The sequence below is a fragment of the Henckelia pumila genome, chromosome 4 (genome assembly GCF_033568475.1).
Source record: "Henckelia pumila isolate YLH828 chromosome 4, ASM3356847v2, whole genome shotgun sequence".
NCBI classification, from domain to species: domain Eukaryota; kingdom Viridiplantae; phylum Streptophyta; class Magnoliopsida; order Lamiales; family Gesneriaceae; genus Henckelia; species Henckelia pumila.
In genome coordinates this window covers 198,382,797-198,454,885 of record NC_133123.1, presented here as the reverse complement: position 1 = coordinate 198,454,885, position 72,089 = coordinate 198,382,797, and the positions used below count along the sequence as shown (strand labels likewise).

Here is a 72,089-nt window from a genome sequence, read left to right as displayed (position 1 = left end):
ATCTGAGGAAATTCGAGCGGGAGTGTCACTTCGTGCCCACGATTGCTAAAATGGAGAGAGGCTGCAGCATTTTACTGGACTTGAGGTCCGATATCAAGCATATTTTTCCATGGAAGACGTGACGAAGCACAAGGTAGCGGTTAGTCAAGCGTGCCAGTTCGAGAAGGGAGGAAGGAGATGCAGGCTGACTCTCAGAAGCAGAGACAGTTCCAGCAGTCATCTAGAGGACATTCCTTGCAGCAGCCAGCATAGAAGTCTTATTTTGGGACGTCTAAGGGATTAGATTCTCCTAGACTGCATCAGCAGCAGCAGAGGCCGCAGGGCCATCAGCATTAGGGGACAGTTGCTCCTAACACTGGAGGGGTACCTTTCTACAGACAACGTCAGAGGCCTCATTCTGGAAAGTGTTTGGTTGGCTCAATCAGGTGATACCATTGCGAGGATCCAGAACGATTTTGAGGAACTATCACAGGGCTCTTGTTTGTGGTGCATGCTAAAGATCCAAATCATGATACTTCTCTTATCACGGATAGTCCTAATTTGCGTTCTTAAATTCAGTTATTGAGATTCTTAGTTAAGATTTGCATTGGAAATTGCTTGACTATTGTACTTGTGTTTTAGAAATGGATGTGTATGATGAGAATTGGGAATTTGTTAAATTAGCATGCTCAGGATTGAACTTAGGATTCTAATTGGTTGCTCTAGAGGAACGGCCTATATCTATTAGGAAATATTTTGCATACAGGGAAGATTTGCCTTAGAGGTATTGTTATGTTTGTGTTGCTAGATTATGGAGCTACGCATTCTTTTACCTCTCAGTAGTTTTTGAGGATTTTAGTAATTGTTTGCTATATGTTAGATGCGAATTTTGGGTCGGAGAGAATGTTTTGAGAATTCTCTTAGAGATTTGATTGATTGCTATTCAGGAATTTAGATTTCATTTTTTCTCAGGAATCGTTGAGCCAAATGATTCGGGTGAAGGGTACTATTGAGAGATGAATTAGTTTGTTATAGATATAAAATTTGGGAATTTGGTGATAGTTCTAACTAAGTAATTAAGCATTGATTGACGTTTAGTTGATGTTGTGAGGGATTGGGAAGGTACTTTTGAGATAGAGAAAAATCAGTTACGCGAGCCATTTTACCGATTCTTTCTGAAAATATTGGAATCCTTCTTGTAGTTCATGCATTCCTTGATTCGCATGACATTGTTCATTGAAGATTCAGTCAATTTGGCTTCGAATTATATTTCGGTTATGAATTTCGGAAATTCATATTTCTTGAAAACTTGAATTCTAAATCTGGACATGGATATTGATTTGGGTGAGTATTGTTATTCTATTCCATTGGAATCTCGGTTTTATTTTGTTGACATCGGATTACACCTTGGGATTTTATTTCTTTTTCGTTGAGTGCGTGCGGATTTCCTCGTGTGTAAGCCATGTTGACAACCTTGATTTTGATTTGTATTGATGATGGGCATGATGTCATACCTATTGATAGGTGATCACCTGATTTGATATTGATTGATTGGCTCGTATCCATTGTTCATGGAGCCTTGAATTGATTCGATCACCCCTTGTATTAGACTACAAACGAGGTGTTTCCTTTTTGCAGATTTGTTTTCCAGATTATTGTATTTTGATATTGTTCTGAACCATGTCTCTTCGATTTCAATTTTATTATGACCCATCAAGTTATTTATTGAGCTGAGTTATACTGAACGTCATCTTGACATTGTTTTGGCTCGTAACTGATAGTGATTGTTAGCACCATTAGAATTTAGTGCTTGGCGGGCACCAGATAGAATCGTGGGACAGTTGATATCGATGTTTTGTTGAGATCCTATTTTAATTAAATTTCAGGGCTCTTAGGAGTCGAGACTACCGTTAGTGGAGTTCACCTATAGCATCAGTTGTCAGGCGTCTATATGTATGGCTCCATACGAGACTTTTTCGAAACAAGGTGTAGATCTTCCGTGCATTGGAACGTTGTTGGCGAGAGGATTCTCTTAGGTTCCGAGTTAGTTCAGCAGACTACGGACATCGTGGTTCGAATTTGGGACAAGATGAGGGCCACACAGATTCGTCAGAAGAGTTATGCTGACCGACGAATATGAGACCTCGAGTTTGCTGTTGGAGACCATATGTTTGTGAGGATTGCGCCCATGAAGGGCATGATGCGTTATGGATATGAGCCTCTGCAGTTGGCGTCAGACTTGTCGTCCGAGGAACGACTAGAGCAGATCTTAGCACGGGAGGAGCAGATACTTAGAACGCGAGTTCTTCCCATGGTCAAAGTCCGATGGTAGAATCAATCAGAGGAGGAGGCTCTCGGGTAGGCCGAGGTCGTTATGCGGACGTATTGTCCAGAGCTTATCGGTACTTGCTCCAATTTCGAGGACGAAATTTCATTTAAGCGGGGAAGAGTTGTAACGCCCCAAAAAATTATTACCGATTTAATTGGCCATTAAAATAATTATTGAGTTGGAAAAAAATAATTATTATTGCCAAATGAGTTATAGAGTGTATATACAAAATACACGTGTCAATTAGTCAATGAAGTTTGACTATTTCTGGATATCTGGTAATATTGGCATTTTTTAGATAATTATTGAGATATCAGAATTAAAATAATTATTTATGCCAGATAATTTAATTTGGAGAAAATAATCAGTTTGGGTGACTGGTCAAAGCCTTAGATTGACTCAATTTATTTATTGAGAATTAACTGGTCTAGTTGTCAGGTCAAAATTCGCTATTTCGGATAATTGTAAAAATGTGTTAAATTACATATTGGATCAGACCGGGTCATTTTAGGACCAATTTTATAATATTAAGTGGTACACTCTCTCTCACGCACTAAACACTAGAACACACACTAAACCCTAACCCCCCATTTCACGTCCCGCCATCGCCGACCGCCAGCCGCCGCCCATGGCCGTCGATTGACCCTCCCATCTTGTAGCTCTCATCAAGGCGGTCACAACCATACCAAGAATCGTGATTTTTGGTGTCCGATTTGCCGAGCACGAAGTCGAGAAAGGGGCGACACTATTCATCATCTTCTTCGCATGTAATTGTCGGATTTTAGCTCGTTTTTGTTAGTGTTTGAGTTGCTAAATGGTAGTAGGATGTGTGAAGATCATTTACCAAGCTTTTTTCAGCATTTTTCGTGAGAAAATCGGACGGATCTAAGCTCGGAAGCTCGCCGCCGCCGCCACTATTTTTTGCCGATTTCGGCCGCCACGGTGGTCCATTTCAGCCGTGGCCTAGTGCATTAGAATCATCTCGTCGAGCTCTACAACCGTGCCAAATTTTTTAATTTTTGGAGCTGTTCTGCGATTTTCCGCCGACCGCCGCCGCGCCACCGTCTTCTCTGGCTAGCCACCGACCTCCGATGTGTTATCCATTTTTGACCAGTTCGACTTGATAGATCCGAATATCCAAGTTTCGAGTCATGATTCGAAATCGTTAAGCAGTGAGAGCGCAATTAATTTCGGAAATTTTTGGTCAAAGTTTGACCAGAGTTGACCAGGGTTGACTTTTGACCATTGTGTGATTTTTCGCATATCAGAAGCTATTTAAGGATATTTAGGGGCAGAAATCAATAGTTTAGGGGTTCGAGCCTCTAGAATTGGAAGTTGTGAGATTCTTGAGTCCCGATACGCAACCGCAACTGTATAAGTTTTCGTGCGTTTTAAACGCAAAGGAATGTTATATCCTTCCTTGCTCACACCGTTTAGATCAGTATATTCAATGTTTTTTTATGATTAAATTGTGTTGTTGCATTTGTATGTGGATATGATAGCTCAAATTTTAACTCATGCATTATTCACGTTTTTATATATTGTGGATTATTTTTCTGCCATGCCTAGGTCTTAGTTGTTGTTCAATGGTTGATGGTTGGATTTGGTCACTTTGGGTGTTGGTTTAAGATGTCTTGAACTAGTGTCGGCTGGGTGAACAGTTGCATGGTTGTAAGGGTGGTCTATCTAGCGGGCAGCTCAAGCAGGGCTCGGGCTAGTGGGTCGTCCGGGTCGGGTAAAGTGTATTTGGGTCATATGTTATGGTTTGGTTCCAAATTATTTTATTTTGGGCCGGGTAATTTATTTAGGAGTCCAAGTGTTTGGTTTATTCATTGGGCCAAGCTTGTTATTGGGCCTAAGATGTTTATTGTACTTAATTTATTTATTGGGTCTAAGATGTTTATTGGGCTTAATCTGTTTATTGGGCTTGAGTTGTTTATTTGAGCTAAAATGTTATTTGGGCTTGAATGAATTGATTTAATTATTGAGTTAAGCTTATTGGACTTAAGATAGTTATTGGGAGCTTAATTTATTAATTGGGCTAAATTCGTTAATGAGCCTAAGTTGTTTAATTAATTGGGTTGAGCTAAATTCTATGTCGGTCTAAGTACTATTGTGCCAATCTAAGTCTGATTGGGTAATTTTAAGTGTGATTGAGCTAGTCTAAGTATTTTTGGTCCAGTATAAATGTTAATGAACAAGTCTAAGTTTATGGGTTTTAGTTAAGGGGCATCAACTCGCACTAGCTAGTGGCAAAAAAAATAGTCCGTAAATATATATTTAATTGATGTATATGTATATTCTCATATAAGTATGATTTTTATTATGAAAAATGAATTAAATATATATCTACGGGCAAAATTTCAAGAAAATGATATTTCTAAGTTCATGATTCATGCATGTATTTTATGATGAGATAACGAGCATGTAAAGAAAATATTTTTGGGAAGTTGAAGTGATTTGTGACAAACATGGGATTAGAGGTCGGGATACCGGGCCCGATGACCTTTTCACTTACGATTATGAGCCTATGGATCCCCAAAGGTTGGGTGAAGTGGCATAGGGCGTTAGGGGTACACCCCACAGGCCGCCACCACGTACGATGGATTTAGATTGATCAATCAAATTAGGTTACACTTCACTGATATGACCCACAAAAAATGATTTTTATGTGTATGACATGCCAATGCTTATGTTACGTATTATGTTATGATTTAGATTACGACGCAGTTTATGCATACGATTTTACGATCATGCATGCATTAGAATCCTCAGGTTATTTTTATATACGTTATGTGCTTACATGTGGTTTTATTTAGTAGTACTCGTTATTAAAGGTAGAGCATGCTGGGCCTTTAGGCTCACTAGATCTAAATGGTGTGCAGGTGAGTTTTATGTTATTTAGGAGATTGTGGTCCCGACTGGTGGTGATGACCTCTATGCATCGGTGGCGAGCTAGCACACCCGTGACCTTCGCCAGCTCATGTTTCAGTTGATTTAGTTTATGATGAGACATTTTATGTATTGAGCTATTTTCTGCACATGTTTACTATTTTTCATTAGTTTGCATACTTTTGAGATTATAGTCGTTTGCATGGATTTTAACCCGTTCGAGTTTTAAAACTTTTAAGATGCAATCGATTTTTATTATGCATTAAATTTTATGAAAATCTATTTTTAAGTATAGATGCATATATGCAATATTAAAAAAATTCCTTCGAGTTTTGGTTCGTTTCAATTTGGTATCAGAGCAAGGTCCTTGGAGGGTTGGCTAGCCTGCCACATGGAGCTCAGAAGTCGCACTACCACTCTGCGAGTTTTAAATGCTTTTAATTATGTTTACGAATGGGACCCATGAGTTAGTTCTCACTGAAATTCATGTTATAAGGCTTTTAAATTAAAATACATAACTAGGCACTACGGTTGCGTAAGGGATTATTGGGAATTGCAGTATGTCTCCGAGTCGCGTAGTTTATGATGCGGGTAATCAAGATCCACCTTCGCCTCTACCTTCACCTGCAGCTCTACCACTCGCAGCTTTTGAGAGGGCCAGCATGGGCATGCTAGCTAGTATCACGAGTTTACTTAAGCATCAGGCTGGACAGCTTAGGAGGGCGCACGAGGAGGACATCACTGAAAGGTTCTGCAAGCAAGGATCGAAGGATTTTGCGTGGACCCGTGATCCACTTGTGGCTGAGGAGTAGATTCTAGCGTTGTTGACGATCTTTGCCTTCGTGGGGACCCAGGATGCTAATTGGGTTAGATGCGCAATCTACATGTTAAAGTATGATGCAACTCTCTGGTGGGAAGGCGCATTGACTGGTCTTGATCTGCCCAGGATGGTTTGGAGGGATTTCAAGACGGCTTTATTTGAAAAGTACTTCACAGAGGATGTGCGAGGCCATCTGATTCGTGACTTCATTGTTGGAGAACGCGGCGATCAGATCAATCAGAATTGATACCCGGTGCAGCGGAAGATTAAAAATTTTATATGGAACGATTCCATAATGGGTATCAAAACTTTACGATTAAATTGTGTGTGTAAAAATTAAATAAAAATTATAAATTTTTACCTCCAATCTCGAATCGAGATTATGGACACCAACAGATTGCTCTGCTCTTGTTGTATATCCCTGGAACTGATGGACGAACTGTTCTTCAATCAGGTCCACGAACGGATAATTAATCCCTCTGATAGATTGCACTAGAAAATCTATCAGAAGTTTCTACGAAGAGAATTAACGAATTTGATCCGTTAAACCAGACTGTAATTCAAAATTCACAGACTGGATTTTACCGAGCAGAGGGAAGGGGGGCGGCCACTGTCAGAGAAAAATACTAGGTTTTTCGAAAATTTGTGACCTGTTGTGTGTAATTTCTGTACTGCAATAACTTATTTATAATGTAGGCCGCTAACAGCTTAGGGCCCATTAGTCATAAGTTCAAGCTCGACAAGCAAAACCCGCATGTTCAGAAATTAATATAAAATTCATCATGACTCCGATTGATAAACCGATTTCACCAATGTGCACAGAAACCATTTCTGCACCTTTTAAAGTCAAGATAAATTTTTCTGAATCCGTTTAGTGATTTCCAAAAATGCCCATCCCTATGTCATTTTAGGAAATCTTACTCATCTACTCTTAAATAAGAAGTCCAACTTCTTTGTTCATTAAATTTAACTCTTTAAATTTAACTATCTCAACGGGGATTAAAAATCCATTACTCTGTGTGACCCTCAATGGTTCAGGGATACAGCTAGCCGTGGGCTCACAACTCCTTGTGACTCGGAACAACAATTTCCGACTTGCCCATCAAATCATGGTAAGAGCGCCTAGCAACATCGCCCCATGATTCCCTAGGTATCACTGATAGTGTCTGCAAGAACCAATAGATTTTGGTTAGCGTACAGTACGGTCCCTTCATCCATATATCCCGATCGAATCAACAACCATTGGTAAATCGAGAGTCGTTCGAGATTCGATAACTATGCAATACATCTTGAAGATCAAATAGTGACATCGCATATACTACTAAGAAACCATTTCTTAAAACACATCATGTACTCTGGCCAGAGATTCGTCACACTAATATCTCCTCAGATCGCATAGGATATCCACACTCGCAAGTATGTGGTGAATCCTTGACAACAAAGCATCGACTCCTATATGTGTTGTAACTGTACCCAATCCCGACACCTGATGACCCCAATAGAGTTGGTAAATGAGTCAAAGCACAGTACTAGCATATAGAGTCTCAATGATGTTTCAAGTAGTAAGGACTAATGGTGTACAACCAAAACCGCGGACTTTATCCACTCGATAAGTGATAACCACTAGGAAAGTCCGGATAGGGTAGTTCGATCATTCATCGTATGAATATCCATTTGCATGCTTCGAACATCTCTATGTTCCTTACCAATGAAACGTGGTACTCTGCATCGCAAATGCTAGTCTCAAACTCGAGCGATCCTTATCCTTATTATCGGACGGCTCAATCGACTAGGAACAGTTTAGAATATACAGTGACTATAAGATGTGTTTCATGATAGACATCCCCATGTTCTACCACATCTTACATACACTATAGTATATTCAAGGTCTTTATCAAAACAACAATAGTATATCACAATATAACAATATGAAGAAAGATAAAGTCATTGCCATTAATAAAAGTGTAAATTATATTAAACAAAAGATTTTTTATACAAAGAGTCATCAAAGCCCTTAGCCACAAGTTGGCTCACCGGGCACCCACTCTTTCAATCTCCCACTTGCCCTAAAGCCAACTAGTCATACTACGTAGACCCATTGCTTCGCGATGTTTGTCAAATAATGGTCCTGGCAAGGGCTTAGTAAGTGGATCAGCGATATTGTCTGCAGAGGCCACTCTTTCGACAGTGATGTCTCCTCTTTCCACAATCTCCCGGATGATGTGGTATTTCCTCAGTACGTGTTTGGATCTTTGATGAGACCTTGGTTCCTTTGCCTGAGCAACGGCACCCGTGTTGTCACAGTACACCGGGACTGGACCAACAACTTCAGGAATAACGCCCAACTCTTGGACGAAATTCCTCATCCAAACGGCCTCTTTAGCAGCAGCTGATGCTGCAATGTATTCTGCCTCAGTGGTGGAATCCGCTGTGGTGTCCTGCTTGGAACTCTTCCAAGAGACAGCACCGCCATTGAGCATGAACACAAATCCAGAGGTTGACTTCGAGTCATCCACGTCACTTTGGAAGCTAGAGTCGGTATAGCCTTCCAATTTTAGTTCTCTTCCTCCATATACCATGAACATATTCTTAGTCCTTCGTAAGTACTTAAGAATGTCCTTCACGGCTTTCCAATGCATTTGACCGGGATTAGCTTGATATCTGCTCATGACACTCAGAGCAAATGCTACATCCGGTCTGGTAGATATCATCTCATACATGATACTACCTATGGCTGACGCATATGGTACATGTGTCATTTTCTCTATCTCTTCATCCGTCTTGGGACACATAGACTTGGATAGAGAAACTCCATGACACATGGGTAGATGTCCTCTCTTGGACCCATCCATTGAAAACCGTTTCAATATGGTGTCGATGTAGGTTGATTGAGTGAGTTCTATCATTCTCTTAGATCTATCTCTATAGATCTGTATCCCAAGAATATAGGATGCCTCACCCAAATCCTTCATCGAGAATCTACCTGATAACCATATCTTTGTTGACTGCAACATCCCTACATCATTCCCAATGAGTAGGATGTCATCAACATAAAGTACTAAGAATGTCACAGCATCCTTAACTACTTTCTTGTACACGCATGGTTCCTCCGGGTTCTTGATGAAACCAAAATCCTTTATTGTTTCATCAAATTTTTGGTTCCAACTTCTTGATGCTTGTTTTAGACCATAAATTGATCTCTGAAGCTTGCATACCTTATGCTCGCTTCCCATGGATGTGTACCCCTCAGGCTGCTTCATATAGATTTCTTCCTTAATGTCTCCATTAAGAAAAGCAGTCTTCACATCCATTTGCCATATCTCATAGTCATACCAAGCAGCTATGACAATAAGGATTCTTATGGACTTGAACATTGCAACTGGTGAATCAACTCCTTGTCTTTGAGTATAACCTTTCGCCACCAATCGCACCTTGTAGGTCAATACCTTACCATCAGGCCCAAGCTTTCTCTTGTAGATCCATTTACACCCTATTGGAACAATTCCATCGGGAGGATCTACTAAAGACCAAACTTGGTTTGTATGCATCGAATCTATTTCCGACTGCATAGCTTCAAGCCATAAATTTGAATCCGCATCAGAAATTGCTTCCTTGAAGTTTCTTGGATCACATCCAACATCGGGTTCATCTTGATCCCCTTCAAGAAGAAGACCATATCGAATAGGAGGTCTAGAAGTCCTCTCGGATCTTCTAGGTATAGGCGTGTCTATCAATGGTTCCTGAGGTGTAGGATCGTTATTTTGTATCTCGGGTTCTTCTCTAATTTCTTCGAGTTCCATCATCTCGCCTTTCTTATCCAATAAGAACTCCTTCTCCAAGAAGGTGGCATTCCTTGAAACAAACACCTTTGTTTCAGCAGGATAATAGAAATAATATCCGATTGAATTCTTTGGATACCCTACAAAATAACATAAGGTGGATCGACTATCCAACTTATCTCCCACTGTCTGCTTCACGTAAGCAGGACATCCCCAAATCCTTAAGTACGAATACTTAGGAGCTTTGCCATTCCATAACTCGTATGGTGTTTTGTCCACTGCTTTAGTGTGGACGTTGTTCAACAACAATACCGCCGTTTCAAGCGCATAGCCCCAAAACGAAGGTGGAAGCTCAGTGAAGCTCATCATGGATCGAACCATGTCCAACAAAGTTCGATTACGACGCTCCGATACACCATTCAGCTGTGGTGTCATAGTAGGAGTCCACTGAGAGAGAATCCCATTCTCTTTTAGATAGTCCAAAAACTCGGTACTTAAGTATTCTCCACCTCGATCCGATCGAAGTGCTTTAATACTTTTACCTAGCTTGTTTTCTACTTCAGCCTTGAATTCTTTGAACTTTTCAAATGCTTCAGACTTATATTTCATTAAATATAAATACCCATACCTAGAATAATCATCAGTAAAGGTAATGAAGTAGGTGTGGCCATATTGAGTACCAACTCTAAATGGACCACAAACATCTGTATGGATCAAATCCAACAGATTTTGACTACGCTCAGGTTTCCCCTTAAAAGGAGATTTAGTCATTTTTCCTTTTAGGCAGGATTCACAAGTAGGTAGAGAGTTAATATCAGACATATCAAACATGCCCTCTCCCACTAGCTTGTTCATCCTCCTTGAGGAAATATGACCTAGCCTAGCGTGCCAAAGGTTTGCCGGGTTTTGGCTATCGATTTTCCTTTTGTTTGTTGTTGCCGGTTTATCAACATAATTTATTGGAACGTCTTTTAGTTTTAAGTTATATAGATCATTTTCAAGTTGTTCATTTCCAATCAAACATTCATTCTTGTAAATATTGCAAATCCCATTCACAAAATTGCAAGAATAACCATCTCTATCAAGCATAGAAACAGAAATAATGTTTTTAATCAAATCCGGAACAAATAAAACATCTCTCAAAAGTAACTTAAAACCGTTCTGCAAAATTAAATAAATATCTCCCACAGCTTTATCTTCAACTCTGGAACCATTTCCGAGCCTCAGCTGGGTCTCACCCATTCTAAGCCTGCGACTTCTTGTCATCACCTGCAAATCATTGCAAATGTGAGATCCACATCCGGTATCCAATACCCAAGAAATAGTATTAAGTGAAACATTTATTTCAATATAGAACATACCCTTCGCAGTTCGCAACTGCTCTAGATATTCCTTGCAGTTACGCTTCCAATGACCGGGCTTCTTGCAGTAATGGCAAACATCCTTGGACTTTTCCATGTTTGAAGCCTTTGTCTTGTACTTCTTCTCGGGTTCGATTTTCTTGGGTGGGGCAGAACGTTTCTTATCCTTTGTACTTGGCCCCTTCTTAGCAGAAGAAGAGGAGCCCACCAAGAAAGCCGGTTTATCCTTCTTTAAAGTGGATTCATATGTCACAAGCATATTGACCATCTCTTCAAGGGAGGCCTCTATCTTGTTCATATTGAAATTCACCACAAATCCATCAAACGAAGAAGGAAGAGATAGAAGTAGTAAGTCCACGTTGAGTTCATGCTCCAACACCAAATCAAGGGTTACCAACTTCTGTATGAGCCAAATCACTCGTACCCCATGATCACGGACCGAAGTCTCTTCACGCATGCGACACGTCATTAGCTCCTTTACAGTAGCGAACCTTTTAGCCCTCGATTGAGCCCCAAAAAGTTCCTTGAGTTGTACGTGAATGTCAGCAGCATTCACGGTGTCCTCAAATCGCCTCTGGAGTTCATCAGACATCGAGGCTTGCATATAGCATTTGGCCTTGATATCATGGTCCCACCATGTATCAAGTTTGGCTAACTCTTCCGGACTTATGTCAGCTGGTGCTTCCTTCGGAGGAGATTTTTCTAACACGTAGAGCATCTTCTCCGAAGTCAAGACAATCTTCAACTTACGGAACCATTCCGTATAGTTTGCGCCAGTCAATTTATTTTGTTCGAGGATCGAGAAAAGTGGATTACGCGAATTCATCTTTATGAAATACTGAAAAGAAACAGACAAATATCAGTGATTGTTTAAGTAATTTACTAAGACATAAAATAGGCGAAATTTATTTTATGAATCTCACTCCCACTATTTTAACGATTTCACTACCCTCTAGTGAAAACGGGAAACTGTTTTCCTTAGTGAGAACATGGAGTCCAATTGACAAACTATGGTCCCGAATAATATCAGCCAACCATAATTTTCAAAAGGTAGAGCCCAATTGCTTCCAAAGCAACCTCCACGTTTTTACCTCATGTCCAATAAGGGCCCAATAATATGACGCCGTTTATTGTGACATGTCAAGATGACCCATCAATATTAAGTTGTGATGGACGGTCGCCATGTGGATCCCCCAATAATATGAGCCGATCCCATGGGAGTTCCACCCAACTTACAACATGTGTCGATCCAATGTACAGCTTTCCGACGAATGGGCCCCCCCAATAATATGAGCCGGACCGTATCCGCGGGTAGCATCTCATACATTGATCGTTGATGGAAGGTAGGAACATTTAAACAAATTTAAATTTCCTTTATTTATCTTGATATCAATTTTAAATCATATTTAAAATGAGGGATTTTAATTTTGAAAATTTGTCTCATCATTTTTAAAATTTTGTATGCTTGCCGGATTCACACAATTTTGTCTAAAACATGCATACAACAATAATATCATATATTATATAGGATGATCGATTCCATTTCTAATCGACCCGTGGTTGCCAATCATGAGTCTTAGTCCAATCCTAGGTTATATGCAGTATGAAATGCAATCCTATTACATTGTGCTTCCAATTTACATTTCTTCTGTCTTTATTGTCTGCTGGGTCCACCTCCGTCTTCAAATCTTCATCTCCCACTAAATCTAATGTATTTACAATAAATAACAATGACAAGTAGGGGATACATTTTAAGGGGTGGGAACGGGCCATAAACCAAGCCCACTTTTATTACATATGACAATTCATATTGGGCCATAAACCAGGCTCATTAATGTAAGAGTGGGTGCCCAGTGAGCCAACTTGTGGCTATGGGCTTTGATGACTCTTTGTATAAACAATCTTTTGTTTAATATTATTTACACTTTTATTAATGGCAATGACTTTATCTTTCTTCATATTGTTATATTGTGATATACTATTGTTGTTTTGATAAAGACCTTGAATATACTATAGTGTATGTAAGATGTGGTAGAACATGGGGATGTCTATCATGAAATACATCTTATAGTCACTGTATATTCTAAACTGTTCCTAGTCGATTGAGCCGTCCGAGAATAAGGATAAGGATCGCTCGAGTTTGAGACTAGCATTTGCGATGCGGAGTACCACGTTTCATTGGTAGGGAACATGGAGATGTTCGAAGCATGCAAATGGATATTCATAGGATGAATGGAGATTCATAGGATGAATAATCGAACTACCCTATCCGGACTTTCCAAGTGGTTATCACTTATCGAGTGGATAAAGTCCGCGATTTTGGTTGTACACCATTAGTCCTTACGACTTGAAACATCATGGAGACTCTATATGCTAGTACTGTGCTTTGACTCGTTTACCGACTCTATGGGGGTCATCAGGTGTCGGGATTGGGTACAGTTACAAAACATATAGGAGTCGATGCATTGTTGTCAAGGATTCACCACATACTTGCGAGTATGGATATCCTATGCGATCTGATGAGATATTAGTGTGACGAATCTCTGGCCAGAGTACTTGATGTGATTTAAGAAATGGTTTCTTAGTAGCACATGCGATGTCACTAATTTGATCTTCAAGATGTATTGCATAGTTATCGAATCTTGAGCGACTCTCGATATACCAATGGTTGTTGATTCGATCGGGATATATGGATGAAGGGACCGTACTGTACGCTAACCAAAATCTACTGGTTCTTGTAGGCACTATCAGTGATACCTAGGGAATCATGGGGCGATGTTGCTAGGCGCTTTACCATGATTCGTTGGGCAAGTCGGAAATCGTTGTTCCGAGTCACAAGGAGTTGTGAGCCCACGGCTAGCTGTATCTCTGAACCATTGAGGGTCACACAGTGTAATGGAGTTTTAATCCCCGTTGAGATAGTTAAATTTAAAGAGTTAAATTTAATGAATAAAGAAGTTGGACTTCTTAAATAAGAGTAAGGGAGTAGGATTTCCTAAAATGACATAGGGATGGACATTTTTGGAAACCACTGAATTCGGATTCAGGAAAATTTATCTTGACTATAAAATGTGCAGAAATGGTTTCTGTGCACATTGGTAAAATCGGTTTATCAATCGGAGTCACGATGAATTTTATATTAATTTCTGAACGTGTGGGCTTTGCTTGTCGGGCCTCAACTTATGACTAATGGGCCCTAAGCTGTTAGTGGCCTGCATTATAAATAAGTTATTGTAGTACAGAAATTAGACACAACAGCTCATTATTTTGAGAGACAAAATCGAAAACCCTACCCTCTCAAACATAATCGGCCGCCCCTCCCCTACTCTGTCTGAGATTTTCCGGTCTGTGATTTTTGAATTGCAGTCTGGAATAAGCGAATCAAATTCGTTATTCTCTTCGCAGAAAACTTCTGATAGATTTTCTAGTGCAATCTATCAGAGGGATTAAACCTCTATTCGTGGACCTGATTGAAGGAGTTCATCGGTTCCTGGGAGAGACAACAAGAGCAGAGAAATCTGTTGGTGTCCAATAATCTCGCTTCGAGATTGAAGGTAAAATTTAATTAATTGTTATTTAAATTTTACACACTTATAATTTAATCGTTGAATGGTTGATACCAACACCATGGAATTGTTCCATGATAAAATTTTAAACTTCCGCTGCACCGGGTATCAATCGTGATTGATCTGAGAGCCGCGTTTTCCAACAGTGGTATCAAAGCCAGGTTGCTCAGATCAAACGATTAAATTAATCGATTGTACAAAAAATTTTTGAGTCTCGGTTTTTGAAACAAAATAAATATTTTTAAATAAAAAAAAAAATTTTTTTTCGGGGCAAAACCCGGGCAGCGATTGGATCGCTGCCCGGTGGGGCAGCAATCGTTGCTGCCCCGGGCGGCGCACGGCGCCGCCCAAAGGGGGCGCACGGCGCCGCCCAGCGGCGGCGCCAGGCGCCGCCAGGGCAGCGACCGTTGCTGCCCTAAAGGGGCAGCCGGGCTGCCCCGGCCCGCGCCCACGGGTGCGGGCCGGCCCGGGAGTGTCCCGGGCGGCCCGCGGGAAAAATTAAATTTTTTATTATTTATTTAAAATTAATTTTAATATGTTAAAATTTTATTTTTGGTCCGGTCAAAAATTGTTTTTGATTGGTTCACGAGATTTCGGATCGAATTGTTCGAGTCCGTAAACTTTAAAATTGATTTTTGGATAAATTTGAATTTTTGGAAAATTTTAATATTTTATCCTTAAATTGAATTTTGAAATCAATTATTTTTGGTACAATTGATGATAAGATTTGATCTTATGAATATATTAAGTAAAATATGATTTTATCTATAAAATTGGATTTTGTAGATAAAATATGATTTTATTTGATATAGAGATAAAATATGATTTTATATGTAAAATGAGATTTTATATATAAAATATGATTTTATCCTGTTTAAATTTGAAATGCCACTGCATGTTATCCAATAAATTAATTTTGAATTAAATGTTATTGGATAAGGATGATCGATTGCCATGACCAATTTTGTAGGTGTATGTTAGGAATTTACATTTGTTTTATTGTTGTTGGTTTTATTAATGGGCCTGGTTTATGGCCCAGTATGAATGTCATATGTAATAAAAGTGGGCTTGGTTTATGGCCCGTTCCCACCCCCTAAAAATGTATCCCCTACTTGTCATTGTTATTTATTGTAAATACATTAGATTTAGTGGGAGATCAAGATTTGAAGATGGTGGGCCCAGCAGACAATAAAGACTGAAGAAATGTAAATTGGAAGCATATGTAATAGGATTGCATTGCATACTGCATATTACCTAGGATTGGACTAAGACTCGTGATTGGCAACCACGGGTCAATTTAGAAATGGAATCGATCATCCTATATAATATATGATATTATGATTGTATGCATGTTTAGACATAATTGCGTGAATCCGGCAAGCATGCAATAAAATGATTATGATGAGACAAATTTTTATAATTAAAAATCCCTCATTTTAAATATGATTATTTAAAATTGATATCAAGATAAATAAAGGAAATTTAAATTTGTTTAAATGTTCCTACCTTCCATCAACGGTCAATGTATGTGATGCTACCCGCGGATACGGTCCGGCTCATATTATTGGGGGGGCCCGTCCGTCGGAAAGCTGTACATTGGATCGACAAATGTTGTAAGTTGGGTGGAACTCCCATGGGATCGGCTCATATTATTGGGGGATCCACATGGCGACCGTCCATCACAACTTAATATTGATGGCTCATCTTGACATGTCACTTTAAACGGCGTCATATTATTGGGCCCTTATTGGACATGAGGTAAATACATGGGGGTTGCTTTGGAAGCAATTGGGCTCTACCTTTTGAGAATTATGGTTGGCTGATATTATTCGGGACCATAAGTTTGTCAATTGGACTCCATGTTCTCACTAAGGAAAAAGTTTCCCGTTTTCACTAGAAGGTGGGTGAAATCGTTAAAATAGTGGGAGTGAGATTCATAAAATTAAATTCGCCTATTTTATGTCTTAGTAAATTACTTAAACAATCATTGATATATGTCTGTTTTTCTTTTCAGTATTTCATACAATGAATTCGCGAAATCCATTATTCTCGATCCTCGAACAAAACAAGTTGACTGGCGCCAACTATACGGAATGGTTCCGGAAGTTGAAGATTGTCTTGACTTCGGAGAAAATGCTCTACGTGTTAGAGAAAGCACCTCCGAAGGAAGCACCAGCTGATATAAGTCCGGAGGAATTGGCCAAACTTGATGCATGGTGTGACCATGACATCAAGACCAAATGCTATATGCAAGCCTCGATGTCTGATGAACTCCAGAGGCGATTTGAGGACACCGTGAATGCTGCTGACATTCACGCTCAACTCAAGGAACTTTTTGGGGCTCAATCGAGGGCTGAAAGGTTCTCTACTGTTAAGGAGCTAATGACGTGTCGCATGCGTGAAGGGACTTCGGTCCGTGATCATGGGGTACGAGTGATTTGGCTCATACAAAAGTTAGTGACCCTTGATTTGGTATTGGAGCATGAACTCAACGTGGATTTACTGCTTCTGTCTCTTCCTTCTTCGTTTGATGGATTTGTGATAAATTTTAATATGAACAAGATAGAGGCCACCCTTGAAGAGATGGTCAATATGCTTGTGACATATGAATCCACACTTAAGAAGGATAAGCCAGCTTTCTTGGTGGGCTCCTCATCTTCTGCTAAGAAGGGGCCAAGTATGAAGGGCAAGAAACGTTCTGCCCCACCCAAGAAAGTCGAGCCCGAGAAGAAGCACAAGACAAAGGCTTCAAACAATGCAAAATCCAAGGATGTTTGCCATTACTGCAAGAAGCCGGGTCATTGGAAGCGCAACTGCAAGGAATATCTAGAGCAGTTTGGAACTGCAAAGGGTATGTTCTATATTGAAATAAACATTTCACTTAATACTACTTCTTGGGTATTGGATACCGGATGTGGATCTCACATTTGCAATGATTTGCAGGTGATGACAAGAAGTCGCAGGCTTAGAATGGGTGAGACCCAGCTGAGGCTCGGGAATGGTTCCAGAGTTGAAGCTACGGCCATTGGAGATGTTTGTTTAACTTTGCAGAACGGTTTTAAGTTATTATTAAGAGATGTTTTATTTGTTCCAGATTTAATTAAAAACATTATTTCTATTTCTATGCTTGATAGAGATGGTTATTCTTGCAATTTTGTGAATGGGATTTGCAATATTTACAAGAATGAATGTTTGATTGGAAATGGACAACTTGAAAACGATCTATACAACTTAAAACTAAAAGACGTTCCAATAAATTATATTGATAAACCGGCGACAACAAACAAAAGGAAAATCGATAGTCAAAACCCAGCAAACCTTTGGCACGCTAGACTAGGTCATATTTCCTCAAGGAGGATGAACAAGCTAGTGGGAGAGGGCATGTTTGATATGTCTGATATTAACTCTCTACCTACTTGTGAATCCTGCCTAAAAGGAAAAATGACTAAATCTCCTTTTAAGGGGAAACCTGAGCGTAGTCAAAATCTGTTGGATTTGATCCATACAGATGTTTGTGGACCATTTAGAGTTGGGACTCAATATGGCCACACCTACTTCATTACCTTTACTGACGATTATTCAAGGTATGGGTATTTATATTTAATGAAATATAAGTCTGAAGCATTTGAAAAGTTCAAAGAATTCAAGGCTGAAGTAGAAAACAAGCTAGGTAAAAGTATTAAAGCACTTCGATCGGATCGAGGTGGAGAATACTTAAGTACCGAGTTTTTGGACTATCTAAAAGAGAATGGGATTCTCTCTCAGTGGACTCCTCCTATGACACCACAGCTTAATGGTGTATCGGAGCGTCGTAATCGAACTTTGTTGGACATGGTTCGATCCATGATGAGCTTCACTGAGCTTCCACCTTCGTTTTGGGGCTATGCGCTTGAAACGGCGGTATTGTTGTTGAACAACGTCCACACTAAAGCAGTGGACAAAACACCATACGAGTTATGGAATGGCAAAGCTCCTAAGTATTCATACTTGAGGATTTGGGGATGTCCTGCTTACGTGAAGCGGACAGTGGGAGATAAGTTGGATAGTCGATCCAGCTTATGTTATTTTGTAGGGTATCCGAAGAATTCAATCGGATATTATTTCTATTATCCTGCTGAAACAAAAGTGTTTGTTTCTAGGAATGCCACCTTCTTGGAGAAGGAGTTCTTATTGGATAAGAAAGGCGAGATGATGGAACTCGAAGAAATTCGAGAAGAACCCGAAATACAAAATAACGATCCTACACCTCAGGAACCATTACAAGACACGCCTGAACCTAGAAGATCCGAGAGGACTTCTAGACCTCCTGTTCGATATGGTCTTCTTCTTGAAGGGGATCAAGATGAACCCGACATTGGATGTGATCCAAGAAACTTCAAGGAAGCAATTTCTGATGCGGATTCAAATTTATGGCTTGAAGCTATGCAGTCTGAATTGGATTCGATGCATACAAACCAAGTTTGGTCTTTAGTAGATCCTCCTGATGGAATTGTTCCAATAGGATGTAAATGGATCTACAAGAGAAAGCTTGGGCCTGATGGTAAGGTATTGACCTACAAGGCGCGATTGGTGGCGAAAGGTTACACTCAAAGACAAGGAGTTGACTATGATGAAACCTTTTCACCAGTTGCAATGTTCAAGTCCATAAGAATCCTTATTGCCATAGCTGCATGGTATGACTATGAGATATGGCAAATGGATGTGAAGACTGCTTTTCTTAATGGAGACATTAAGGAAGAAATCTATATGAAGCAGCCTGAGGGGTTCACATCCATGGGAAGCGAGCATAAGGTATGCAAGCTTCAGAGATCAATTTATGGTCTAAAACAAGCATCAAGAAGTTGGAACCAGAAATTTGATGAAACAATAAAAGATTTTGGTTTCATCAAGAACCCGGAGGAACCGTGCGTGTACAAGAAAGTAGTTAAGGATGCTGTGACATTCTTAGTACTTTATGTTGATGACATCCTACTCATTGGGAATGACGTAGGGATGTTGCAGTCAACAAAGATATGGTTATCAGGTAGATTCTCGATGAAGGATTTGGGTGAGGCATCCTACATTCTTGGGATACAGATCTATAGAGATAGATCTAAGAGAATGATAGGACTCACTCAATCAACCTACATCGACACCATATTGAAACGTTATTCAATGGATGGGTCCAAGAGAGGACATCTACCCATGTGTCATGGAGTTTCTCTATCCAAGTCTATGTGTCCCAAGACTGATGCAGAGATAGAGAATATGACACATGTACCATATGCGTCAGCTATAGGTAGTATCATGTATGGGATGATATCTACCAGACCGGATGTAGCATTTGCTCTGAGTGTCACGAGCAGATATCAGTCTAATCCTGGTCAAATGCATTGGAAAGCCGTGAAGGACATTCTTAAGTACTTGCGAAGGACTAAGAATATGTTCATGGTATATGGAGGACGAGATCTGAAATTGGAAGGCTATACCGACTCTAGCTTCCAAAGTGACGTGGATGACTCGAAGTCAACCTCTGGATTTGTGTTCATGCTCAATGGCGGTGCTGTCTCTTGGAAGAGTTCCAAGCAGGACACCACAGCGGATTCCACCACTGAGGCTGAATACATTGCAGCATCAGCTGCTGCTAAAGAGGCCGTTTGGATGAGGAAGTTCGTCCAAGAGTTGGGCGTCATTCCTGAATTTGTTGGTCCAGTCCCGGTGTACTGTGACAACACGGGTGCCGTTGCTCAAGCAAAGGAACCAAGGTCTCATCAAAGATCCAAACACGTACTGAGGAAATACCACATCATCCGGGAGATTGTGGAAAGAGGAGACATCACTGTCGAACGAGTGGCCTCTGCAGACAATATCGCTGATCCACTTACGAAGCCCTTGCCGGGACCATTGTTTGACAAACATCGCGAAGCAATGGGTCTACGTAGTATGACTAGTTGGCTATAGGGCAAGTGGGAGATTGTAAGAGTGGGTGCCCAGTGAGCCAACTTGTGGCTATGGGCTTTGATGACTCTTTGTACAAACAATCTTTTGTTTAATATTATTTACACTTTTATTAATGGCAATGACTTTATCTTTCTTCATATTGTTATATTGTGATATACTATTGTTGTTTTGATAAAGACCTTGAATATACTATAGTGTATGTAAGATGTGGTAGAACATGGGGATGTCTATCATGAAATACATCTTATAGTCACTGTATATTCTAAACTGTTCCTAGTCGATTGAGCCGTCCGAGAATAAGGATAAGGATCGCTCGAGTTTGAGACTAGCATTTGCGATGCGGAGTACCACGTTTCATTGGTAGGGAACATGGAGATGTTCGAAGCATGCAAATGGATATTCATAGGATGAATGGAGATTCATAGGATGAATAATCGAACTACCCTATCCGGACTTTCCAAGTGGTTATCACTTATCGAGTGGATAAAGTCCGCGATTTTGGTTGTACACCATTAGTCCTTACGACTTGAAACATCATGGAGACTCTATATGCTAGTACTGTGCTTTGACTCGTTTACCGACTCTATGGGGGTCATCAGGTGTCGGGATTGGGTACAGTTACAAAACATATAGGAGTCGATGCATTGTTGTCAAGGATTCACCACATACTTGCGAGTATGGATATCCTATGCGATCTGAGGAGATATTAGTGTGACGAATCTCTGGCCAGAGTACTTGATGTGATTTAAGAAATGGTTTCTTAGTAGCACATGCGATGTCACTAATTTGATCTTCAAGATGTATTGCATAGTTATCGAATCTTGAGCGACTCTCGATATACCAATGGTTGTTGATTCGATCGGGATATATGGATGAAGGGACCGTACTGTACGCTAACCAAAATCTACTGGTTCTTGTAGGCACTATCAGTGATACCTAGGGAATCATGGGGCGATGTTGCTAGGCGCTTTACCATGATTCGTTGGGCAAGTCGGAAATCGTTGTTCCGAGTCACAAGGAGTTGTGAGCCCACGGCTAGCTGTATCCCTGAACCATTGAGGGTCACACAGTGTAATGGAGTTTTAATCCCCGTTGAGATAGTTAAATTTAAAGAGTTAAATTTAATGAATAAAGAAGTTGGACTTCTTAAATAAGAGTAAGGGAGTAGGATTTCCTAAAATGACATAGGGATGGACATTTTTGGAAACCACTGAATTCGGATTCAGGAAAATTTATCTTGACTATAAAATGTGCAGAAATGGTTTCTGTGCACATTGGTAAAATCGGTTTATCAATCGGAGTCACGATGAATTTTATATTAATTTCTGAACGTGTGGGCTTTGCTTGTCGGGCCTCAACTTATGACTAATGGGCCCTAAGCTGTTAGTGGCCTGCATTATAAATAAGTTATTGTAGTACAGAAATTAGACACAACAGCTCATTATTTTGAGAGACAAAATCGAAAACCCTACCCTCTCAAACATAATCGGCCGCCCCTCCCCTACTCTGTCTGAGATTTTCCGGTCTGTGATTTTTGAATTGCAGTCTGGAATAAGCGAATCAAATTCGTTATTCTCTTCGCAGAAAACTTCTGATAGATTTTCTAGTGCAATCTATCAGAGGGATTAAACCTCTATTCGTGGACCTGATTGAAGGAGTTCATCGGTTCCTGGGAGAGACAACAAGAGCAGAGAAATCTGTTGGTGTCCAATAATCTCGCTTCGAGATTGAAGGTAAAATTTAATTAATTGTTATTTAAATTTTACACACTTATAATTTAATCGTTGAATGGTTGATACCCACACCATGGAATTGTTCCATGATAAAATTTTAAACTTCCGCTGCACCGGGTATCAATCGTGATTGATCTGAGAGCCGCGTTTTCCAACAATTAATAAATCCAACAACAATAAAAACAAATGTAAATTCCTAACATACACCTACAAAATTGGTCATGGCAATCGATCATCCTTATCCAATAACATTTAATTCAAAATTAATTTATTGGATAACATGCAATGGCAATTTAAATTTAAAAGGATAAAATCATATTTCATATATAAAATCTTATTTTACATACAAAATCATATTTTATCTTTTTATCAAATAAAATCATATTTTATCTATAAAATCCAATTTTATACATAAAATCATATTTTACTCAATATATCCATAAGATCATATCTTATCATCAATTGTACCAAAAATAATTAATTTCAAAATTCAATTTAACGGATAAAATATTTAAATTTTCAAAAAATTCAAATTTATCCAAAAATCAATTTTAAAATTTTCGGACTCGAACAATTCGATCCGACGCCTCGTGGACCAATCAAAAACAATTTTCGATCGGACCAAAAATAGAATTTTAACATATTAAAATTTAATTTAAAATTAAAAAATTAATTTTTCCGCGGGCCGCCTGGGACACTCCCGGGCTGCCCGCGCCCCAAAGGGCTCGGGCCGGGCAGCCCGGCTGCCCCTAGGGCAGCGACGATCGCTGCCCTGGGCAGCGCCGTGCGCCGCCATGCGCAGCGCCTAGCGCTGCGCTGGGCAGCGACCATCGCTGCCCCCCCCCCCGGGCAACGATCCAATCGCTGCCCGGGTTTTGCCCGAAAATTTTTTTTTTTATTTTTAAAATATTTATTTTGTTTCAAAAACCGAGGCTTAAAAATTTTTGTACAATCGATTAATTTAATCGCTTGATCTGAGCAACCTGGCTCTGATACCACTGTTGGAGAACGCGGCGATCAAATCAATCAGAATTGATACCCGGTGCAGCGGAAGTTTAAAAATTTTATATGGAACGATTCCATAATGGGTATCAAAACTTTACGATTAAATTGTGTGTGTAAAAATTAAATAACAATTATAAATTTTTACCTCCAATCTCGAATCGAGATTATGGACACCAACAGATTGCTCTGCTCTTGTTGTATATCCCTGGAACTGATGGACGAACTGTTCTTCAACCAGGTCCACAAACGGATAATTAATCCCTCTGATAGATTGCACTAGAAAATCTATCAGAAGTTTCTATGAAGAGAATTAACGAATTTGATCCGTTAAACCAGACTGTAATTCAAAATTCACAGACTGGATTTTACCGAGCAGAGGGAAGGGGGGCGGCCACTGTCAGAGAAAAATACTAGGTTTTTCAAAAATTTGTGACCTGTTGTGTGTAATTTATGTACTGCAATAACTTATTTATAATGTAGGCCGCTAACAGCTTAGGGCCCATTAGTCATAAGTTCAAGCTCGACAAGCAAAACCCGCATGTTCAGAAATTAATATAAAATTCATCATGACTCCGATTGATAAACCGATTTCACCAATGTGCACAGAAACCATTTTTGCACCTTTTAAAGTCAAGATAAATTTTTCTGAATCCGAATTCAGTGATTTCCAAAAATGCCCATCCCTATGTCATTTTAGGAAATCTTACTCCTCTACTCTTAAATAAGAAGTCCAACTTCTTTGTTCATTAAATTTAACTCTTTAAATTTAACTATCTCAACAGGGATTAAAAATTCATTACTCTGTGTGACCCTTAATGGTTCAGGGATACAGCTAGCCGTGGGCTCACAAATCCTTGTGACTCGGAACAACAATTTCCGACTTGCCCATCAAATCATGGTAAGAGCGCCTAGCAACATCGCCCCATGATTCCCTAGGTATCACTGATAGTGCCTGCAAGAACCAATAGATTTTGGTTAGCGTACAGTACGGTCCCTTCATCCATATATCCCGATCAAATCAACAACCATTGGTAAATCGAGAGTCGTTCGAGATTCGATAACTATGCAATACATCTTGAAGATCAAATAGTGACATCGCATATGCTACTAAGAAACCATTTCTTAAAACACATCATGTACTCTGGCCAGAGATTCGTCACACTAATATCTCCTCAGATCGCATAGGATATCCACACTCGCAAGTATGTGGTGAATCCTTGACAACAAAGCATCGACTCCTATATGTGTTGTAACTGTACCCAATCCCGACACCTGATGACCCCAATAGAGTCGGTAAACGAGTCAAAGCACAGTACTAGCATATAGAGTCTCAATGATGTTTCAAGTAGTAAGGACTAATGGTGTACAACCAAAACCGCGGACTTTATCCACTCGATAAGTGATAACCACTTGGAAAGTCTGGATAGGGTAGTTCGATCATTCATCGTATGAATATCCATTTGCATGCTTCGAACATCTCTATGTTCCTTACCAATGAAACGTGGTACTCTGCATCGCAAATGCTAGTCTCAAACTCGAGCGATCCTTATCCTTATTATCGGACGGCTCAATCGACTAGGAACAGTTTAGAATATACAGTGACTATAAGATGTGTTTCATGATAGACATCCCCATGTTCTACCACATCTTACATACACTATAGTATATTCAAGGTCTTTATCAAAACAACAATAGTATATCACAATATAACAATATGAAGAAAGATAAAGTCATTACCATTAATAAAAGTGTAAATTATATTAAACAAAAGATTGTTTATACAAATAGTCATCAAAGCCCTTAGCCACAAGTTGGCTCACCGGGCACCCACTCTTTCATTCATGAGCCTTCGACAGGGAGACAGGATTGTGGCCAAGTCTATGAGGAAATTTGAGCGGGTGTGTCACTTCGTGCCCATGATTGCTACAATGGAGAGAGCCTGCGGCATTTTACTGGGAACTTGAGGTCCGATATCAAGCATATTTTTCCATGGAAGGCGTGACGAAGCACAAGGTAGCGGTTAGTCGAGCGTGCCAATTCGAGAAGGGAGGAAGGATATGCAGGCTGACTCCCAGAAGCAGAGACAGTTCCAGCAGTCATCTAGAGGACATTCCTTGTAGCAGCCAGCATATAAGTCTTATTTTGGGTCGTCTAAGGGATTAGATTCTCCTAGACTGCATCAGCAGTAGCAGAGGCCGCAGGGCCATCAACATTAGGGGATAGTTGCTCCTAACACTGGAGGGGTACCTTTCTACAGACAACGTGAGAGGCCTCATTCTGGAAAGTGTTTGGTTGGCTCAATCAGGTGTTACCATTGCGAGGATCCAGAACGATTTCGAGGAACTATCACAGGGCGAGGCAGACCACAGGGCTCTTGTTTGTGGTGCATGCTGAGGATGCAAATCATGATACTTCTCTTATCGCGGATAGTCCTAATTTGCGTTCTTAAATTCAGTTATTGAGATTCTTAGTTAAGATTTGCATTGGAAATTGCTTGACTATTGTACTTGTGTTTTAGAAATGGATGTGTAGGATGATAATTGGGAATTGGTTAAATTAGCATGCTCAGGATTGAACATAGGATTCTAATTGGTTGCTCTAGAGGAACGGCCTATATCTATTAGGAAATCTTTTGCGTACAGGGAAGATTAGCCTTAGAGGTATTGTTACGTTTGTGTTGCTAGATTATGGAGCTACGCATTCTTTTACCTCTCAGTGGTTTTTGAGGATTTTAGTAATTTTTTGCTATATGTTAGATGCGAATTTTGGGTCGGAAAGAATTTTTTGAGAATTCTCTTAGAGATTTGATTGATTGCTATTGAGGAATTTAGATTTCATTTTTTCTCAGGAATCGTTGAGCCAAATGATTCAGGTGAAGGATACTATTGAGAGATGAATTAGTTTGTTGTAGATATAAAATTTGGGAATTTGGTGATAGTTCTAACTGAGTAATTAAGCATTGATTGACGTTTAGTTGATGTTGTGAGGGATTGTGAAGGTACTTTTGAGATAGAGAAAAATCAGTTACGCGAGCCATTTTACCGATTCTTTCTGAAAATATTGGAATCCTTCTTGTAGTTCATGCATTCCTTGATTCGCATGACATTGTTCATTGAAGATTCAGTCAATTTAGCTTCGAATTATATTTCGGTTATGAATTTCGGAAATTCATATTTCTTGAGAACTTCAATTCTAAATCTGGACATGGATATTGATTTGGGTGAGTATTGTTATTCTATTCCATTGGAATCTCGATTTTATTTTGTTGACATCGAATTACAACTTGGGATTTTATTTCTTTTTCGTTGAGTGCGTGCTGATTTCCTCGTGTGTAAGCCACGTTGACAACCTTGATTTTGATTTGTATTGATGATGGGCATGATGTCATACCTGTTGACAGGTGATCACCTGATTTGATATTGATTGATTGGCTCGTATCCATTGTTCATGGAGCCTTGAATTGATTTGCTCACCCCTTGTATTAGACTACAAACGAGGTGTTTCCTTTTTGCAGATTTGTTTTCCAGATTATTGTATTTTGATATTGTTCTAAACCATGTCTCTTCGATTTCAATTTAATTATGACCCATCAAGTTATTTATTGAGCTGAGTTATACTGAACATCGTCTTGACATTGTTTTGGCTCGTAGCTGATAGTGATTGTTAGCACCATTAGAATTTAGTGTTTGGCGGGAACCAGATAGAATCGTGGGACAGCTGATATCGATGTTTTGTTGAGATCCTGTTGTAATTGAATTTCAGGGCTCTTAGGAGTCGAGACTACCGTTAGTGGAGTTCACCTATAGCATTAGTTGTCAGGCGTCTATATGTATGGCTCCATACGAGACTTTTTCGAAACAAGGTGTAGATCTTCCGTGCATTGGAACGTTGTTGGCGAGAGGATTCTCTTAGGTTCCGAGTTAGTTCAGCAGACTACGGACATCGTGGTTCGAATTTGGGACAAGATGAGGGCCACACAGAGTCGTCAGAAGAGTTATGCTGACCGACGACTATGAGACCTCGAGTTTGCTGTTGCAGATCATGTGTTTGTGAGGATTGCGCCCATGAAGGGCGTGATGCGTTATGGATATGAGCCTCTGCAGTTGGCGTCAGACTTGTCGTCCGAGGAACGACTAGAGCAGATCTTAGCACGGGAGGAGCAGATACTTAGAACGCGAGTTCTTCCCATGGTCAAAGTCCGATGGTAGAATCAATCAGAGGAGGAGGCTCTCTGGGAGGCTGGGTCATTTTAGGACCAATTTTATAATATTAACTGGTACACTCTCTCTCATGCACTAAACACAAGAACACACACTAAACCCTAACCCCCCATTTCACGTCCCGCTGTCGCCGATCGCCGATCGCCAGCCGCCGCCCATGGCTGTCGATTGACCCTCCCATCTTGTAGCTCTCATCGAGGCAGTCATAACCATACCAAGAATCGTGATTTTTGGTGTCCGATTTACCGAGCACGAAGTCGAGAAAGGGGCGACACTATTCATCATCTTCTTCGCGTGTAATTGTCGGATTTTAGCTCGTTTTTGTTAGTTTTTGAGTTGCTAAATGGTAGTAGGATGTGTGAAGATCATTTACCAAGCTTTTTTCAGCATTTTTCGTGAGAAAATTGGACGGATCTAAGCTCGGAAGCTCGCCGCCTCCGCCACTGTTTTTCGCCGATTTCGGCCGCCACGGTGGTCCATTTCAGCCATGGCCTAGTGCATTAGAATCGTCTCGTCGAGCTCTACAAACGTGCCAAATTTCATAATTTTTGGAGCTGTTCTGCGATTTTCCGCCGACCGCCACCGCGCCGCTGTCTTCTCCGGCGAGCCACCGACCTCTGACGTGTTATCCATTTTTGATCGGTTCGACTTGATAGATCCGAATATCCAAGTTTCGAGTCGTGATTCTAAATCGTTAAGCGGTGAGAGCGTAATTAATTTCAAAAATTTTTGGTCAAAGTTTGACCAGAGTTTACCAGGGTTGACTTTTGACCATTGTGTGATTTTTCGCAGATCGGAAGCTATTTGAGGATATTTAGGGGCAGAAATCAATAGTTTAGGGGTTCGAGCCTCTAGAATTGGAAGTTGTGAGATTATTGAGTCCCGATACGCAACCGCAACTGTATAAGTTTTCGTGCGTTTTAAACGCAAAGGCATGTTATACTCTTCCTTGCTCACACCATTTAGATCAGTATATTCAATGTTTTTTTATGATTAAATTGTGTTGTTGCATTTGTATGTGGATATTATAGCTCAAATTTTAACTCATGCATTATTCACGTTTTTATGTATTGTGGATGATTTTTCTGCCATGCCTAGGTCTTAGTTGTTGTTCAATGGTTGATGGTTGGATTAGGTCACTTTGGGTGTTGGTTTAAGATGTCTTGAACTAGTGTCGGCTGGGTGAACAGTTGCATGGTTATAAGGGTGGTCTATCTAGCGGGCAGCTCAGGCAGGGCTTGGGCGAGTGGGTCGTCCGGGCCGGGTAAAGTGTATTTGGGTCATATGTTATGGTTTGGTTCCAAATTATTTTATTTTGGGCCGGGTAATTTATTTAGGAGTCCAAGTGTTTGGTTTATTCATTGGGCCAAGCTTGTTATTGGGCCTAAGATGTTTATTGTACTTAATTTATTTATTGGGTCTAAGATGTTTATTGGGCTTAATTTTATGATTTAGATTACGACGCGGTTTATGCATACGATTTTACGATCATGCATGCATTAGAATCCTCAGATTATTTTTATATACGTTATGTGCTTGCATGTGGTTTTATTTAGTAGTACTCGTTATTAAAGGTAGAGCATGCTGGGCCTTTAGGCTCACTAGATCTAAATGGTATGCAGGTGAGTTTTATGTTATTCAGGAGGTTGTGGTCCAGACTGGTGGTGAAAACCTTTGTGCATCCGTGGCGAGCTAGCACACTCGTGACCTTCGCCAGCTCATGTTTCAGTTGATTTAGTTTATGATGAGAAATTTTATGTATTGAGCTATTTTCCGCACATGTTTACTATTTTTCATTAGTTTGCATACTTTTGAGATTATAGTCGTTTGCATGGATTTTAACCCGTTCGAGTTTTTAAACTTTTAAGATGCAATAGATTTTTATTATGCATTAAATTTTATGAAAATCTATTTTTAAGTATAGATGCATATATGTATGGGCATATATGTAAAATTAAAAAAAAAATTCCTTCTAGTTTTGGTTCGTTTCAAGTTGTATACAGTTATCCCAGATATGGATATCCTGTCATTTGCATGCATCATATTTGTATGTTTTACCCAGTTCTTTCATATTGATCTTAGAGCTCACGTCTAGTCTTTTTGTGTATCTGGACACCCCATTCGATGGGCAGGTGTAGGTGCAGGATTGAGCACCAAGAGCTTGGAGCAGCCAGTGACCAGTGAAGACAGCAGGATTAGCTGTAGGTTTTGACCTTTAGGCTTATTTATTCGATTGGGTTGTATAATCGAATTTGTTTAACCGGTTAGATTCTGCCGGTCTGCTTTTATTTAAGTCTTCCGCAACGACTTATTTTAATGCATGCTTAATTATGCTCTTAATTCTGATTAGATAGTGGATCCGGGTTGGGTCGCTACACTACCACTTCTAAAATTTTATCTATAAAGGGTAATCTAGTGTGCAGAATTCAAATACTTTTTTGAAAAACTTTGGTGTTGTTGATGATGTTGTCAACACGAGAAGCAACACTACACTTGTACACATATCTCTTGCATGTGATTGCATTTTTATTTTATGTTACACTCTGTTTAGGATAAAATAGGACATGCATATGCATTTTTGCTAATAAGGGTCTGTTTTTGGAGAAGTTCTAAATAGACAAATTTTGATGATTTACCCTATTTACTAAAAATTAAATTTTTGTGAATGATTTTTGTTTCAGTGGAGTTAAGCTGATGTGGAGTTAATTCTGGAAGATTTGGGCTGAAATATATATCTCGGATTATTGCCTTATTTATGGGATTTTATCTCTTAAATCTCGGGTTTTAATATTTGGCCGTTGGGAAAAAGTTACCGTTGGTAACCTGATGAGATAAGAAAATCTGAGTAATTATGGGTTTGTTAGGATAATATTACCGTTTGTGATAAGGGTTCTATATATATGAATTTTAGTGATTATCGGGCATTATCATCTTCTCAAATTTCTTTGTTCCCGATCAAGTTTCTTACAAACCCTACACTTCTTCTCTGCCGATCGTTCCGGTACCCATGGAACCTGTTCCTCTCGCAGTTCTCATGCCTGGAGAACCCGGGAATGCAATTGATTTGGAGAATCCTCCTGATTTCTCCGTCCTGAACAGAGTTAATCCTTTGGCACCAATGGCTCGCCAATCAAAAAGGCAGGCGGGTTACAACCCTGACTTTACCCAGTCCAAGCGTTTTTACAAGGGTCCCCGCATATCTATGGCTGAAGAAGATTGCAGCTACGGTGACGATTCTGATGATGCCAACTATGAATTTGTGGCGAGGGAGAAACCCTCTGGTTCTATTGCTGCCTCTGCCTCCGCTCCGATAATTGAATCCGCTTCTGATAGCGAAGATTCAAACTCTTCTGATGGTGTTCCTCCTAAGGACACTCCAGCAGCTACTGTTCCTCAAGCAAGTGCTGATCCGGATGAAGATGCCACTCTGGCTCAAATTTTGGAAAGCCTGAAACAAGGAAAGGACTCTTCGTCTGTTCCTTCCTCTGTTCATCCCTCCGATGATGAACCTGATACTGAGATGATGGAAGAATTTGCTCAGGGCAAAGCACATCAAGATTCTGCCTCTTCCTCCTCTGCCGAGTCTGATGCTGACTCTTCTGATAAGAGTGCTGATATTGGAGAAGAAGAAGACTCTGAAGATATTTCCAGCATGGATGCTGATGAAGAGCCTTTAGAGATAGAGGATGTTTCTGCTACTGATGTCAGTGTTTTTGTTGGTGTCATCAACACCACGGACAACACTGTTGATGAGGACTATGACATGGATGATGCTCATTCCCTCATTTTTACTCTGGTGATGTTGCTGCTCTTTGGCCTCTTTTCTCTCACAGAGGTCTACTGGATGAGAGGAACATTGATGTACTCTCATATGATAGGTATAATTTGATCAATTTTTTGAAGCTTAGACAGCTCTATTCTACTGTGGTTGACGTGATACCCTATTGTAAGAGGGTGATTCTGGAGTTCTACGCCAACTTAACCTCAAGCATTGAAGATCCAGAATCTGCAAAATATGGCTTGGTGTATCTTAGGGGTCGGCTGTTCGAGTTCACTCCTGCAGTGATCAACTCTCTCTATTCCACCCCAGACGTTGATGAAGGCAATCCTCCAGAGATCAACGAAGTGATTACTGTTCTCACTGGGGGTATGGTCAAACAGTTCTCTGACCATTTTTCTGCAGCTAAACTTACCTCCATTTATTCTGTGCTGCATATGATAGCTGTGAGGAATTGGACTCCTTCATCCAACTCAACAGTTATCACAAGACCATAGGCGGTCATTTTATATGCCATTGGGACTGGGAGTCCTTTTAATTTTGGAAAGATGGTATTCAAGACAGTGCTCCAATTTGCTGATGGAGGACTCAAGTCTACAATGCTCCCTTTCCCCTCTTTGATCTACGGTATTTTGGAGTCTCAGGCTTTCATCCGCAATATTACAGATGATCTCACTGATCAACCTGAGATTCTGAAGTTAGCATCTGGTCTTCTAAAGGGAAATCGTGTTCTGGATTTGCCCTGACCCCTACTCCTACTTTTGCTGCTAGCATTGCGGTTGTTGCCCCCGATGTTGCCAACACGGGAGACAACACTGAAGAAACAGTGCCTACTCCTACCACCCTGGAATTTACCACTGCCACTATTCCGCTGCTGATGACTCGTGATGAAGAGAAAATTGTGCAAGCACAGGAAGATATTGCCTTCTACAGCATGGTCTTGGCTGATTGTCGGAGACAACTTGGCATTTCTGGTCAAACAGGGGGAGATAGTGCACAAGCTGAAAGTGGTCCATCTGGGACTAAGGATGATGAGGATGAAGCTTCTGATCAAGATGGATCCAAGAGTGATCAAATTTAGATTTTATTTCTTCTCTCATCTTTGCTTAGTTGTTTAATTTTGATTTTAATATAAGTGTTTTTGTTTGTTCTAGTTATGTGCCTCAAATGCTCTTATATGCATTAACTAGACTAACATCTTCTACCCCACTTATGCTCTGATATATGAATTATAGAATCTCATGTGTTACTGTCTATGTTATCCACCGTGTTACGACACGAGGGACAACACTTCAAGGGGAGACTTCAAATTCAGGGGGAGAAGAATTGTTAAACTTAGGGGGAGTTTATGATTATTTCATACTTGTGCAATGTTTTGTCCAGAAAGAAAAAAGGGGGAGATTAAAAGGAATTTTATTTCTTGATATTTTTGGTCCTTAATAAATTGAATATTATAAGATTTTTCTTTCTAGACAATATAGAATATTTGGTAAATATATTGTGTATATCTCTATTATGTTAAGTTATATATTTGCTAAGGTTAAATCATGTCTTGATAAGGTGATTATTTGATAAAATATAAATCAATATTATCTAGATTTGATTTACAAGATTTGATAGAGTTTATTTCCTACTAAAGTTTGTTTTCTTATTCATGTAGGACTCTATCAGGAAATCTTCAAAGCTTGGATGTTTATCTATAAAAGAAGGTTTTCACGCACAAGATTGATAAGGCTTCAGACGTACAAACCGCTGCGTACCCATTGAAGAATTAGGTTGAAGAATTTAAAGAATCTGAAGCAAGGTTTGCAACCTTCGTTGTTGCTTGTCCCCGTGTTGTCGTTCGTGTTGAAGACATCAGAGACAACACTGTGGGAACTGTGTTGTTGAAGATATTTTCTGTCTCTTCTATTTAGACTACGGGAGTTGCATCTGATTACTTTTATACTCTGTATATTTAGGATGCAATTTTGATTTGTCAGCTTGTTGGAAAATTTAGGATTTACTGACTTTTCGTAAAATCACTAGGATTATCTTTGTAAGACTGATCTTAAGTTTACTAGTGATATTTAGCCCTAAGGCACCTGCATGAGTTTTATACTCATGCAAAATTATTTACTTGTGTTTTATTTACGCTTTAAATTTCCGCTGCACTGTGTTGTCTTTGGTGTTATGACACGAAGTACAACACTGCCTTATTTTACATAACAACCACGTACACCGTTTCTTTCAGAGATGGATCCTTGGACTTGGCTTCCTTTGAATGCGAAATTGTTAACACGCACAAATTCAAGCTAGGCGGCTTAGGGCCGCCAATCGCCACCCATGAAGATGGATGTTGGAATGTAACGGGCTTTAACAAGATCCTCAAGCAAAAGAATGTTCAAGGTATGTTGAAAAAAAATAACTTGAGCATTCTTGGATTGTTGGAAGTAAAAGTCCGAGTGGAGTTATTAGATTGATTGATGGAGACGAAATTCCCAGGCATGTCGTTTCTTCATAACTTTTTGTTATGTGAGAATAGTCGTATCTTGATTATGTGGGACTGAGGTTTGGTACAGGTGGATTTGGTGGAAATGTCAGCTCAAGAGATATGTATGAGGGTCTCTTTTCTTCATACTCATCGCATTTTTGACACTTCGTTCATCTATGCTTTTAACACTAGGGCGGAGCGGATCCTGTTATGGGATTCATTGAAATCTCGTGGAGATGGCATGACTCTTCCGTGGATTTTGATGGGTGATTTTAATTGTTTGAGATATCATCATGAGCGGTCAGGTGGAGAACCGATTGCACCTCGAGACTTGGTTGACTTGTCTAGATTACACCTACAGCTGTCGGATGTCAATCATGTTGGTTGTTTCTTTACCTGGTTCAACTCGACTATCTCTTCCAAGTTTGATTGGGTGATGGTGAATCATCTTTGGAACCAGCTTAATCTTGATGTATTTGCAGAGTTTGTAGCTCCAGGGTGTTACTCTGATCATGCCTATAGTGTTGTCACGGTGTTTCGGGAGGAAGCTAAACGTGCCACTCCTTTTAAGTTCTTCAACATGTGGACTACACATGTTGATTATAACTAATTGGTGTCGGATAATTGGTTTTATGGTGGATGGGGTACGTCTCAATTCATTCTCAAAAAGAAATTGGGTCGATTGAAACGGGTTCTCAAGCAACTTAATTTTACAGATTTCAGCCATATCTTGAATATAGACAAGATGGAAAATGATGAGCTTGTTGAGGCACAACTTCGCGCACTTAATGGTGGAGTGATGGATGATGAATTGGTGGAGTTAAGGAGAAAATCCAAGTTTCTCCTTCAGGCCGAACGCCCCTTTTTGGTGCAAAAGGAGAAGTGTGAGTATCTGAAGCATGGTGAAATATGCTCTAAGTTCTTCCATGGGATGATCAAGAGGAATATCAAGAGGAATAAGGTAGTAGCCTTGACTCTCAGTGATGGTTCCATATCGGTGGATAGTGTTGTGATTGCGGAAGAATTTGTGGATTTTTACAGGAGAATTCTTGGTGCTAGCATGAAGAGGGTCGCCATTGATGAGGCTGCAACTTCTATGGGTCCTATAGTGCCAACCAATAGTTGGGGTGGTTTGATTGGGCTTGTAAGTGTGGAGGAGATTCGTGGGGCTTTGTTCAGGATTGAGGATGAAAAAGCCTCGGGACCGGATGGATATGGAGCTGCTTTTTTCAAGAAATCTTGGGGCATTGTTGGGAGAGACGTGATTTTGGCGGTGTTGGAATTCTTTAATAGTGGGAGACTGTTGAAACAATGGAATCATGCAGCTATTTCCCTGATACCAAAATCTGATCATGCTACCACTGTTAGTGAGTATAGGCCGATTTTTTGTTGTTCAGTGTTCTACAAGATCATTGCCAAGATTTTGGCGAACATACTGGGAGGAGTGATTGGTCTATTGATTAATCAAGCTCAAGGGGCATTTGTTTCGAGGAGATCGATTGTTGAGAACATTCACCTGGCCCAGGAAATGTTCAAACACTATGCTAGGAAGAGTGCCTCACCAAGATGTATTATGAAGATTGATCTGCAAAATGCTGTTGATACAGTGCATTGGGAGTTCTTGCGGGATACTCTTCGCCTTTTGCAGTTTTCGCCGTTGTTTGTCGGCTGGATCATGAAGTGTGTTACTACAACCTTCTTCTCTATCTCCTTTAATGGACAGCTGCATGGGTTCTTTAAAGGATCTAGGGGCAGGGGGACCCCATATCCCCGTTCTTATTTACTATTTGCATGGAGATGCTTTCTAGGTCTCTTTTGATGGCCTCTTGGAATCAGGACTTCAACTTTCACCCGAGATGTGAGTTTTTGAGTATCACCCATTTGGTTTATGCGGATGATTTGCTGATTATGGCTAGCGGTGATGTGACGAGTGTCAAGATTATGTTGGAGTGTGTGGAAAGATTTGGGAGGACGGCAGGGCTCAAAGCCAATGCAATCAAATCTAGTATCTTCATGGCAAGGGTTGAGGAGTCAGATCGTGCGGAGATTTTGCGGATGTGTGGGTTTCTTCATGGGACTATCCCAACTCACTACTTGGGTATTCCTTTGGCTGCATCTAGATTGAGGAAAACTGATTATGGTGTATTGGGGGGTGCAATCTCGGCAAATATTGCATCCTGGCCAAGACACACACTTTATTATGCCGGGAAATTGGATTTAATCAGATCGGTGGTGCAGGGTATGGAATGCTTTTGGCTGTCAGTGTTGCCCATCCCCAGTAGAGTGATAGATAAGATTAAGACGGTTTGTAGGGGTTTCATGTGGACGAGCAAACACTCTCCTATTTCTTGGAGGAAGATTTGCTCACCGATTGAGGATGGAGGTTTGGGTATTCGGGACTTGAGAGCATGGAATAAAGCCTTTCTTGCTAAGACTTTGTGGAACACTCATATGAAGAAGGACACGTTATGGGTACGGTGGGTTAACCACTATTACTGGAGCGAGGTGGTAGAATGGAGGAAGAGAAAGGATGATACTATGCTCATCAAGAAGCTGGTTGAGATTAGAGATGAGCTAGTATTACTCTTTGGGATTTGGGAGGATACGGTGAATGAGATGTTTCTTTGGTTCGGGCGGAGAGATGGATTGAAGGAGTCTTACAAGAGTTTCATTCCGAATGTGGATAGATGGCCGTGGAAACCATTCATTTTGAAACCACACATCATACCCAAACATCGTTTTACCCTTTGGATTTTTGCACATGGAAAATGCTTGACTAAGGACCGACAGCCTTACATTTTGAACAAGGCTTGTGGGTTATGTAGAGGTGTAAATGAAACTGCACAACACTTATTCTTCGAGTGTACAGCCTCTAGATATCTATGGGACAAGTTTTGGATTTGGCTAGAGGTACAGTGCTCGCCAAGATCGATGCTAGTGTTATTGAGACTTCTCCGCAGTAGATTTCGTGGGACGACTTTTAGATCGAGGAGATGCCACTAGGGGATAGCAGCTTTGATTTATCATATATGGACTGCTCGTAACAGGGCTATCTTTGAGGATGAGAGATCGGACGTGGATGCTATTTTTCGGAGGATTATGATTCATGTTCATCGATCACTTGCTGCTGACTGATCTTCATGTATAGCAGCTAGACATTCATTTTGGCATGTTTACATTTTGAGATATATTTATGATGTTATTTTTTATTCTAAGTTGATACATTGATTTTGCGATCCATGGGTATGCCCAGTGTATTTTGTACTTCCTTTATTTACCATCTATGATATGTGTTCATATAAAAAAAAATATGATTTTTGCATTACTTGAGTTTAAATGTTCATATTTTATCCAAGTTTTGTGATCATCAAAAAGAGAGAGATTTTTGGGTTTTGGAACACAAGAAATCCTGATTTTGATGATAACAAAACTTGTTATTGTGTTTCTAACATATTTACTCTAGTGTGAAGTTGCTAAACTAAATATGGAATCCAAAACTCAAAGTTAGCAAAACTGAATCTTTGGCAAGCTCTACCATTTTGATGATATCTCATATATCAAAGATGCAAATGATTATCTACCAACATTAGTGCAAATAAAACTCAATTTCAAACATATTGTATTTCACGTTAGTTGAGCAAAAACGGATGTTATACTGGTCAAACGGACATCGCAATACCAAACTTAATTGCATCAGTTTAGCAAAAGAGTGGGTGCCCGTCTAACCAACTTGTGGCTGAGGGCTTTGATAACTCTTATTGTAAACAATCTTTGTTTAATATAATTTACAGTCTTTATTGGAATTTACTTTATCTCTTGTCATATTGTTATGTTGTAACGTACTATACGACATTTAGATAAAGACCTTGAATATACTAGAGTGCATGTAAGATGTGATAGTGAATATGGATGACTATCATGAAACACATCTTATAATCACTGTATATTCTAAACCTGCTCCTAGTCAATTGAGCCGTCCGCGAATAAGGATAAGGATCGCTCAATATTGAGACTAGCATTTGCGATGCCGAGTACCACGTTTCATTGGTATGGAACATGGAGATGTTCACAGCATTCAAATGGATATTCATTGGATTAATGATCGAACAACCCTATTCGTATTTTCCAAGTGATTCTCACTTGCCGAGTGGATGAGTCCATGGTTTTGGTTGTACACCATTAGTCTTTACTACTTGAAACATCATGGAGACTCTATATGCTAGTACTGTACTTTGACTCGTTTACCGACTCCATGAGGGTCATCAGGTGTCGAGATTGGGTGTTCAGTTACGACACATATAGGAGTCGATGCTTTGTTGTCAAGGATTCGCCGTACGCTTGCGATCATGGATATCCTATGCGATCTGAGGAGATATTAGTGAGACAAATCTCTGACCAGAGTACATGATGTGTGTGAGACCTCGGTTCTAAACATCTAATAAAGGAGTAAACTAACTAACAAGTAAGGAAAGGCCAAGACATTTTTTTTTAATAAGGGCCCACGCGGCCGCGCACGGCGCCCTGGCTCATGCGCGGCCGCGCATGACGCCCTACCCGGCAGGCGCGCGGGCGCGCGCTAGGATGCACGGGCGCGCCTCCCTGGCTGCTCCGGTGCTAGAAATTTCCAAAATCAAGAACATCAAGCCATACAATACTCTGAAACATAAAAATGCGTTACAAACTTGATTCCTCAAATTAAAACATGAGTTCTGGAGTTCAACAACTAAACCAAAGTTGAGAACATGCAACAACAATATAACGATGAAGTTCGATAACTAAACATGTTCTAACATAAACTAGATTGACATGCTGGAATCGACTTCTAGACCAAGTCTCACTTCTACATCTTTCCCTCGAAGCTAATCATGCCTCTTCTGACTTGTTCCTGACCCACCTGTTGCCAAGTACACATACAAAACAAAGCAACAGCCGAATAACCGGTGAGAATGATAATCCCAGTAAAAGTAACATATCAAGTAATACAACAATAAACATGCTTTCAAGACAACAACGTAATCAATAACAATGAAATGAAATGCATGTCTTTAAAACAGGATATCAATTCTGATAAATGAGAGATTGCTGCTGTGCTTTTGGGATCCCGAGGATGAGATCACGTGACGACTCACCGACTCTCCCAATCGAGGTGGTGCCACGTATCCCACTCCTCTAGACTTTGAGCAACTATAATGAGTATGCTAGCACTAGGCGAAACGACTACGACCTAGGCCACTCAATTATAGTTCCCAAACGTCTAAACAAAAAGGGCTATTCTGCCCGCTGAAATCAAAGTTGGCTCAAGATGAATGCATAACAGAATATAAAACATAGCCATATAATAAAAGCTCAAGCAATTCAACAAGACACAAGTTCCTCATGCTAGAACAAGTGTAGATGCAAGTATGTGCTTTTAAGGGAAACTCGAGAACCAACTGTCCCGAGTATGCTATCCCGCTATCGATGACTGCTTTTACCTTTCAAGGCAGTAGTTCCAACTTCTGGGAAGCTACAACAAAAGATTTTATCAAAGTCTAACCAATCTAAACAACAACAAGGCTCAAGGTAATTATCTATACCGTTCTTCGTCCAAATCTCTAAAACGAACAAATGCTGTTAACCCTGGGCTTGACAAACTCCAAACGAATCTGTTCAGATACAAATCAAAGATCAATAACCATGATCAACTTACAAGCCAAGTTCAACAACTCAAAAACGGTTCGAAATCCCAAACTCAAACCGACGTCATAACGGCTAAAAACTGAACAAACCGGAAATGCAGACAGCAGTTCATTACCGATATCAACTCAATTCAATGTTAATACAACAACAACAAGGCAATCCAACAAATCTCAAAATCAATATTTTCGAAAATGGCTTCCAAAAATCATAACAATTCCGAACGTCGCTCTATTTCAAAACCGACAGATAATAAACGATCAGAACTCGGCCAAGAACAACATACCCGAATCTCGAACGATTCTAACGACATCCAAAAACTAGAATGTATCTAATCGTAGAGAAACTTACGGTATAACGGAGCTCTCGCTGCAGTGATCGATAATCTGCCTTCAGAAATAAATTCCAACGGCCGGATCGAGCTCGGAATGAAATCACAAAGCTTGGAAACTCATTGGGTCGGATTCCATGGCAACAGGCTAGTGAACTTTGCAACATATTCTTCGATATTCATCGGTCCCTGTTGTAAACTTGCAAACTCCGCTCCCTTGTCCTTACAATAAGAAACATGAAAGAATCACTGATAGAAAGCAGTTTTAAATACAGACCATGTGATAACTGTACCTTGATGTTCATATGCCCTCTTCGTCGCTAACCACCAACTCTTTGCAAGTCCGTGTAGTTGATGAATCACCAGTCTCACACGATGATCATCTGTATAATCGAGAGATTCAAATAACTGCTCAATATCCTCTAGCCAATTCTCGCAATCCACAGCGTTCTCAGTTCCTTGTAACCTCGGTGGTTTGAAGGATTGAAATCGTTTCAGCAATTTTTCCATCGGATTGGCATCACCACTCATCGTATCAACAGAAGTACTACCATGTCCTAATTCAGGTGCTGTTACTAGTACCTGTGCAGCATTAGTCTGTTCTGGCTGATTCACTGCCACAGTACGTCTAGTATTCGGAGCTGGTCGAGGAGGCATATCTGATAATCAAACAGATTAGTGTACAATTCATCATCATATCATAACACAATTTTGTTTCAGTCCCTCCCCTGATTAGCACGATAATGCTATCTCAAGAGATCGAGTTCTGATTCAGTCGCAATCAAGACATGCTTCCAATCACATTAGATAAACAGATAGCATGCAATTCTTAAAGTTGTAAATCAGTTCAGATAATAAACATGCTTCAAGAATAAATAAATCAGAATAGAAGACTCGATCTACCCCGCTCATCTATTCTCAGTCCGAGAAACTTAAGCTCTAATACCACCTGTTGTGGGGCCTCGGGTTGCTAATCTCATTCTTAGGCAATTAGTAATTAAACATCATTAATTAACCAAGGAAGGAAGAAGATCAAATAATTTTTTTTTTCAAAGGGGGGTGCGCGTGTCCATCAAAAACAGCAGACCGAGCACAGAGAGGTGCACGGGGTCGGTCAAAAACAGCGGACCGAGTGCCCTCTCTAACCCAACTCTCGGGTTGGGAAAAATTGGGCTGCGCTCGGTCTGCTAAAAAGAGCAGACCGAGCACAACTCTGGGCAGTCTTGTGCTCTGGTTTTCCTCAGCTGAATTTGATCCTTCCAATCATTTCTAATCCATAAAATTCAAGTCTAAAACATGTAGACATACATAAAACAAGATCTAAACATGTTTATACTTAGTTCATACATCAACTAAGAGTTTAGAATCCAACAAATTAAAAGCATGCACTACACAAGTGTTCATCAACTTCTCAAACACCAACTTCACAAGAGTGTTCTAACATACTTGCTAGGATTCATATATACATCGATTCAACTACAAACAACCCGAGTCCACATATCTTGACTCTCTCATTAGCTACCCTCGTCGACTTTGGCCAGCTCCTGCCCCATCTGTTGTCATGCACACATACAAAACAAAGGAACAGCCGGATAAACTCCGATGAGAAATCATTCTCAGTATAATCGACATATATAAAGCGTTAAATAAATCATATCGACTCTATTCATACTCGACTCAACAATAGAGTAAATAACGCATATATTGATTAAGAATTGATTCATGTAACGTCGTTGCCATCAAGATCCGTAAACGATCTTGACATGGATATCCATCTATCGTAGTCATTCTTGACTCGAAAATAAGGTCGCCTCAGACCTTGGCATAGAATCAATTCAATAGCATATCATATCATCATCATATCGACTCAAACTCAAAGATCCACTACCTGTGATGGATCGACAAAATCATATAAAATCATAGTGATAAACAAGTATGTGATTTTGGCGAGACAACTCAAGAAGCGTCATTCTCAAGTTTCAAATCCCCGACTCGCGATGTCGTCTGATACCTTCTTGTTTATTCTTGGTTCTTGAAGATTCAAATCTGAAACATAATAACAAGAACACATATATCAATTCTAATCAACTTCTTAAACCAATCTGCTCAAGTTCCATTCTCAAGAACAACTTCAAACCTCAACAACTCTTCTTTGGTTTGACAGCTACAATCTCGAGCTCATCAATTCTTAGCAAGCTGAAACAAGGTGATCATAAGCTCAATATATCACCAAGAACTCATATCATATTCAGTTCAAACAACAAGATATCAAAACGGCTTAAAATCATCAACCGACGGCGTAACGACTGAAAATCGATAACCGAAACGATACTGACTTCGAGCCAACAATCATACACCACATATATCAGCATATTAAAAGCAAAATCCAGCATATCAAAGGCTATTTAGTTTCAAACACATGCTGGAAATCATATTAATCTCATACGACGCTCGTTCTTCGATTCGATTTCGATACGATACAATACATAATCTCAACAACACTTACATAGCAGCAAATTCTGATCTCTACCAAATTTCAATCTTCTCAACATGTAGATATAATGAGAAACTTACATTAGATCAAATCCCTCGTCGCAAGGATTCCAGAACAATTTTCGGAATCAAAATCGGACGATCGAATAAAAAATTACGGCGATTTGAAAATCAGAAAAACAAAGAGAAAGGAAGGTCTCGACCCTTTGTTTAGAATTTCAGCATTGAATATGGATTTTATACGTGCACAAGCTGATAACTCAATTCATAATCTGATAACTTCAAACCAAATTGCATTTTAGCCCTTCAATTCTTTAGAAATTGCAATTCAGTCCTCGGTCCTTATTTTAATTCAATTTCAATCCTAAATCATTTAAGAATATTAGAATTTAAATCGAAACTCTAAATATTCTCAAATTAAATATACTTGGATTAAAATTAAATAAATTCGGATTAAATCAAATAATCCCGGGCCTTATAATATGTTTCTTTGTAAATTGAAACAAAATCCATACAAATGTAAGTGGACAATTTGTGATGATTTTCTATGCAAAAAACTTCATAGGATGTTTGTTGGACAATATTTCAAGTATGACCTGAAAACGAGTGACAAGTGATCATCATCGAATTTTACATAAGCTTTTCTTGGTCTCTCGATTTAGTTGTTCATTTTTACCTCCCACGAACATTCAATTTATATGTTTCTACAATTGGGCTTTTTTTTTGTTAATAAAATATATTGAATGTGTTTCAATATATTCAATTTATGGATAGTAAATTTGAGTTTGGAGGCAATATCAATATGCGTGTTTCATTAACAGTCGAACAATATATCGGGGTTCACCGCGTTTGTCCTGCTATTAATCTCACATTCATTGCCAAATTATTGCCAATTCTCCTCATTTATTCAGAATACACAATTCTTTATATGTTTCATATGATTTAATGAGTTATGGCTTTGATAGGATTGTCGAATTCTCGCCAAAATTTGATTATTAATTTGTTTCATTGATACGATGAGTTTTATCATCTAATGGGGTTCCCTGATTAGATTGTTTCGAAAGGAAATGTATGAACCATAATCTTTTGAGTTCTTTTTGGGAATGCTAAAGTCTTTGAGATAAATATGTTTGCTAAAATGCCATAGTTTATGATACTTATTCCTGTCTGGAATATATTTTGTTTTACAATATTGAAAAGATACGACTGTGTGTAATTTCATTGAAATGAAGTAATATGAACCTATAGAAAATATTGAACAAGCATACTGCCATTTGAAATACTTAAGAAGAAGGTTATCTGGGATTTGTGAAAGGTGTGAATTTGTGCTTCTGGTGTTTGAACAGTACTTGGTTGAGAATATAGTGTGATTACTCTTCCTCCATTTTATGTTCAGGATTTAAATAACGATGTGTAAACACATTCCTCACTCTTGCGAAGGCTGCCACTGGAGAGGGAACTGAAGGTATTGATAAGCACTCTTCTTATATTTTGAGACTTTGACAGGTTCATTGGTTTGATCCATATGAAAAAATAACAAGCCTCTACACTCGTATTCCTCCTTTGAAATTCAATTTCCTCACGAGGTAACTAATAAGTTTTCTTCATTCTATTGAATAGTTTCACAATAATATTTAGGATTTTTTCAAGACCGTATTTATTTTTGGAAAAAAAAAAACATGGCTATGTTGCTTTTGAGGTGTTTTATGTTTATTATTTTATGGATATATATCATTCATCTTTAAAATATTATTTTTATTTTCCATATAATTATGAGCTATTTTGATATTTTTATTTAAATTAACTCCATATGTTTGTTAATTTCACAGGTTTGTCTCTAAATAATTCATGAGCAACGAGAATTTGACAATGCATGGGAAAATGCCTCAGGTTTTCATCCGGTTTCAGTTTTGAGAATTGAACAATTCTTGGTTCTTTCTTTAAAATTAAATTGGTGGAGTTTTTTTTCCTTTGTTGATATATGTTTTGAATTGAGACGTTTATGCTTATTAATTTATGGTACCCTTAGAATGATTTTTGGTTCATGGAATTTTATTCTGTTTTTGTTCTAATTATGCTATTGAAGATGAGAATTTTATCAATTTTGTTGGCGTGGAAAAGTTAAGACTGCGTGATGACTTATAGATATGGGTTTGCAGAAGAAAAAAACAGAGAAGCATAATTATTTGTGTTTAGTTTATGTGATCAAAAATTTTTATGGGCCAAGGTGTATGTATTTGATTTTTTTACATTGAGCAAAGTGTTTTATTTGCTGAAAGTGTTTCATTTTACTCTCCTTCCTTCTTTTAGGTAAACATAATATTTTATTTTACAAATACAAATTATTATAATATTATCTACAAGAGTATCAATGAAGTATTTATCAATAATCTACCTTTTTTCTTAAATGCAAAATTCCAAAGAGAATTCGTCGGAAGAGTGGAGGGAGAGCAAGACATTGAAGGCTTATAGGGAGCATAGAGCTAGGATAATGTATTCAAACTGTAGAGAGGTCGGAGACTAAACACTATGGAAATTATAGTCCAGTCTTATTTTTTTTATTTGTTGTTCTTCTTGATTGAACAATTCATATTTGAGTTTCTGAAATCATGTGAATGTGATTAATAATATATCGTAATTATGTTTTTTAAATTTTATGATTGTAATCAATATTTGAAGGACAATAGTAATGCATAATTCTTCCAATATATGTTTTTTAAATAATATTTCATGCATAAATCATATAACACACATGATTACTCATGTTACGCTTAATATTCATGTACAAACGTCGCACACGCATCGCGTGTGCCTCGGTCGCTAGTTTTCATGTGAATATACAGAGGCAAACCTGTACAAGTACGCGTACGAAACTTGGAGCCACCATATTCAATACAAACGTAGGGATCTTGCCGGGTGGTCCATTCGGTATTTTCAATTTGTTACAACCGACAACTGAAAATCCAATCCAAAAACGTGATAATAAGCAAATCAAACATGAAATATATACATAAAAAGTAAAATATAGACATCAATCGTACCTGTAATCTCCAACGGTTGACCTTGGATGCCGAAAGTCGACATTGACTCATTGAGCAATCGATTAAGGGGAAGAAACCTCGGATTTAGCTTTTATTCAAAATTGCTTCACCGCAGTAACAATGCAACTTGCAATTAAAGAACTCAAAAATTGACGAATTGGATTAAAATAGGGTTGACGAAGGAAATTCGGAAAGGGGATTTGTGACGGAAGGGTATTTATAATAGAGGCGCCGCGTCTGAGCTTAATTGATTTGCCGCCATCAATTAATACTCTGAAACTCGTTAGGTGATTAATGAGTAACTTCTTATGTTCCAAGAAATCTCCATGCAACCTTTTCCTTCGAGATTATTTTTTCTAAAAAAAATAATTAAGGAGACGTACGTGCTAAAAAGAATTGAAAACATATGGAGTAATATATTATTCTTTTTTCATAAATTTTTTTTATATAATTTTTGAGATTTCACAATAATGATTTATGTAATTTACCTAGGGCTGAGATACCGAACCAAAATACCGACTTTTCGGGATACCGTACCAAAATTTTTTCGATTTTTAGACATTTTTTTGGTATATCGAATTTTTTTTCAGTATTTATACGGTATCAATATGGATTTTTTCCATACCAAAATTTCGAAATTTCGATATCGGTATCTGTATGAATTTTTTTCATACGAATATTTTAGATACGGTATACCGAAAACTCACCCCTAATTATTTACCCATAAATAAATAGGGTAAATACATTACTGGGCCTATTCATATATTCATGTGTCGAGATAATTTGTAAAATTTTTAAATTATTTAGATATAAGTCGTGAATGATATAAATCGGGAGAAATTCCTTTATTTTTCCCATGATATATTGGATTTCATATTTTTTTGCAAATTATTACGAGTGCGACACAAACAAATTATACATCGAAAGTAATTGCAAAATGTTATTTGAAGTTTGTAAGCACACAGAGAAGTGAGAACGAGTGAGTGACAATGACGAGGTCCGACACCTCGTAGAATATACATGAGCTGACTAGCGTGTTCAAACATCAGCTTCGTAAATCCTTTTGGAGGGATAATTTATAAATATATCTCTCTAGTTTCGTTATCGAGCCAATTATATCTCTTTTATTTTTCGTGCCCTGAAAATATCCCTTATTAATTAAAAAGTGTCTCGAATATGTCCTTGAAACTAAATAATACATATTCTGCCCTTTATTTCCCAATTTTATTAAAATTATGCATAAGCCCATCATGCTTCCGTAAGATTAATTAAAATTAAATACCTCTTTGATCATAGTGTCGTCGGGTCATACCTGCCGAGTTTTACGAAGTGCTCCTCACACTCAACCACGCAGTCGCAACAGATGGTTTCTGCACAAGCTCCTTCAATGACACCCAGCAGCCTTAATTCGTTTTCTACTTTAAGGCGTATGGTATATAAAATTAATTATAAAATATAAGCATGAATGAACAAGAGACTTATGAAATTTATTCAGATAACATATTATTACATAAATCAACCTCCTTTGAAGAGGAGGAGATAACTAGTTTAGCTACTCATAGTAGCCTTGTTCTTGAAATACATAAAACAGAAATTTAACACAAACTTAGAAAGAGAAATATTACAATAATTTTTATTTGTAAGAAAACTGAAGGAAATGATCGATGTCTTCAGCTTCCTCAAAATCCTGTATTTATAGCCGAAGTTCCACTCGTTTCACCGAGAAACTTCAGGGAATCTTACAGCTGTCTTGAATTCTTTATGCCATTATTGATGGAATCTTTTGCTAGTGGAAGAGTCACATGCCTGATGACATCTTTTACTAGTGGAGGAGTCACATGCTTGACTTTTTCTTTTGGATTTATTCTCCTCACATGCCTTCTTTATTGTTGTCGGGGCATCTTTTGCTTTTGCAGTGGGCCCTTGGGAAAACGTGGTTTTAGTGGTCCCTGTCCACCTTTGCTTGTCTCGAAAAAATCTTTTCGATCCGTTCGGGGTTTGAAGGTTTTTCCGAATTCTGGCTCCTTCTGGTTTGGACATTCTGGGCAGATATTCTCTGACCATCTTTCGATATGAGTCATGTTACAAAATTTTCGGCGAGTTTCTTTACTCCCCGGCAGCTTGTTGTTCCACAAAAAGTTCCTCTTCTTTTCGAAGAGTTCTTCCGCAAAAGCCGTAGTTTTTCCTGTCATTGTGTTTAACAGGAATGATCCGTTCACATAATTTTGATAAAATTTGAATGGAAACTTGACCTTATCCATCTCGGTGAGACAAACCCAAATACCCCATGCCCTTCTGGTTGAAATTTCATTTTCTCCAAAAATGGACACTAATGATATTTTTTCAGATATAGGATCCTTGATAAATATTTGATTATTCATGTCAGGTCTCCTTAGCTTGATGAAATGAAAGGGCTCGTGTGATCCTTTCCCTGTTGTTTCTGGAGCTGCACTAAAGAAGTATAACTCGAGCACGTCTCCTCTGGACAAATGATCATTATTTGCCCATGTTTCCTGGACTGCTTCCTGAATCCATTTTGGTAGTTGTGATATTTCCTGGAAGCCTGGTGAAGTTGTATAAACTGAGGCTAGAGCCCGAAATTCATACCATAGTTTTACATCCTTAGGATTGACATTGTTTTTTAGTCAAACCCTTGGATATATTCTTGCAACATCAACCCTACAAGTGATCGGGTTGATTTCACTTCTTGTACTTAATTTCTCCCATCTTTGTTGATAAACCTGAAATGGAGAAATGACAGCTGGGTTAGTATCAATCTTAGATTTTTCCTTGTCAGTGTGGGGCCTAAGATTGATCTCTTTCTCTTTTACCCCAGAGGCGGAGGATTGACTTGATGAGTTATCCTCATCAATTGTTGCTTTATCTAGATCATCAAAAGCTGATGATAGATTAGCACTTGTTTCTTGAGTATTAGAATCTTCAACATATTGTTTTACAACCGGTGGCTGTATTTCTTGTTCTTGTAAAACCAATGGTTTTAACATTTCTTGTTTTTGAGAAACCAGTGGTTTTTCTATGGCACACATAATTGTCCCTTGAATAGCACTTATAGTTGAGTTTGAGCTTGCATACATCCTGTGATTCGATTGGATACTTTGATCCGATCAGCTTGTTGTAACCTGCCCGCCATATCGGCACTTATGACAAGCTGGTTGAACTCGGTTTGAAGCAACCCAAGATGTTCCCTGAGATGCCTCTGCATTTTCATGATGGAATCTACGTCACCGCCTTCCATCTCTTGTTAAGAAATCTGCAAGAATATTTTCATGAGATTTAATAATAACAATATCAAAAATATAATTTTGACATAAAGCTTGCCATCTTAATAACCTAGCTTTCTCAGGTTTAGATTCAATCTTATTCCTTAGGAAAGCTTTTACTTGAGTGTTATCAACTTTCAAAGTGAATTTTTTAGCAGGTAAAAATAATGGCCATTTTTCGAAAGCCCTTTTAATTGCATAAAATTTCTTCTCGTTGATATGTCATCTAATAGCCTCAGATTCTGAAAAAAGACCGCTACAGTATCTGTATGGTATTTCTCCATCCGGAGTGATCTTAGTAAGCACTGCTGCCCACCATTCGTCACTAGCATCCGTAAATAACACCAGATCATCTTCATCCACGGTTACATCCATTTTTGGGAGATTCTTACATATCTCCTTTAATTGGTTCACCCCTTTATTATGGGCATCGGTCCATATAAATCTTGCATCCTTTTTTAACAAAGGACTGAACACCTTTCTGTACATTGCCAGATTGTTTATGAACATTCCTGCAAAATTAACTACTCCTAGAAAACTTTGGAGTTGTTTTACATCTTTGAGTTTATCTGGAAAATTCTTTACCTTTTCCACAATATGGGATTGTAGAATTATTCCAGTTTCATCAATCTCAATCCCAAGGGATTCAATTTTCCTTCTTGTTATGACGGCTTTCTTTTCAGATAAAACCAGTCCTTCTTGTTTACAAATTTTAGAGAAAATCTCTAAATGTTTAACATGTTCATCTATGTTTTTTGATGTTATAATAATATCATCAATATAAACAAATATGAAGTTGAAATAATCTTTAAAAAGATTATCCATCTTTCTTTGAAATATTTGGGGTACATTAGCCAATTCCATAGGCATAACTTCCCAAATATAGTGTCCTTGTGGTGTAGAGAAGGCCGTGAATTTCTTACTGCCTTCTTTCATTCGAATCTAGTAAAATCCAGACTTACAATCAAATTTTGAGAACACTCTAGCATTTCGTACACAACTAATTAGATGTTCTCTACTGGGTATGAAGTACCCATCAAACTCCAGGATTTTATTAATATATTGGTAGTTAATAACTAACCTGGGTTTCCCTCTTTTTATTTCACCATGATTTTTGACCAGAAAACCTGGGCTGCTATATGGTGAAACTCCTTCTTTGATTAGACCAAGGTCCAAATGTTCCTTGATAATCATTCTCATATCCCTTTGATCTGTTATGTTCATTGGAATAGGCTTATATCTGACAAATTCATACTCTTTGACTTCCTTTAGAGTAAGACTGACTTTGAGTTTATTTCTATCCCACCATGCCATAGGATGCTCGTTGTAACTTTCTTTGAGCCTCTTTTTGACATCTTCAAGGGATACCTTATTTTCTAACTCTATATCTCTGTGATTTAGAGTTACTTTGATAAGCTCCATATCCTCTGTTTGGAGTTCTTGTTCTGTTGTTATTTTCAACATGGTTTCTCCAAACCTTCTTGGATCTTTCATTTTTTGGTGAAAAAGTTGTCCTTTATCACCACGGTGGCTGCAAAATATTATCGGCAATTGTCGATAAAAAGCAACCTTGAGTCGTTGAACGATAATTTTATGATCACAAATTGTAGTGAACATAAGTCTTCTTGACTCATTGTCTTGTGTGTACTTCTTAAACATTTGTAAGAAGTTATTTCCTAACAGGATATCAGCTCCTGTATCGTGGAAATAGATTGGTGGTGTCTTTACCTTGTACCAAGGTGTTTGACCTGCTCCTCCCATAAGGATCTCTGCTTATTTTATTTCTTTGCAAAGAATTAAAATTCTTCGAGAGAAATCTCGTCCAGCAATTTTTGGCAATTCTTCTTCACATTCTTCAGGGAAGACTCCTCTTTTTGCTGTACAAATTCCTGCTCCCGAGTCAATATAAGCTGCAAAGTATTCAGCCTTATATTGTTCATACAACATACCTATCGGAATGTATATGGAGAAAGGACTTGTTGTCATTTTTTAAAAGAATTACTAAATGGCCCTGCCATTTTTAACAGACTGTGTTGTGACTCACTAATCCGCTTAAGACTATTCACCTTTAGTTTTTCTAAGGCTTTAGAAGGTAGAGTATGGTTATTCCTTTCCACTTCTTCAATGCGTTCTAGTAAATCATGTTCATGACTTACTAATTTCAACAGTTGCTTCTTCCTCTATTTGTAAACAGAGTTTTCGAATCTGATTAAGGGATTGTCCCTTATCCAATTCTCTTGGTTTTCCATCTCGTAGAATTCTTATTGAATCCTCCAAGTCTTTTTTTTTGCCATAAACTCTATTCCTTTTTCAAGGCGTTTCCATGGTTTATGGTCCTCTAGAAACTCTAGGCCAAGAATGAGCTGATCCACTTCTTTTCCTGGAATTTCACAGATTTGAACTTTCAATTCTCCAATATTTATTAATCCTTGGTAAGTTCCTGTTACCTGTTGCTCTAAATAGTAAATCGAGTTACAAGGAAATTGGTTCCTATGACTTGTAATTTCGAATATTATTTTGACTTCTTTCCATCCTTCTGGAGAACTAAGTTTTTCTATTATTGAAAACTCCTTTTTTTCTGGTGGAATTTCCTGAATAGGAAATTTTTCCCACCTTCGACTTGTCATTCGGTCACCTTGAAAAGATAACCTTCGGGGTTCTATTTTAAGATCTCTGTATAGAACCGGTTTATCTTGTATTTGAATGTCTGTTTCTTGAATTAAAGGAAACTAGATTTTTTTCGGGTATATTGCTTGAGAAACTTTCCCAAAGATTTCTGGAATTTCAATAAACTCATTTCTAATGAATAATTCAGAATGATGAGTATTAGAAAGAGCATATGAAATTTGATAAGTAATAGAATATGGTCTATTACCTTCCTTCATTAATCTTTTTTCCTTGAAATTTTGATGCAACGTCAAGGCTCGGCTAAAGTCTCTGTCAGCTAAATTGTAGGCTATTATTGGATAAATAACTCCTACAATTTTCCCTGCACATAGATTTCCTGAGATCGTACCCAGAATAGCATCTTGGATATTCCCCATTCTTTTATCACATACTACGATATCTATGGGTGAATCTATTCCTTCTTTAAAAGTTGCCTTGATCATTATTTGGATTGCTCCAATATGAATCCAAGACATTGTTCTTGCTACCTCACTTTTCAACTTCTGCAATTCATCTCTTACTTCTTCAAAAGGAATTAACTGCATCTCTATTTGATTACTTGCTAACTTCATAGGGATTGCCATTTCCCTTCTGGATACTTTGTAAATTAAATGATGTCTTCTTTGTCTAAGCCCTAGGTTGCCTAAGACTCTTTCTACTTATCCTTCCGAAAATCCTTGGTACTTCTGTAATGTCGGATTTTCTCTCATAATCCTTTGGACCATATTATGAGATATCGTGGTTTGACTAAAAAATCCAGCCAAACTCTCATGTGTTTCGTGTCGCAACACTTCTTCTTTATTCTGATTCTGATTCTGATTCATCTTCAGATTCATCTTGGCTAAACAATATCTCTTCTTCGTATATACTTTCATCTGAGGGGATATCCTCAAATTGATATACTTGGACTAGATCTTGAAAGAAGACCGCATCATCCATATCTGGTGTTGCTTCAAAGAACTTAACTCCTTTTTTCTCGTTTTCTGGACAGTTCGTAGATATATGGCCTCTAGCTCCACATGTCCAGCAATTGCAATCCTTGAAACTTTCACTTGCTCTCGTATGAGTTCTTCTGAAAGTTCTTCTAGATGGTGTTCTTCCCCTACTTTGCGATGAGTTTGTTGCTGGGGATGCTCTTGTAGGTCCACTTCTTCTACCTGATCTATAGGATCTGGCCTTTTGTTTGGACCAAAATATTATTGGTTTCCAAGAACTTTTCATTTTTTATTGTAGGGATTATTTTTGAATTTTTTCCTCTTAAATCCCTGTTATCTATTCCCTATAACCATAGGGAGATCATTTTCTCTACAACATAGAGGAGTATGCTTATTAATACCCCTTATTTTCTTGTAGTTCTTTTCTAATGCTGCCATATGACACCATTCCACCAATTTTCCTTTCAAAAAGGAGGCGCGTCTTGCGAATGTATCAAGATTACCTGGAACGTATTCTTTTATCAGCATTTCTCTCCAGGGGCTTGGCATTTTTGTGAAAAATAGCTGAATGGCTACATTTTCTTCAACTCCCGAATTCCATCTGTATTTGGTGAATAACATAATATATTCATCAACTAAACAGATATCATGTAATTCAAGGTTATACAGAGCTTGAGTATATCTTCTCTTTTTCTCTGTATCTTGATTATTGAAATAGTCTACCCCTATGAATTGTCCTTTAAAAAGGGTGGCCATTCTTCCTCCAATCTCGCTAAGTGATTCTCCTGCTAAGATTGATTCCTTGGTTTTTGGCATGGTCATTTCCCAAGCTATCTTGACAGATCCCATTAGACTCATTTCCAGATGTTTGATAAATCCTTCTTTATTGAGATCTAAAGTTTATGCTGCTATTCTCATAGCTGATGTCCAATCATCTATGAGATCTTCTCTGTTTTTGAAGTCCAAAACATCCAGGTTTAACATAACCCCATAAGGATGTATCGGGTCTAAAACAGTTTTTCCATAAGGAGTTTGATGTATTGGTATATTACTCCTTCTTGATCTGGTTCCTACTGGATGTGAATTTTCTCCAACATGGAACTGACTATGTGGTTCTTCTATTTTAACCACATATCTAGGGGAATTCCCTATGGATTGTTCACCCTCAGAGGAATTCATTTTTAGATCTACTACTTTGAGATTCGCAAAAGAATCCGCAAGATCTTGTAGATTCTCGAGATTTAATCTTTCTAAAGTAGTCATCAGATAGTGTTTTTCTCTGATACTGCCTTTATAAGATTAATCATAATTTCATCATCAGTTAAAGGTTTTTGAACCATTTTGGTTTTACCTTTCTGATGTAACAGAGGTTCGGTACCAAACGAGAGTGGTAACCTTCCTCCTGTATTTCCCTTTCTAGAACTAGAAGTGTGTTCTAGATTTATGATTTTGGTTTGAAGATCCTTTAGAGTTACAAGAATTTCTTCTTGTTTCTTAAGGATTTCTCCAATCTTTTGAGGTATTTCATACAGCTGATTGCTGTAATATTGTACCGTCTTTTGAATTTTTCTAAGATCTCCGGAGAGTTTAGAGGAATCTGGGGTAATCTCTAAAAATTGAGAGTTAGAAATCATCTTTCTTTATCTCTTCAAATTTGAGAGTATTAATCACCACCTGTTGTAAGTAATCTATTGTGAATAAATTAACTTGTTTATAGGATTTTATATAAATAAAATCCTCTTGATTCAAACCTTCGTTTGAAGTCATCTTTTGTAAAATATCTTCTCCTCAACAAAGAAAAGTATGAATTAACGAATAATATAAAGTTTGAATAAAATTACCTAGGCTTTGATACCATTTTTTGAGCCATAGGGAAATTTTTTTTATAGAAAAATTAATATAAGGGTAGTATAGGAAACTATTCTCGAACTATCGAATAAAATAATTTTAGCTCGAGTTCTGCTCGAAAAAAAGTTCGAACATGTTCGGATTTGATTCGAATTCGATACATCCGAATACGAATCAAATATTTATCGGACCGGTTCACGAGCTATTTATCAAGCCGACTCGAAAAACGTTTTTCGAGCCGGCTCGATTCGTTTGCACCTCTGTGCTGGGGTATGATCCAACCCACAATAGCTCTGGTTATAAGTGATGAACCGTGACAATTACTTCTATTATATATAATAATAATTTCAATTATGCAAAAATATATCAGGTACCTTAAGGTATCGTTTGTTACGCAATATTATTAATTTATGTATAACTTATCTCATCCAATCTCGCGTTCTTCTCGTCATATTATTTATCCATCTATAAATTATTAAGTTTACATCAATCAAATCATTAATAATTTATCTTACATCAATCAAATCATTGAATTTAAATTATTATATTACTCTTTATTAATAATATTATTTATATATTATTTATTGTTAAAAGAACAAAATGAACATTTTACATTTTTATATAAAATTTATTCAATCAAATCAAATAAACTATAATCTATCAATCAAATCCAATACTCTATTAACTATCATTTCTTAATTATTTTTTATTACATTATATTACTTTTTTATGTATTTATCATGTCCCTCCACCAAACGGTACCTTAGGTTATAAAGAGTTACACCAATCTTTAATATCAAATCTTTAAAAGTATATTAAAATAGTATGTACATGCGACAAATTCAGAATTTGATCCAACCGCAAAAGCATTCCCGAACAAAGTAACAAACCATTTAACCCTTAAAATAGAAAGGAATGAAATGAAATGCACACCACGGTCGCCGAGTTTATGAGCATTCACAAGCATGTATATACATAAGCTACTCACTTTCAGAGTCATCGTCATCTCCAAATGAAAATATCGAAGCATCCGCAGCCATTGCATTGAACTCACTCACCCCCTCCACCGGCTTTGATGCTTCGCTTCTCGACGAATTTACTCCAACAGCCTCTCTGCTTGGCTCAGATCGAGTTGAACCTGAAGTTCCTATCGAGACTTGTTCGGTTTTGTGCGTCAAATTTGCTATTTGATTTGAGCCATCTTTGCTGTTCGGTGCAGCATCTTTTGCCGTCATAGTTGAACTTACTTGGGGAGGCTTATCAGACTGATTGGATTTTGAAGATGCGGATACTTCATCTTCATTGTCGGAGAACCGTCGTCCTTGTCTTTATTCGAGTTAGTCGCAGCTGCAGGCTCCTCAACTGGGATGGGACTAGGTTTCGAGTTTGTACTTGCACCGGAAGTTTGGATAGATTCATCACTAGTGGTTTCAGCTGGGGTTCTTGGTGAAACAGCAGCAGCATCATAATCAACGAGGACAACTTCGACTTGGAAGCCGGGAGATGGCAGTTTTCTCTGCACACAAATGGATGTTAGTAATATTTATTATGCGCCACAGACTGAGCGAGTCCTGAAATGAAAGAAGGAATACAAGGTTGTCTGCAACAAAATGCCACTGTCATCATTCACAGATAAGATAACCAGTAACAATTATCATCATCTCTGAAACCCCAGAAACTAGGACATGAAGGATCCCTGAGAGTCGAGTTGGGAAGAAAAAGATCAACACATGTTTGACAAGCAAATAATAGTGCGTTCGCAAAGTTGCAGTAATCTTGTAGCAAATAATGAAATTTACCTTGTCAAAACCATCAAGATCACTCGTGTTCAGAACTTTCCGGTTGTCAATCATTGTGGTGTTTAACCAGCTGATAATTGGGAAAACCATAAATGTTACAAAACGAAGACAATAATATCACCTCTCCTTTCTTAACCAGGTTTTGACAGGGAAAGGAGGAGAAATATCATCACAACAGGGAAAAAAAATAAGACGACGTTGATTTATTATACCAATAGAAGTCTCCTTGGCGATCATGAAAACGGATTTTGAAATCGCCAGACAACTCAGTCAGACCAGGCTCCCCGGGAAGGGCAAACACCATTATCCCTTTCTTAGGTGCACTAAACCAATAATCTTCAGGCTGCAAAAAACAGCACAAGACAAATAAAAAGTTCATGAAACCAAATATGCAACCACATAAAAAAAAGTTCATGAAACCAAATATGCAACCACATTGTAACAAGTCATTGCTATGATTTTCTGATGGTTCAAAATGACTAGTTCATAAAATCATTCAGAATTTCTAATAGATGACAACGGAAAGCCAACTAAGGGATTGATGAAATCCCTCCCCATAAAATAATTCATAGACCTGTGAAGCATAAGCAGTTGTTATGTGATATCTGTGAAAGAATGGAATGATAAAGACATTAACACATGCCAAAATCTGAGACTGGTTGCAGAAGGATGACTAACCGATAAATCCTTGGTTCTAGGATGTTTTTTCGTTGTGAATAGCACACCTGCAAAGTGGAGGTCGTCAGGTTAGAGACAAACAATTGAAATATGGTTTTAAAAAAAATGGTGTCATGAAGCTACATGAACTAAAGTGGTAAAAGATATAAGCTGATACCAACACTCAAAAACTAAGAGAAGTGGTTGATTTACAGCATAACTAGCATGCACAAGTCACAAGATCACATATGACAAAGAAATAGAGGTTACCATTATGATCAGAAACTGTAATTGAAGGCCTGATCCAGTATGGGCATCTGTGCAGCCGGAATCCTCTGAGCATGCACCTGCATCAATGCAATTCTTGATGATTTGAAACATCAACTCACAGAGGCTATACACACCCTTGATTTTCCTTGAAACATTCTATTTACAGCATCCATGATGATGCAACATCCATCATGAGTGCGCTAATATGGACACAAATACTAAATTCATTGATTCCTAAATGGTAAATACCTACGACCGGGCTGATTTTCTCCATTGAAGTAAATTAAGATTCGTTCAAAATACTTGACGTATCTCTACAAGAAAGACGATTGTCAAAAGGCGTTAAGTATTAACAAAAAGACGAAAGAAGATTAAAAATAATTGAGACAGCTCACAATCTGACTAGGCAGAACAAGTCCTTTCCCATCAATACATCTTTTCTGGTTGTAGTAATCGATTGATTCCTCTGCTGTGGGAAAGAACTGAAAAATAGCAAATGGTAATACAAAGATGGTCATAAACAGTACAACGCCAACAAGGCATTACTATTAATCTGAGAACGTACTATCAGTCTGAGAACAGCTTATGAAGCATTCAAAGAACCATGATAAAACTAACCTTCAGGTACAGAAGAAGACTAGAAATCATCAATCCCGTCCTTGCCATTCCTGCTTTACAATGCACGACAACGACATTTTCAATATCTTCCTTCAACCATGAATATGCACTTTGACAAAATAACAGAATGAGCTGAATAGGAGGGCAATTGTGATCATCAAAAGGAAAGCTAGCCACCTGTAGAAATAGAAAAAAAAGAATAATGTAATAATGGCAGAGTAAAACCAACTTCCTGCCTCACATATGCAAGCGTTGCTGCTTTTTTCCAAAGCAAGACACATCAAAATACCAAAGTAAGCAAGACACTATTTTCTACTATTACTGATAGAGCTGAAAAGTTAGCTACACCTCCATTCACTAAGAAATGGGAGTTGTAGCAAGATTTATCTTGTTTTGCATTACACTGCGGAACCTAATATAGGCTACACAACAGTAAACTAGAGAACAAGAGGGGAAGAGGAAGATAAAAAACGTGAAAGGTTGTTAAAAGGGGGGAAATCATCTGAAAGAAAGCACATCTCACAGCATCAAAGAACAAGACATCAACCATAGTAACAAATTTAAGTGGCGCCAGCATATTAAAGGCGAGTATAGCACCTGCTGCTAACAAGAATAACGGGGGCAAAATTAAAGAAGGAAATTAAAAGATTCATAATTTAATATAAGAAATGATAAACGATAACAAACCTTTCCCTCAAACAATGATGCATCATACAATCTTTCAGAACAAAGGTTGTATACTTTGTATTTCCCCTGCACAATTTGAATATAGTAATCAAGTAATAGTAGTGGCCATGAAATGCAATGACAAAAAACTTGTGGGCAAAGACAAATACACCATAATCATTCGAGGGTTGGGTGGTGACAACAAGATGCCTGCCATTCATTGATCATGTTTATACTGACATTTAAAGATACCGCAATAATTTCTCACCTTGTGATAAGTTTCAAAGAACCTGATTACTTCCTCCATGTGGTTCCTGTATAATCCCTAAACACAATCCTAATTCAGTTCAAATTAGAATGAATTAGCAATTATTTGTGTGCCATCTTTCAGAAATAGGATCTGGTACCTCAACATAACCGAAAAATCCAGAGCTCATATCACCAGCAGGGAAGCCCATGGCAATAATGTTCTCTGTGATGTAAGTCATATCTAAATCAAATCCTCCTTCCTATAAAAATAATTGTTGTCAGAGAAACACACCAATTTACAGGAGCATAGTACAACCAGAAACACATAACAATAACTTTGACAGGCTTCATATTTTTATAAAGCAAACAGAAATTAATTTCCACCAACAAAGAAAATAAGCATATCAAGTTACACATCACTGGCACCAACGGAAGCATAAAGATAATTTTAATGTTTCATAACTTTTTGGAACAAACAAAAATGGACTTCGACCCACAAAGAGAACAATTAAATTCTAAAAAGCATTCTGCCTAAACAAGGAAACAATTGAACAGTCTACACTTATGATAATTCCGTACAAATGTAAGCACCTGGTATCTTCTTTTATTTTGGGATACAACATGGCGAGCTTTGACCTGCACCGCCTTCACTGCACTCTTAGATGAATCAACGAAACCTTTTGTAATGGTACCAATAAAGCTGGACTGGTTAGTTGGTGAATTTACGTCAGAATTTTCATCTGATTGAGGAGATTTTGGAGACATGCGCAATCCAAACCCACTAGTGAAACGTGAAAAAGTTGACTGCCCTGAATTTCCAGAGGGTGATTCATCCTTGGAACCCACAAATGGCTGGGGAATTTTTAGATTCTTTGCCCAAGTGGAGATGCCAGAAGCAGAAAACTTCGAAGGCGAGCCGCGTTGAGAATTATCAGGTGCAGATTCCACAGGATTCGAAATTGGTACATCTGCAGTCTTAATATGCTGAGGATTTGACGAATCAGAAGATTCCGACCTCATTTCAACAGCTGAAATGTTTAACACTCAGGGAAGCACAGGAACTTGGCAGCAAAAATGAAATTATGCTCCTTACAAAGAAGGGAGGGTGCATTGATCATTGCTCGAGTACATTTCACACTGAAAACATGAAGACAGAGAAAATAGATGAGGTTATATGCATGTAGAATATACAACGTGGCAATAGCTTCCACATATGAGATAAGGCCTGGCAACTAAGTATAAGGTTGGAAAACATTGTTGCAACCTGAAGCAAACTCAAGTAACTCCCTCCAAGCTGATCAAAAATTGAATAATGATCACTGTCAACTTAAAAATGTAAACTCAATCGTAGCTGTATCAAAACTCCAAAAACACCCCTATTTTCTTTGATACGGGATAAACAGCAATAGAAAAGAGAGATACCCTATAGTTTGATAGGAAAGATTCAGGGTTCATCATATGAGAATATATATGCAAATTATTATGTTCCTCTCCATCTCTCGAAACTTTGACAAAAAATCTTGTGAACAAGTTTACAAAATTCACCCACCCAATTAACTGACATCTCTCGAAACTTTGACAAATAATCTCCAACGGTTGACCTTGGATACCGAAAGTCGACATTGAAGAACTCAAAAATTGACGAATTGGATTAAAATAGAATTGACGAAGGAAATTCGGAAAGGGGATTTGTGACGGAAGGGTATTTATAATAGAGGCGCCGCGTCTGAGCTTAATTGATTTGCCGCCATCAATTAATACTCTGGAACTCGTTAGGTGATTAACGAGTAACTTCTTATGTTCCACGAAATCTCCATGCAACCTTTTCCTCCGAGATAATTTTTTCTAAAAAATAATTTATTAATAAAAAGTTAATCGCATACATTAGCTCGTGAAATGAAAAAATTAATTATAAAAAGTTGTAAGGTGAAATTTGTGATAAATCCCTGATAGTAAACATGAATTCTTCCCGTCCCCGTTTCAGACATTATTTGTTCCCAATCCCTGACAAAAACCTGCTCTTTGTTTGAACTCCCTATTGTGGCCAATTTACCAAAATGTCCCTAAAATGATTTACGAAAAAAAAAGAAAACAGGATGGTTCCACTGTAATCGTTATTTTCCCTCTGTTCTTCTTCTTGATTCTCTTCTCCCGAACCTTTCTCTCTCAATCTTAAACGTTTAATCCATCAACAAAAATGTCGCATATCTGTGTTTACTCGATTAATGTTGAAGATCTACATTGACGTGGGTTGAGGGAATTTCGCATCTTTGTGCTCAAACGAAAATTTTCACATATTTGCAGGTTAGTTTTTAGATTAGAAATCTTTTAAATTTTGAGCAAATAAATTATTGTCACAGCTTGATGTATGTCTTACAAATTTAAAATGTTGAATTGATGGAATTGTTTAAGCTTTTTTATGATTATAGAGGTGGTGTTGATTTTTCGGGCATCGCGTTAGTTTTACAGATTAGCTTACTAATATCAATTTTCACGTCTGTTGCTGGGAATGCAGTTCATTTCATGAGCATTTGTGAATTGTGATATATTAGCTTATATTTCGTATTGTTCTCGATTATAATATTTTAATTTTTAATTTTGGGGTTTTAGTTCTATAATCTTACATTTATACTGTGATTTAAATTATTAGAATTAAAATCTAGTATTCTGAATTGAATTTGTTATTTTGTACTGTTTATGTGTAATATATGATGAAAGAATATATTATTGCTTCGATTTACTGTATTGAAGAGCATTCCCCTTTTGTAGTTTGAGAATGAAGTTTTACAGATTAGCTTACCAATATCAATTTTTACGTCTGTTGCTGGGAATGCAGTTCGTTTCATGAGCATTTGTGATATATTAGCTTATATTTCGTATTAATCTCGATTATAATGTTTTAATTCTTAATTTTGGGGTTTTAGTTCTGTACTATTACATTTATACTGTGATTTAAATTATTTGAATTAAAATCTAGTATTCTGAATTTGTTATTTTGTACTGTTTGAGTGTAATATATGATGAAAAAATATATTATTGCTTCGATTTACTGTTTTGAAGAGCATTCCCCTTTTGTAGTTTGAGGATGGAATCTGAAAGTGGTCCTTGCAATCTTTCGTTTTTGGGTTGCTGTAAATTCAAGAAGCATCTGTTTGTCATCTCAATCTTCAGTGGTTGTAGCTTGATGGATGTTTTTGCTAATCTGAGAAAAAAATGTGCAGAAATATCTCCGGAATCCACTATGCTTCAATACCTAGCTCCACTGCATAAGATGCTTGTGTCTTTGAATGATGATGATGATGTCCTTAATATGATTCATCTTCATATGTGTGTAAAACTTACGACGATTGAATTGAGGGCAGAGAAAATAAATGAACACTTCAACAACTTGAATGATGGGAGGTAAAATACATTTACTTATTATTAGACGTATTTTCATTCTCCTATTTTGATATGTTTAGTAACATGTTTAATAAAAAAAATTAAAGGTTAAATATTGTAGATTGCTTTGTATAAATTATCAATTAGCTGTTTGAAACAAAGATTAATTTTTTAAAATTTAAAATTTGTTTTTGTGGTTATTGTTCTCTTTTATCTTATTAATTGTATATTAAACTGGTAAGGGTTGATGAGGAAGACACGCAGTCGAAGAGTGACAACGAGGTTGAACAGCCCCCTTGCGCCAATACTATAGATTCCTGGATTAGTTGTATTCATGGTGTACGACAAACTGTAGTGACCCTAACCCGAATCACCTACTAAATAGAACTTAGGCATGCAATTAACTTAATTAAACAGATATCAGAATTAAACTGCGAAAACCATAAATATTAATACAATTCCAAGAGAAGAAATCTGTAAATATCCAAATATAATACAACCACATCGAACGCTGTATCAATCCAATAACAACAGAATAAAACCTAGACAAAGCTCCAGCTGGCCAACCACTGCCTAACCCCTCTTGGATCCACCCGCCTCGTCCAATCGCAAACCTGCCCCATGGAATAGGGTGTCTAGAAATACAGAGTACGAGACGTGAGCATAAAACGCTCAGCACGAGAGTATGAGTACACATGAATGCAAGTGAACCTCCTACTGACTAGAGGTCAAGAAACAGATGCAGAGACAGACCGGGCCCTGGTATGTAGCACGCTGTGCCATCGCTTCAGGAGGTGGCTCACATACCGAGATAATAGTGGATACGCCGGACCCAAATCGATGAAAGTCCAACCACTAACAGGATAGGGTACAACCCTACTAATAGACATCTCGAAGGAGATAACAGCAAGATGCAAATGTATGCAGCATAAAATCATGGCATATAAATCATGCAGTCACATAATACATGCATACTCTGTCAGGATATCTCGAACAGTACTTTCGTACCTCAAATACTAGGCAAATGCTACCAGCTCTAGGTCCACGCCTAAATCCGCACTACACTGCCAAATGATACTAATATCATTAAATTGCTCTAAAAGCCTTAACTAAGCTAAAGCATACTCCTAAATATTTTTAGGAAGCAAACGCTATACCTTCGTCCGTCGTTAGCTCTTTGCTGTCGAATGCCTCAAAACTAGGCCACAGCTTTGCTACAACGCCTGGACTGCTATGCCACTTCGGGATTCCCAACAGGACGCCTAGAATGCCCTAGATCTGAGCTAGAAGGCTGAAGAAACGAGAGAGAGGAAGTGAAAGGTGTGCTCAAATGTGAGCCTCGACACCGCTATTTATAGACAACGAACGTTGCTTCCGTTCCTCCGACAAACGTTGCGTCCGTTCGCCAACGTTGCTTCCGATGGTGCTCGTATCACATCAAGTATGTAAGCAATGAAGCATTTCGGAAGACACGAACGTTGCGTCCGTTCCCTGGATGTTGCATCCATTCTACCTGACCCTCCGGGCCATATCTGATCATTCTGGGTCCATTCCCAGACTTCGTTAATCCATTAAAAGTTCCCTTAATCATGATTAACGAATTAATTAGCAATTACTCACTAAAACTGGATACGCGATACTACATTCTCCCCCACTTAAGATATTTCGTCCCGAAATCAAATCTTAAGTACTGAATGTAAAGCAAGATACATAAACATTCTTTTATTACAAATCAGAGTTTACAACTGAATACATCTCAAAACAGAAATCAAAACAACTCAGGATGGTCGGAATGCATCCTGCTCTCAAGCTCCCAAGTAGCTTCCTGCCTCGACGCTGCCACTGAACTAAAACCAAAGGAATGACTTTGTTCCGCAAGACCTTATCCTTATGATCCAGGATACGAATAGGTTTCTCAACATAAGTCAAATCCTTGTCCACCTGAACATCAGACTGTTGCAGAATATGAGACTCATCCACCACATACTGTCGCAACAGAGATACGTGGAACACGTTGTGAATACTGGACAGATACGGTGGCAAAGCTAACCGATAAGCCAAATCGCCCACGCTCTCTAAGATCTCAAACGGACCGATAAACCTAGGAGACAACTTGCCCTTAAGGACAAATCTGAGAATCCTATGGAAAGGTGAAACTCTCAGAAATACTCTCTCCCCAATGTCAAACTGCAAAGGCCTACGCTTAGTGTTAGCATAGCTGGCCTGACGATCCTGTGCAGTCTTAATCCATTTCTTGATCTGATCAACAATGTCGGTTGCCTGCTGGATTAACTTCGGTCCCTCAGCCTGTCTCTCCCCCACTTCTTCCCAGAAAGTGGAGTACGAAAACGTCGTTCGTACAATGCCTCAAACGGTGCCATACCAATACGAGTATGGTAGCTGTTGTTGTACGCAAACTCAATCAATGGCAAATGATCCTGCCAGGCTGACCAAAATCCATAACGCACGCTCGTAGCACTTCCTCCAAAGTACGGATAGTGCGCTCTAACTGACCATCAGTCTCCGGATGATAGGCAGTACTCAGACTGAGATTAGTACCCATTGCACGCTGAACACTCCCACAGAATCTAGAAGTAAACCTGGGGTCTCGATCGCTGACAATGCTCACATGCACTCCATGAAGTCGAACGATCTCCTGAATGTACAACCGAGCCATACGATCAACATTGTACTCTCGGCTATAGGCAATGAAATGCGCTGACTTGGTGAGTCGGTCCACCACAACCCAGATAGCATCACAATTCCTCAAGGTCGCTGGCAAATGGATCACAAAGTCCATCGTGATAAACTTCCATTTCCACTCAGGAATAGGCAGACTGTGAAGCAAACCTTCAGGTCGTCGGTGTTCTGCCTTGACCTTCTGACACACCAAACATCTCGAAAAAAACTGATAAATGCTGCGTTTCATTCCCTTCCACCAGAACCGAGTACGTAGATCCTTGTACATTTTGTTACTCCCCGGATGAATACTCAACTTGGTGCGATGCGCCTGAGATAAGATCTCCTCTCGCAACTCTACATCCTCCGGAATCACAAGCCTACCAGACAAACACAGAAAACCATCGACTGATAGTGAAATCCAGACGAACTACCCTCGTTGGCTAGACGAGCCAATCGCTGAGTCTTTGGATCAGACATCTGAGCATCCCGAATCCTCGAATATAAAGCTGGCTCAGATAATATCGCAAACATCTGGATACTCTGCATACCTTTCTTATGCTTGAAGGTATACCCTGAAGAACAACAGTCACTGATCGCACTAGACATCGAACAAGTCTGAAGTGCGGATAGTCGCACCTTGCGACTCAAGGCATCAGGAGTGAGATTAGCAGCCCCCGGATGGTAATTAATCTCGCAATCATAGTCCTTAAGCAAATCCATCCAACGTCTCTGCCTCATGTTCAACTCTGCCTGAGTGACCAAATACTTGAGACTCTTGTGGTCGGTGAAAATCTCAAATTTCTCACCATACAGATAATGGAGCCAGATCTTCAAAGCGAACACAATAGCTGCCAACTCCAAATCATGGACTGGATAATTGTCCTCGTGAAGCTTCAGCTGTCTAGAAGCGTATGCAATCACATGCCCATTCTAAGTCAGGACACAACCTAACCCCTGAAGAGAAGCATCCGTGTAAACCACATACCCTCCAAATCCTGACGGTAATGCCAACACTGGCGCAGAAGTCAACCGTCGTCGAAGTTCGCAAAAATTCTCCTAACACTCGGAGGACCACTCGAAATCCACACCCTTACGGGTAAGCTGCATCAAAGGTCGAGCTAACTGAGAGAAATTTAGAATAAAGCGACGATAATATCCTGCTGGACCCAGAAAACTACGGATCTCAGCAACCGTTGTCGGGCGCGGCCAATTAAGTACAGCCTCAATCTTGCTTGGATCAATAAAAATCCCCTCCCTGGATATAATATGGCCAAGAAAGACCACTCGATCCATCCAGAACTCACACTTACTCAAGTTGGCGTACAACTGCTCATCCCGAAGAGGCAATGCATGTAATATAGCAAATTGTTCAGATATAAACGTATGGGATACACCTGTATCTATGAGCACATAAGCAGGATAACCACAGAGAGTACAGTTACCTGCTATAACGTCGTCAGGTGCTGCCTAAGCCTGCTCGTCAGTCAAGGCAAAGACTCAAGCTTGTTGTCTTGGAGGTTGATTCGTTGCTTGACTACCTCCTGCTCTATTTTGTTGCTGAGGCTGTGGCTGGAAGGAGTGTACAGTAGATGCTTGCATTTCAGGCTGAGCCACTGATCGTGATGACCCCGCACCTTGAGACCTTACAAGACCACGCTGTGGACACACCTTGGCAAAATGTCCTGGCTGATGGCATATGTTACAATTTCCAGACACACCTCTGCACTGATCACTGGGATGTCTTCCTCCGAATTTGTTGCAATACATTCCTGTATAGCCTGAACCCTGTCCAGCACTGCTCTGTCTTGGCCCACTAGAGCTGGATGAACCACTGCCTGACTTCTTAAATTTCTTTCCTTTTGCTTTCAGATAATCTTTCTTACCACCGCTGCTGCTACCTCCCTCAAATCTAGGAGATGATTGTTGAAACTGAGCTTGGGGTTGTGGTTGTCATTGAGACTGTGCAACAAATTGTAAGAGTGGGTGCCCAGTGAGCCAACTGTGTGGCTATGGGCTTTGATGACTCTTTGTATAAACAATCTTTTGTTTAATATTATTTACACTTTTATGGCAATGACTTTATATTACTTCATATTGTTATATTGTGATATACTATTGTTGTTTTGATAAAGACCTTGAATATACTATAGTGTATGTAAGATGTGGTAGAACATGGAGATGTCTATCATGAAATACATCTTATAGTCACTGTATATTCTAAAACCGTTCCTAGTCGATTGAGCCGTCCGATAATAAGGATAAGGATCGCTCGAGTTTGAGACTAGCATTTGCGATGCTGAGTACCACGTTTCATTGGTAGGGAACATGGAGATGTTCGAAGCATGCAAATGGATATTCATAGGATGAATAGTCGAACTACCCTATCCGGACTTTCCAAGTGGTTATCACTTATCGAGTGGATAAAGTCCGCGGTTTTGGTTGTACACCATTAGTCCTTACGACTCGAAACATCATGGAGACTCTATATGCTAGTACTGTGCTTTGACTCGTTTACCGACTCTGAGGGGGTCATCAGGTGTCGAGATTGGGTACAGTTACGACACATATAGGAGTCGATGCATTGTTGTCGAGGATTCACCACATACTTGCGAGTGTGGATATCCTATGCGATCTGAGGAGATATTAGTGTGATAAATCTCTGGCCAGAGTAATTGATGTGATTTAAGAAATGGTTTCTTAGTATCACATGCGATGTCACTAATTTGATCTTCAAGATGTATTGCATAGTTATCGAATCTTGAGCGACTCTCGATATACCAATGGTTGTTGATTCGATCGGGATATATGGATGAAGGGACCGTACTGTACGCTAACCAAAATCTACTGGTTCTTGTAGGCACTATCAGTGATACCTAGGGAATCATGGTGCGATGTTGCTAGGCGCTTTACCATGATTCGTTGGGCAAGTCGGAAAGTGTTGTTCCGAGTCACAAGGAGTTGTGAGCCCACGGCTAGCTGTATCCCTGAACCATTGAGGGTCACACAGTGTAATGGAGTTTTAATCCCCGTTGAGATAGTTAAATTTAAAGAGTTAAATTTAATGAACTAAGGAGTTGGACTTCTTAATTAAGAGTAAGGGAGTAGGGTTTCCTAAAATGACATAGGGATGGACATTTTTGGAAACCACTGAATTCGGATTCAGGAAAATTTATTTTGACTTTAAAACGTGCAGAAATGGTTTCTGTACACATTGGTGAAATCGGTTCATCAATCGGAGTCACGATAAATTTTATATTAATTTCTGAACGAGTGGGCTTTGCTTGTCGGGCCCCAGCTTACCCTAAGGTGTTAGTGGCCTGCATTATAAATAAGTTATTTCAGTACAGAAATTAAACACAAAAGGTCATTATTTTGAGAGCTGAATTTCGAACCCTAGCCTCTTAAAAAACCGATCGGCCGTCCCCTCCCTTTGCTCTGCCCGAGAAAATTCCGGTCTGTGATTTTGAATCGCAGTAAGGAATAACGAATCAAATTCGTGTATTCTCTTCGCAGAAAACTTCTGATAGATTTTCTAGTGCAATCTATCAGAGGGATTAAACCTCTGTTCGTGGACCTGATTGAAGGCGTTCATCGGTTCCAGGGAGAGACAACAAGAGCAGAATTGTTCTGTTGGTGTCCATTAATCTCGTTGCGAGATTTGAGGTAAAATTATTTAATTGTTATTTAAATTTTACACACACGTAATTCAATCGATGTATGGTTGATACCCACACCATGGAATCGTTCCATGAGAAAAATTTTTAAACTTTCGCTGCACCGGGTATCAATCGCGTTTGATCTGGGAACTCGCCAGTTTTTCCAACAGTGGTATCAGAGCCAGGTTGCTCAGATCAATCGATTGAATTAATCAATTGTACAAAATTTTTGAGTCTCGGTTTTTGAAACAAAAATAAATATTTTTAATAAAAAAATTTTTTTTTCCGGGGGCGAAACCCGGGCAGCGATTGGATCGCTGCCCGGAGGGGGCAGCGATGGTCGCTGCCCCCAGGGGCGGCGCACGGCGCCGCCCAAAGGGGGGCGCACGGCGCCGCCCAGGGCGGCGACCGTCGCCGCCCAGGGCGGCGCACGGCGCTGCCCAGGGCAGCGCTGTGCGCTGCCCAGCGCAGCGCTGGGCGCTGCGCAGGGCAGCGCTCGGCGCTGCCCAGGGCGGCGCACAGCGCCGCCCAGGGCGACGCACGGCGCCGCCCAGCGGCGGCGCCAGGCGCCGCCAGGGCAGCAAGCGTTGCTGCCCTAAGGGGGCAGCCGGGCTGCCCCGGCCCGCGCCCCGGGTGCGGGCCAACCCGGGAGTGTCCCGGGCGGCCCGCGGGAAAAATCAATCCGGTCAAACATTGTTTTTGATTGGTTCACGAGATTTCGGATCGAATTGTTCGAGTCCGTAAATTTTAAAATTGATTTTGGATAAATATGAATTTTTGGAAAATTTTAATATTTTATCCGTAAATTGAATTTTGAAATCAATCATTTTGGTACAATTGATGATAAGATATGATCTTATGATATATTAAGTAAAATATGATTTTATTTGTAAAATTGGATTTTATAGATAAAATATGATTTTATTTGATATAGAGATAAAATATGATTTTATATGTGAAATGGGATTTTATATATAAAATATGATTTTATCTTGTTTAAATTTGAATTGCCACAGCATGTTATCCAATAAATTAATTTTGAATTAAAAGTTATTGGATAAGGATGATCGATTGCCATGACCAATTTTGTAGGTGTATGTTAGGAATTTACATTTTGTCTTTATTGTTGTTGGTTTTATTAATGGGCCTGGTTTATGGCCCGATATGAATGTCATATGTAATAAAAGTGGGCTTGGTTTATAGCCCGTTCCCACCCCTAAAAATGTATCCCCTACTTGTCATTGTTATTTATTGTAAATACATTAGATTTAGTGGGAGATCAAGATTTGAAGACGGTGGGCCCAGCAGACAATGAAGACTGAAGAAATGTAAATTGGAAGCATATGTAATAGGATTGCATTTGCATACTGCATATTACCTAGGATTGGACTAAGACCCGTGATTGGCAACCACGGGTCAATTAGAAATGGAATCGATCATCCTATATAATATGTGATATTATGATTGTATGCATGTTTTGACATAAATTGCGTGAATCCGGCAATGCATGCAATAAATTAAATATGATGAGACAAATATTTTTATAATTAAAAATCCCTCATTTTAAATATGATTTAAAATTTATATCAAGATAAATAAAGGAAATTTAAATATTGTTTAAATGTTCCTACCTTCCATCAACGGTCAATGTATGTGATGCTACCCGCGGATACGGTCCGGCTCATATTATTGGGGGGGCCCGTCCGTCGGAAAGCTGTACATTGGATCGACAAATGTTGTAAGTTGGGTGGAACTCCCATGGGATCGGCTCATATTATTGGGGGATCCACATGGCGACCGTCCATCACAACTTAATATTGATGGGTCATCTTGACATGTCACTTTAAACGGCGTCATATTATTGGGCCCTTATTGGACATGAGGTAAAAACATGGGGGTTGCTTTGGAAGCAATTGGGCTCTACCTTTTGAGAATTATGGTTGGCTGATATTATTCGGGACCATAAGTTTGTCAATTGGACTCCATGTTCTCACTAAGGAAAAAGTTTCCCGTTTTCACTAGAGGGTGGTGAAATCGTTAAAATAGTGGGAGTGAGATTCATAAAATTAAATTCGCCTATTTTATGTCTTAGTAAATTGTTAAACAATCATTGATATATGTCTGTTTTCCTTTTCAGTATTTCATACAATGAATTCGCGAAATCCTTTATTCTCGATCCTCGAACAAAACAAGCTGACTGGCGCCAACTATACGGAATGGTTCCGGAAGTTGAAGATTGTCTTAACTTCGGAGAAAATGCTCTACGTGTTAGAGAAAGCACCTCCGAAGGAAGCACCAGCTGACATAAGTCCAGAGGAATTGGCCAAACTTGATGCATGGTGTGACCATGACATCAAGACCAAATGCTATATGCAAGCCTCGATGTCTGATGAACTCCAGAGGCGATTTGAGGACACGGTGAATGCTGCTGACATTCACGCGCAACTCAAGGAACTTTTTGGGGCTCAGTCGAGGGCTGAAAGGTTCTCTACTGTCAAGGAGTTGATGACGTGCCGCATGCGTGAAGGGACTTCGGTCCGTGATCATGGGGTACGAGTGATTTGGCTCATACAGAAGTTAGCGACCCTTGATTTGGTGTTGGAGCATGAACTAAATGTGGACTTGTTGCTTCTATCTCTTCCTTCCTCATTTGATGGATTCGTGATAAATTTTAATATGAACAAGATAGAGGCCACCCTTGAAGAGATGGTCAATATGCTCGTTACATATGAATCCACACTTAAGAAGGATAAGCCAGCTTTCTTGGTGGGCTCCTCATCTTCTGCTAAGAAGGGGCCAAGTATGAAGGGCAAGAAACGTTCTGCCCCACCCAAGAAAGTGGAACCCGAGAAGAAGCAAAAGACAAAGGCTTCAAACAATGGAAAATCCAAGGATGTTTGCCATTACTGCAAGAAGCCGGGTCATTGGAAGCGCAACTGCAAGGAGTATCTTGAGCAGTTGGGAACTGCAAAGGGTATGTTCTATATCGAAATAAACATGTCACTTAATACAACTTCTTGGGTATTGGATACCGGATGTGGATCTCACATTTGCAATGATTTGCAGGTGATGACAAGAAGTCGCAGGCTTAGAATGGGTGAGACCCAGCTGAGGCTCGGGAATGGTTCCAGAGTTGAAGCTACGGCCATTGGAGATGTTTGTTTGATATTGCAGAACGGTTTTAAATTATTGTTGAGAGATGTTTTATTTGTGCCAGATTTAATTAAAAACATTATTTCTATTTCTATGCTTGATAGAGATGGTTATTCTTGTAATTTTGTGAATGGGATTTGCAGTATTTACAAGAATGAATGTTTAATTGGAAATGGACAACTTGAAAACGATCTATATAATTTAAAACTAAAAGACGTTCCAGTGAATTGTATTGACAAACCGGCAACAACAAACAAAAGGAAAATCGATAGTCAAAACCCGGCAAACCTATGGCACGCTAGACTAGGTCATATTTCCTCAAGGAGGATGAACAAGCTAGTGGGAGAGGGCATGTTTGATATGTCTGATATTAACTCTCTACCTACTTGTGAATCCTGCCTAAAAGGAAAAATGACTAAATCTCCTTTTAAGGGGAAGCCTGAGCGTAGTCAAAATCTGTTGGATTTGATCCATACAGATGTTTGTGGTCCATTTAGAGTAGGGACTCAACATGGCCACACCTACTTCATTACCTTTACTGATGATTATTCTAGGTATGGGTATTTATATTTAATGAAATATAAGTCTGAAGCATTTGAAAAGTTCAAAGAATTCAAGGCTGAAGTAGAAAACAAGGTAGGAAAAAGTATTAAAGAACTTCGATCGGATCGAGGTGGAGAATACTTGAGTACCGAGTTTTTGGACTATCTAAAAGAGAATGGGATTCTCTCTCAGTGGACTCCTCCTATGACACCACAGCTCAATGGTGTATCGGAGCGTCGTAATCGAACTTTGTTGGACATGGTTCGAT

The 72,089-nt window shown here is 38.9% G+C and overlaps 1 protein-coding gene, 2 long non-coding RNA genes and 1 pseudogene across 5 annotated transcripts; 1 reads left to right on the top strand and 3 right to left on the bottom strand.

Annotated features, from left to right (window-relative positions):
- Positions 1-33,978: 33,978 nt before the first annotated feature.
- On the top strand, positions 33,979-34,485 carry LOC140862573 (uncharacterized). Its single transcript, XM_073265599.1, has one exon. It carries the CDS (start codon positions 33,979-33,981, stop codon positions 34,483-34,485), a length of 507 nt encoding a protein of 168 aa, XP_073121700.1.
- Positions 34,486-38,601: 4,116 nt separating this feature from the next.
- On the bottom strand, positions 38,602-40,630 carry LOC140867705 (uncharacterized). Of its 2 annotated transcripts, XR_012145240.1 has the most exons (4): positions 40,176-40,630; positions 39,903-40,131; positions 39,452-39,520; positions 38,602-38,769 (listed from the first exon to the last, which is right to left on the bottom strand). It is a non-coding gene; the product is annotated as an uncharacterized lncRNA (long non-coding RNA). The 2 variants fall into 2 exon arrangements; XR_012145239.1 differs by having other exon boundaries at positions 39,903-40,630.
- Positions 40,631-41,131: 501 nt separating this feature from the next.
- Positions 41,132-45,644, bottom strand: LOC140865648 (uncharacterized). Of its 2 annotated transcripts, XR_012144669.1 has the most exons (5): positions 45,417-45,644; positions 45,227-45,330; positions 42,020-42,078; positions 41,771-41,928; positions 41,132-41,435 (listed from the first exon to the last, which is right to left on the bottom strand). It is a non-coding gene; the product is annotated as an uncharacterized lncRNA (long non-coding RNA). The 2 variants fall into 2 exon arrangements; XR_012144668.1 differs by having other exon boundaries at positions 41,132-41,928.
- A 9,292-nt stretch (positions 45,645-54,936) lies between these two features.
- LOC140863811 (phosphatidylinositol 3,4,5-trisphosphate 3-phosphatase and protein-tyrosine-phosphatase PTEN2A-like) lies at positions 54,937-60,107 on the bottom strand (annotated as a pseudogene).
- Positions 60,108-72,089: the final 11,982 nt, after the last annotated feature.

Excerpts from the sequence above, each read along its gene's own strand:
- LOC140862573 (XM_073265599.1), top strand. The coding sequence starts at position 33,979 with ATGTCAGCTCAAGAGATATGTATGAGGGTCTCTTTTCTTCATACTCAT.